Raw genomic sequence first — 72,089 nt, forward strand, 5'->3', positions numbered from 1 at the left:
TTAGAATAAGTTGAGATGATCGAGAAGTTTGCTATATCTCAAATGGATGAAGGTGGGATTACTATGGAAGTTGCAAATAAAGCTCTTTTCCCATGTTGAAATGAATGTTGGTGAAGCTCCTCAAATGCCCACTCTAATAATGGTTGAAAGATGGAAAGGGTGAGTAAGAACGAGAGCACAAGAGCAGAATCAAGAAGCAAGAAGCAAGAGCTACGGAGGTTAAAGCAAGAAGAGAGAGCAAGACTATATGTGGGAACTCCAATGATTACAATGTGTGACCTACCTTCCCTTATTCTATTGTCATAGTAAGAATAAAGAATAAAGTGATAACGATAGGTGGCCACCACGTGAAGGTGAATGAATGATGCTAAGTATGGGAGTATCGAATCAAAATGGAGGTGAGATCATGCTTATTGATTGTTTTAGAGCCATCACGAGAGAGAGAGAGAGAGAGAGAGAGAGAGAGCCTATTAATTGCTTTAGAGCCATCATGGATGCATGTTATAAGCAAGCCCAAGGGTGGGCATGATGCATGATCTTGCATGCAACATTATAAGAGAAACTTCTCTCTATATATACTTTCTTCCTTTGTTCTCTCTTCTTCTTTGGTCTTTTTTCTCTCTCCTCTCTTTTTTGTTATTGCCTGCAAGATCATACATCATGCAATAAGAGGAAAAATAAGATAAAATAGGAGAGAGACAAAAGGGGGGATCAGGTGAAGATCATGCATCATGCAAGAAGAGGAAGAATAAGAGAAAATATGAGAGAGACAAAAGGGGGATTGCCTGCAAGATCATACATCATGCAAGAAGAGGAAGAATAAGAGAAAATAGGAGAGAGGCAAAAGGGGGATAACAAAAAAGAGAGGAGAGAGAAAAAAGACCAAAGAAGAAGAGAGAACAAAGGAAGAAAGTATATAGAGAGAGAAGTTTCTCTTATAACTTTGCTTCATGACAACTTCACATGCTGGCGCAAAGCAGCCTAGCATTCATTTCATGCATAAAGAATGCTAGTTATTATTATTATTATTATTAAAATAATAATAAATATTAATAAATTTCTAAGACAATAAGAATATGTGGAAAACAAAAACAAATATAAAAATATAAATAAATGAAGAGAGAGAGAGAGAGAGAGAGAGAGAGAGAGAGAGAGATGGCGCGAAGGGCGAGTCTCACTTGAAGAACTGGGAGAGTTAAGAGTCGTATGAGAAGGATGGCGCATGATGACCCGCCTATCTCCTTGCTAAACGTCACGGACGACAATATAAGCCAACTCAAGAGGCTTAACACAGTCCTCTTTCCTCTCAATTATCCGCAGACCTATTATGCTGCAGTTTTAGCCTCCGGGGATTTCTCCAAGCTAGGTATGGAAAGATTGATCTCCGTTGCATTTCTGCAACTTTTGTGTCATTGTTGCTGTTTACAATCAGGTTTCTTGTATATGTAGACTTTACATTTGTTAATACCAGCTTGAATAGCATATGTAGACTACGCATCTCCTAATGTCAGATTGAACAGTGGCCATTGCATGTCACGATAACCGAGCGCTTAAAATCTCAGTCATGATCATACCAGTGTGCTGGCTGTAGGTTTTGAGAAGTCGTGCTTTTAAATGATGGCTCCTTCAATATTTAGGGACTATGGCTATCTGAAATCCATGAATCATCGCCATATTTAGGTCTTTGTCTCTCATTTTGCAGCATACTGTGAGCAGACATGTGCTGGATCTATCACCTGCCGTCTTGAGAGAACATTTGGTGGCAAACGCTTGTATATTTATACATTGGGGGTACTTGCTCCATTTCGAAGACAAGGAATAGGTGTGTATTTGTTTTTAACATCTGCATTAGTCGGGACAAATGGGTTTTATGTCAAATACTGAAAATGTCCTTTCTTTGGACAAAAAGTAATGCCTAACAATCTGACATTGCAGTTAGGTCAAAGGATGTTCTCTGCAAATTTTTGTATAAAGAAATCAAACTTGGCATTCACCATCAATTCTCATTTGTTTGAACACCTTTGAAAAGGATTTCCCTATTGTACTACACTCGGGCACTGGCCTCATACATGCTTATACACCAGGCAGAGGATGGAACAGGCGGGGGGAAAAAGGATCACACAAGAAGCAGATTGCATGTGTAATGCCAATGAAACATAGTGAGGCAGGTCATGGCGAGGACATGCAGGGTTGGGTAGCAGGTTGTGTTGAAATGGCACAGTTTTTTTTTTAATGGAAGCTGAAATAAGAAGTTTGTTGACAGTCAAAATTATGATGTGGTATGTGATCAGCAACACATTTTCTACTTCACCTTCTATTCATGCCAACTGCGAGGAGTAGTGAAGAGAGATCTAGCCGACAAACTAGAGTGTCCATGAGATCAGCAATCCGGAGTGTTTGTTGCGGAGCACGGTTGATGGATTGATTGACGATAGGCATGTGGCAGAGAAGAGCTATTTTAGATCGGAGAATGAGGTGGGCTCTTTGAGTTGATACTTATACAAATCTTCATTAACTGCTGTAATATGGATTTGTCAATTTCTTTTGCCTTCTCGGATTCTCTCATCTTCTTGAGTTGTGCAATAGAAGTTCTTATAGTTGGTATTAAAGCCAACTCTCTACAATAGGCAAAGGGCAAGTGATTCAAATGATGTCAAAATTTTTGCTTCTTCTCTATAGCAGGTTATAGGGGTTTTCTTTTTTTGACCATGGATGCTTTGTACATGAACCTTGTGATGCAAGTGGGGGAAGCACGAGGGCAGCAAAGACGATGCACTTGGAGTGGTATTACTTTGCCAAGAGCTCACTGTTCTTGAAAGAGAGATGACTTCTTGTTTGATGGTTTCTTGGCTTTGAGGAGGGGTTGTCGATATGGGGTGATATGGAGCAACGGTTGGAGCGGTTACCAATTCCAAATTTAGTAAATGAAGAGTTTAGTATGGCGGCTTGTGGTGCAACACCCCATGAGCTAGCAATAAGAGGGCTAGCAAAGTTCAACTATCCCTACCATGAAGTTCACATGGAAAATCAAAACATGTTGGATGGGAGCACTAACCTACTCCTTACGTTTTAAATACTTCAATCTTTCTCCATGGTGTGCCTTGGACCGCCTTGAGTGTCTTGGTCCACCTTCTATGCCTATTCTTGTCTTTCCATCTCTCTTGTCGAGAAGGAAAAAGCAACAATGGCAAAGAAAATAATCATTGTGAAGTTCAATGGCAAGCAAGACGGGAAGCTTGTCTACACTTGGGTAAAGGAGGCGAATAGTGTCTTATATTGGTGTGGCATATGGAGGGATTCAAGATTTTTCATGTTTAGTAAACTTCAAGATGGAGCGGTTCTATGGTAGGAGTCGTACATCAAATCACATGTAGTGAGTACTTGGATTCAAATGTATTCAGCCATTCTTCAACACTCTACTCTAGCAAGCTGCAAATTGTAGCAACAAGAGGAGTGGATTTTTAAGCTCAACTCCCCCTCTTAGGCCCAAAGTCAATGTAGCTAGGACATTGGGCAAAGGAAGCTCATTGACTGCCTAGTGACCTATCAAGACTGTAGAGGCGATGGTTATCTTACCAAGGGAACCAAGTGATCACCCTAGAGAGACCAAGGCATCGGACAAAGGGTGCTCATCGGCCATATAGTGGTCTACCAAGTCTTGCAAAGGCGGATAGAACCACATTGAACTTTTTTTTTTGGAAGTATTTTAAATCATGGTTTTTATCCTATTGAGTAATTTGTATCCTTAGAGGAGAATAAAATGTAGGGTTAGACCAACATATCATAAAATGGACAAGCTATCTTGACCACCTGTGGGTGTCGATGATGAAGGATGCTATGGTGAATATGTGGGGAGAAAAGCAAGGGAGATAGAAGGCTATGGAATATGGTGGATCCAGAGTTGACCGCTATTTTATAGAGAAGAGATAAATGCGCATAGATGCATGCTTATAAGAATAGAATGCCAATGCATGGGATAATGCAAAAGGCAATGCAAAATATCACGCTCATGCAAAATGCTATGCAATGGTGTCACTTGGATAGTATCCTCTTGTTCACTTACCCAAGAGCACCTTTACAGTCATAGTTTATCTTGTTGATGCAGAGGATGCTACAACAATGCAAAAAAATAATAATGTCAATGAAGCAACCTAGAATCAAAATCTTGCCACCACCAAGAGAATAAGACTGTCCCCTCTCAAAAGTAGAAGACAAAGCCAGAGGGAACCCCCTCTTGCTATCAAGTTGAAGTAGGAGAGGAAGCACCATGCTAATTTGTGGTAGAAGATACTGTTGAATCCGTCGGTTGACCAGCTTGGTTAGGATATTTGCAAAATTATTTGACAATGGCACAAACTCTAATCGGATGGTGCCTAGCTCAACATGTTCTTTGGTGAAGTGATAATGCATGTCAACGTGCCTTGTCGACGGATTTAATGATGGTGCTATTAGCTAGTATGATAGCACTTTGGTTGTCACATAACATGATGATCGGGCTTGCACATGGAAAATGAAATGCCACCAGCAAGCTCCTCAAGTATACATTCTCTGTGGTGCCATGGAAGAGTGCTTGATACTTTGCCTTAGTAGTGGAAGCAGCTATTGTCTCTTGCATTTGGCTTGATTATGAAATGGGTGTGAAAAAAACTGCTAGGGTTTGCACTGAGGACACACAGAGTGTACGACCACGACAGAAACACAAAGAGACAAACACAGACATAGAGGGCAAAACTCAAACCCTAAACGCAAAACTCAAAACTCAAACACAAACAGAAGAAGGGAGAGAGAGAACACAACTTTGAAGTGAATGAATGCTGTTAATGAGTGTAAGAGTGTACAATGTGCTCAAGGGTAGAGCAATGTCGGAGTGTGATGTCCACCGGAGACGCATCCCAAGTCTGTGACCACCAGTCGAAGTGTAGGAGTGCTGAATAGTGAATGGCAGCAGGCTGGTCACCAAAATGCAGTAGTTTGGAGGTTGGAAAGTGGTAAACGCAGCAGTGTACCACCGATCAGAGGTTGGAAAGTGTGCACAATCTGCTGAAAACAGCAGGCTGAAACAATGTCTGATGTGTTTGGCGATGACTGGATGATCAGATCGCAACAGATGATGATGTCACCAACAGCTGACGTCAGCATGGATGAAGGCGCCGACAACAGGAGCAAACACAGATGGAGTGGCAGCAGCCTCGAGGGTTGGATAGCCACGTGGGAGGATGCTGATGGCTGAAATCTGCACGTGGAGTGAGAAACGTGCACAAACGGAATAAGACTGAATGGGGGCAACTTATCTATTTATAGATGTGGAAGGGTGCCCCAAAAATTAGGGTTTCCACTGAAGTCTCTCGAACCGCTTCCCGTTTTAGGGTTTCCATTGAACTCTCTTGAACCACTTCCCGTTTTAGGGTTTTTACTTTGGGAGCAGTGCCTAAAGAGTAGATATAGCCACCTTGGGAATGTAGGGTGATCGGATCTCTTACCTAGTGAAAACTTTGCAAATCTAAACCGTGACCATAAGTGAGTCCATAAGAATAGGTATCGAACATATCTTGATACATGCAAACAAGTAGTCCAATGTGATATTTTAAATGCATTGAAATGCTAACTAATCAAGGATATTGAGTATGATGATAAGAGTAGTTTCCTACGGTAGATCTATGTGTGTGCTCATCGAAGGGTTTACCATGGGAATCCTTTGTTAGTTTGATATTGAGATCTACAAACATGGCGATAGTTTGTGTTTGATTAGTGTAAAATTGTTTAGCTATCTGAAGTATATACTTCTGCTGAGAGACAAAAATGGAAGCCCTAGATCTAGCTATCTCCATCCCCAAAAAATAGGACATTTGATAGAGGTTAGTCATCTCAAGTGTAGAACTAAGTTGGGTCTTAACATCTACAACAATAGTAGAATTTGAGCTTGTTATGGAGTAAGTAATCAACATACCATTAAGCTATAGCTTACTCCCTTTAGATCATATGTATAAGTTTAAGTCATAAGTGGTAGAATAGAAGCCATGAGTTCAAAGGAACGCGTCCATCTTATAGAACCAAGATTGTAGTGCTTGCTTCAGTCTGTAAAGGCTTTTTGTAAATGAAAGTCCATATCTTTATGGTCCACAAGAGAAAATCTGGGAGGCTCCTCCACATAAACTTCCTCCTCTAGATAGCCATTCAAAAAGGCGCTTTTGATGTCCATTTGATAGATGTGCCAACCTTAGTGTACAACTAGTGTGACTAAAAGGTGGATTGATGACAACTTTGTTATGGGTGTGAAGGTTTTCTCATAATCAATGCCATGCTTTTGTTGAAAACCTTGCATTATAAAGTGAGCCTTGTATTCATCCAATGTTTCAATAGCTTTCATTTTAGTCCTAAAGATCCACTTAGTTCCAATGCCTTCTTGTGGCCTAGATGATCCACCGAGGTTCAGTTTTGTTTCAATTGATGCTCTCAAGCTCCTTTTCCATGGCGGGGATGCTTTAGAGTCTCTTGCCAACTCTCTAGCTTAGAATGGGTTATGTAATTTGCCATAAAAATAGATGCAAACATGGATGTAGGTGCAAGTTGGTCAGATCCTCTCAAGCCCTTTGGGATGGAATTTCGTGGAAGTATCCGTGGATCTCACATGGTTTGCTGGTATTGGTAAGGTCATAGGTTTCTAGGAGGCTTGGATACGGAAGACTCTATAGGTGGGTCAAAAGTGGATAGTAGATCGAGCTTAGACATGCAAATCAGATGACACCATCTTTGATGAAGTAGGCTAAGGAATCAGCTTTAAGGCCAATATAGTGGGCTCTTCGGCTAATCACCTTGTTCAAGGATTGAACAAGCAATAGGCTATGGCCTTGGAGGAGCAATGTACAAAAAAACGAGAGATTAGCTCAATTAGCTCGGGGATTGAGCTTTCCTATCTTATTATTAGGAGTGTGCATGTAGGCACAGACACTCCAAAGACTTTGAAGTGGGAGATGAGAGGTTGAGTGTCAAATAATGCCTTGAAGGGGTTTTTTTGAGGGACATACAATCAAATATCAGTGGAGGATGTACAGTGATGTGTTAATAGCCTTAGTCTATAGATGTGCAGGGAGCTTTGCTGCGGACAGCATAGAGTATATCATATTTATCATTGTCCGGTTTCTACACTCTATGACTCCATTTTGAGAGGGGGAGTTGGTAGAGGTGAGCTAATGAGAGATGTTGTGCTCATGTAAGAACTCAAAAAACTCATGGGACAAAAGCTTACCACCGTTATCACTCTTTATGGTTTTGATATGATTACTAGTTTGACTTTGTACAAGACGCATCCATGTAGAGAAGTATGTGAAGGCATTGGATTTGCACTTTAGAAATACACTCACATATATATCTAGAATAGTCATCGTACAACATGCCATTAAGGGCATTAGTGGATGTTAGCTCATAAAGATCAAGGGGTTTCTTAGCTCTATGTGTGGTTTGTTGGCGGAATGGCATGCAATGTTACTTCCCAAGCTGACAGGCTCTATAGACATTCTTATATAGTTTAAAGCGTGGAAGGCCCTCAACCACCTAATGGCATGAGAACTTGCAAAGAGTCATACCCAAGATGTCCAAAGCATAAATACTAGAGATACTCATTTTTTGTAGGTTCCCATGTGGTGGATAAAGCCCATGAATGGTGGAACCTAGAGTTCTTGATAGTTGGCTTGGCGGCAAGGAATGGAGTCATCATATAGAGGCCACTAGGCTGTAAGATTGTGGTCGTAGTAAAGAAGATTGCTCGCCCCAATTGGCAAAGCTACCGAATAGATAAGAGGTCCACCCCAAGCTTGGGGACATATACACATTGTCTAGTGAAGCAAGATCTTGGCCCTCATTAGCATCAAATGTAACACGATGTAGACCATGGATCTTGACGAAGAGTGGTTTTCATATTGGATATTCTCGACTATAACTTATAAGGGTCCAGGAAACAAAAATGTCTTGGATGGGGGTCATGTGATGGGTGGCTCTAGTATTTGGAGTTGAGAAGGAAATTGGTTGTGATGACTGGCTGATGGTAATGTGGATTTGGGTTGTTCGTTGCTCTTGATTTTGGTTGCCACCACCTTGCCTCCCTTGCTAGGGGTTACCTGGTTGAGGGTGAGGGTTTGAGTCTTGGATTTTGGTTGGGTGCCTCTTACCTTTGATCGACACTCCTTGTCAAAACGGCTAGCCTTTGGACAATATTGGCAATACCTATTTTTTAAAGGTACATTTTGCCACCTGGATTTGAGAGTAGATTGGGTGTTTCCTTGTGATTCACTTGATCGGTTTTGTTTTTGGTTTTATATCTTCTTGCCTTGCCCTTGCCCTTGCTACTCCCTCTTAAGAGGTGGTGGTAGGAGCCCCCTCTAAGGAGAATGTGCAATGGAATTGATTGAACAACTGAGTGTAACGCAGTAGTGACACTCAAAATCATAGGACATTGCCATACTTGGCTGTGAAATCACTTGCTGAATGAAATTGAAGTATTTCGTTGGTAGCTTGTTCAAGAACAATGTGACTCGGTGATCAAGGGACTTAGAAGTCCCTGTGGTGAAGAACTCGGTGACTAAGTGTCAATATTCAGCCAGCTTGACCTAGAGGACATTGTGGTTTGTGATTCTAAACTCTTGGAGCTCATGGTCAAGATTTATAGGAGGGGTTCTATCCCGAGCCACGTAGCGGTGTGTCAAGTGTTCTCACTGCTCAAATGCAAGGTTAAAGTGCTATAATTGTGAATGAAACACTGGGAGTAATCCTTGCATCAACTCAACAATGGTAGATGCATTTCTAGCTTTCCAAGAATGGACAACCCCATATGGAACAAGATGAGGGTTTGCTTGGGGTTTGAGCTCTTGTACAATGTCCTACAAGTTTTGAGAGTCTAGGACAAGCCTCATTAGGTTTGACCAAGTAGTGTAGTTAGACCCATTAAAACGAGTCTTGTGAGTGAATGCATGCTTGATTGACAAGGAGGAAGAACTATGAGGTGTTGGGTAAGTGGGATAAGGTGGATAGTAAAGAGAGGGAGATGGGTAGGTAGGAATAGGTTGTGATGGTCCAAAAGGCGCTGTGTGAGGAGGCACTGGGACTCAATAGCCTTGCTCGAGGCACTAGAACATAACATGTCTTGGTCTATTAGGTAAAGCCATCTGGCAAAATGTGGTACTAATTGATCCATACTTAGGAAAGCTTGGGAGGGTATCCCACACTAAAGCCGGAAAGCATGTAAGGTAGAGGTTGAGCCTCCCCCATTGGTGCATCTGCATCACTTGGAAATGAAAAGGTTCTAAAGGATATGTTTATATATTTGAAGAACCCTCTAGTGTGTTGTATGCATAGAAAATGTGAATGATAATGTAGTGGAAAAAGTGGGTGTGATGGGTGGGAAATTTAATTGAGGTGATGATATGTGAGTGGATTCATTAAATTGATTATTTGAAATTAACCTTTGAAATTGAAACGTGGATGAAGATGGAAATGAGAAATGAGATGTTTCACCTACTTTGAATTGACCTTGAGAAGTAAAAATTGAAGGAAGAGCAGAAGGAAAAGTTATAGAAGGATTTACAGATTGTTTCTTATAAGCACCACTTCTTGCATTTACATAATGATGTTGGTTCTCTTCGGAACTTATACTAGTGTGGATTGATTGAACAATTCCTTCTCCCTTTTGAGTATCACCAAAGTCTTGCAAAGAAGTAGGGACTTGAAAAAGGGGTAGAAAGTAGAGGCTTGTACTCTGTGCTAGTATCTCCAATGGAATGGCTTGTCCCACAGAGTATCCATTCTTCCTACAGAATTAGTAGATTTGTGCATTGCATCTAAAGGGGATAACAAAGGTCTACCTTCTAGTAGTTGTTGAACCTGATGCATAAGGATAAGATCGTACTCAGCTCGTGTAATCTCATACGGTCTATGGACCTCATGGTAGTCCGATGTCTCTCCTCTTGTATCAGATCCTGTTAGAGATCACAGCCAGCAGGCAGGCAGGTCAGGCAGGACCAGTCAGACAGTGTGCAGTCGGACTGCACAGTCGGACTGCCACGTGGCAGTCCGACCTGTGCAGGCAGTCGGCTGCCGACAGGGTATTTCTGGCGCCCTATTTTTTGGCAGATTCTGGCTATAAATAGCCGACATCTTCAGCAGTCTCCTACACTTCTCTGCTCACAGATTACAGACCGGTGACACGCGCAGATTCCGTCTCTGTTCGCAGATTTCAGACAGGAGACAGTGCAGACTGCAGCGGACTTTGAGGTGAACAGCAGGTTGCATCGTCGAGGTGGAGACACGCAGTCCAGCGCACTGCGCCCGTGTATATATCTGCATATCTTTGTATTCAGCACACTTTATACAGCAGATCTTCATCTTCCACTGTCTCTTTCTCTCTCTTCTCTCTGCGTTCTCTCTCTCTCAGTCCTACACTTCCGCATCGCTGCACTCTGACACAACATATAATACAAAAAGCACACAACCATCCTCGGAAGTGTGAACATAAAACTGCGGATCGGCCTTGGAACGCCGATATCCCAACTGAAACTGGAGGAACGAATCAATCTTCTCATTCCATGCGCACGGAGCCTGCTTGAGGCCATACAAGGCCTTCTTCAACCTGTAGACTTTCCCATTTGAAGATCCACAACCAGGAGGTTGCTCAACATAGATCTCCTCCTTCAAATCACCATTGAGGAAGGCCGACTTCACATCCAACTGGTAAACAGGCCATCTCCTATGGCCAGCCAAGGCAAGAACAGCTCTAATGGTTGCCATACGAGCTGTGGGGGCAAAAGTATCATGACAGTCAATCCCTGGGCGCTGTGCAAAACCTTTAGCAACAAGGCGAGCCTTGTGCTTATCCAAAGAACCGTCGCTAAGGTATTTGGTCTTGAAGACCCACTTGACGCCAATCACCTTCTCGGAGGTGGGCTCTCGATCCTGCATAACACGGGTCATCAAACAATAGTTAGAGCAAACAAGCTCCGCAGAATGTGCCTGGTGCCGCCGTGACCGCCGCGGACCATCCTGTAGTCCCCACTTCTCAGGAACCCCCTCGATCCCTGAATCACGGAGGCCGAACCTCCCCTCATCTCTCTCCATCAGGAGAAGACTCTGGAATATCCACCGGTGGTAACTCCTCAGGGGTGACCGGTGGAACAGTAGACTCTGTGTCAGAAACAGAATCATAATCAAAAGGCACGAGCTCCAATGGAACTGTAGAAGGAGCCCAACTCTCCCCTGGATCTCCAAGAACGGGATGCTCCTCACCCGTTGAGATAGCCGGAACCTCCACAAACCGCACATCGCGGCTAGTGTACACATCCCGCTTGACGGGATCATACAATCGATAGCCTTGGGACTGGGAGCTGTAGCCAACAAATACCTGTCTTCGGGAAGGTGCTTCAAATTTATCACGGTGAGCCTTGGGAATGTGAACATAGGCATCACACCCAAAGACCCTGAATTAAGAAACATCTGGCTTTGTCCCAAAGTAAGCCTCAAACGGGGTCATCCCTTCCACGGCCGAAGTAGGGGATCGATTAAGGATGTGGACTGCAGTAGCCACAGCCTTGGCCCTCAGAACCTGAGGGGTCTGTCGGTGCTCCATCATGGTGCGCGCCATCTCGATTACAGTGCGGTTCTTCCGCTCAAGAATGTCATTTTCTTGAGGAGTGTTGGTATTGGCAAACTCCTGGTGAATTCCTTTATCTACACAAAACCGAGCAAACTCATTAGAAACAAATTCACCGCCCTTGTCGGATCGCAAGGTCTTCAACTTCCGGCCCGATCGGTTCTCCTCAAAGAGAAGCCAATCCTTGAAGTGTGAGAAAGCTTTTGACTTTAATGCCAAAAAGTAGGCCCATGTCATCCTGCTGTAGTCATCCACGATCAACATGAAGTACGAGCTCCCACGTAAGGACTCATTCCTCATAGGGCCACATAGATCCGTAGATACAAGCTCCATCGGTGAAGTAGACCACCGCGAAGCTGTGTGGGGAATGGCATCCCTATGCTGCTTCCCCCGTATGCAGGAGACACATGGTTGCTGGCTCACCACTATATCCGACAACCCTCGAACAAGCTGTCCACGTGACGCCCTTCGAAGATGATCATAGTTCAGGTGACCAAACCGAGCATGTCATAACTCTGACTGTGACTGAGAGGTAAGAAAAAGAGTAGAGAGGGCGGTGGAAGACTTCAACTTATAAATGCCGTTCTCCTCATATCCGGATGATAGAACCTTCCTCGATCCACGATCAAGGACTCGCACCGTAGTATTGTCAAACTCCACCAAAAGGCCAAGGGAGCAAATCTTATGAACTGACAGGAGATGGTACCCTAAGCCTGGTACATGCAAAACCTTTGAGGTATGGGTACCACCTCGTCTATCTGGAATAAGCTGCATCTTACCCCGACCTGCAATAGATACTGAAGAGCTGTCTCCAACGAGAATCTGCCCACGCGAGGGTCGCAACTGGGCAACACCATCTGACGAAGGAGTCATGTGCCGGGAGGCACCACTATCAACGATCCACTCTCGAGCTTGGGGGGCCGTCATCGCAGCATCAGAAGCATTCGGTGAAGCGTCCTCAATGACAGCTAGATGAAGAAATGCAGTTGATGAGGGTGCAGCCACCGCTCCAGAATCCTTAGTGTCCTTCTTGTTGGTGTCCTTCTTGTCTTTGTCAGGGCAATCCTTCTTCCAATGGCCAGTCTTTCCACAAATATGGCATGTGGAGTCTTTGTCCTTGTCCTTGTCCTTGTCCTTCTTGGACTTGTTATCCCCCTTCTTCTTCTTTTGGTCCTTCCCTTTCTTCTGAGAGGCTTGACCTGTCAGCGCCTCCGACTTGGAAGCATTCTGTCCCTTTAACTGTTCCTCTTGGTCCAAGACCATAGGAACCAACTCTTCCCACCGAAGAGTAGACTCTCGCCCCGAAGCAATAAGGGCAGAGTAAAATGTACCGAATCGTGACGGCAACTGGGACAATAGTGTGATCGCCATGTCTTCGGAGGAAATCGGCTTTCCCGCATTCTGAACCTGCATCTGAAGCTGCCTTAGCTTGTTAATGTGCTCCCGCAGCGAAGAAGACTTGTTTACGGACAAGGTCCGCAACTGTACCTCCAAAGAAACCCGCTTCATAAGGGTCATCCGATTGTACATTTGATCAAGCTCCAGCCATATCTCTCGAGCCACCGTCAAGCGCTCGATGTGAGCGATCACGGCTGTAGTACATGATAGAAAGAGAAAGGAACGAATCCTGGCATTCAGTTTGTCCCAATGAGACTGAGCCTTGGCCAATTCCGCACGAGCATTGGAAGAGAGTTTGGACTCATCTCTTACCGAGGGCCGGTCGATCTCCTCCTGTACCAGCTCCGCCAAATCATAGGACTCAAGGATGGCCAACATCATGACGCGCCAAATGCGGTAGCTGTCGTTGTCGAGCTTCTGATCTGCAGGAAGAGCCGGTAAGACAGGCACCTTCCGGTCCATAATCGACTGGAACTCCAAGTCAATCTCTGTAGACATCTTCACCTGTAATGCCTTCACAAACGCAAAAGCAGCCCCCTCTGACTGTGAAAACTCAGCTTGCTAAGGCTCGTCCGCGTCCTGAACCTTCTTCACCCGCCGGAGGCGATGAAAAAGCAAAACCTGCACTTGTAGGCTGAAAACTCAAACTTCCTCTGCGTCAAACAGCAGTAAACAGCAGCAAATCCACCACCTGGACTCCTTTCCTGTGCGCCCACACTTGCTTCAGCCTTGTTTCAAGGCGCAGCCCTCCTGTCTGCCCTCAAACACAAAAAACGCAAATTTGTGTCGCGATGGAAACTCCTCTTCAGGTTGTTTCTGCGCTCAGTCAGCCCTCTAACACTGCTCTGATACCATGTCAGAGTGCAGCGATGCGGAAGCATAGGACTGAGAGAGAGAGAACGTAGAGAGAGAAGAGAGAGAAAGAGAGTGGAAGATGAAGATCTGCTGTATAAAGTGTGCTGAATACAAAGATATGCAGATATATACACGGGCGCAGTGCGCTGGACTGCGTGTCTCCACCTCGACGATGCAACCTGCTGTTCACCTCGAAGTCCGCTGCAGTCTGCACTGTCTCCTGTTTGAAATCTGCAAACAGAGACGGAATCTGCGCGTGTCACCGGTCTGTAATCTGCGAGCAGAGAAGTGTAGGAGACTGCTGAAGATGTCGGCTATTTATAGCCAGAATTTGCCAAAAAATAGGGCGCCAGAAATACCCTGTCGTCTGCATTAAATGCAGCCGACTGCCTGCACAGGTCGGACTGCCATGTGGCAGTCCGACTGTGCAGTCCGACTGCACACTGTCCGACTGGTCCTGCCTGCCTGCCTGGCTGTGATCTCTAACAGTCCGATGTCTCTCCTCTTGTATCAGATCCTTACGAAGCAAGCTATGAGGCCCACTCTTGCTCGGGTCTTTGCATGGAGAGTTCTAGAGACTGAAGCGGTGTAGAAGTGTTTGAAGTCATCTTTCCTCTGTGGACTTGTTTCTAAGGCTGACTGCATTTGAGAGCCCGAGGCTGCTTGTCAGCCAATTTTGACTCTCTTTGGCTATATATAGCTAGTGACCACTTTCGGGCAGATTATTCTCTTCTTCCTCTTGCAGGTGCACACTTTGACTTGGCCATTCTTCTTCGGCATTTGTGAGGGCTGCTGGCTGCATACTCTGTCTTTGTTTTTGTCTTTGTCCTTGTCACCGTCATTGTCTTCATCACCGTCACTAGTGCTGTCATCATTTTCTAGCCTAATCCGGTGCTCTCATTGATGCTTTGGGTTGTGTGCAGGGATCCTCCATTGTATTCAATATTCATTTCAAATTTCTCTTCCCTCTTGCTGTCTTTTCTCTTCTCCTTTTCTCTCCATGTTTGTGTTCTTCTTCCATTGTGCACTCTCACATGGTATCATTGCCTAGGCGAGGGCATAGAGGTTTTCTTCCAAGAAGACCATCCTATTGTTGAAAAGGCAAATTTTCAGCCTGCTGTTTGCTGCAGAAAACACAGTTTTTTTTGCATTTTATAGGTGCTTTCGACAAAGGTGGGACATGTACAACTATTTCCTTGCAAGTATAGTTGCTTATTCTCTGTGTTTGGGTTCTTCTTCAGCCAAACGTGACAGCTTTAGTGTGTTTGCAGGTTTAGAAACATGGAAAAGTACTAGTTCCAAGGCTTTGATGGCTCAGATGAGGAGTCTATTCGTACTCTCTCTGAGAGGTGGCGTGATCGTTGGGAAGATCAAAGGTCCCAACCCCGTTTTGAATGGGGACCCTCTAGTGCTAGTCTCCCATAGGTCCCATCCTGCTGGCCCTAGGATACATATGATGGTTCCATCAATGCAGGTGTCCATTCTCCTTTCTTTGCCCTAAGAAGACCGGTTGGATAGATCAAATTATTTACTCTGGTCTTGTAAGATGGAGTATATTCTAGACACCTTTGATCTTTGGGAGTTTGTTATCCACCCTATTCTGTGTTTTGGTGGACCTAAGGCACTTGATGGCAAGCCAAAATCCTTGTGCTAATGTTGAAATGTCATTCCGTTCAATAGACTTCAACTCTTGCTCCATGGCCTTTTGCCAATGATCAAACTATAATGCTTTCTTTGCTGACATCGGCTCCCTATCTTGCATGGTATGGGTCATCGAACCATAAAATGAACAAGCTCAATGGAATGCGCTTGTCTCCTTCAAGATCTCTGTAGGCTATCTTGTGGCTATTGCTTCTTAGGAAGTCCCTCAATTTGTGCATCACGGAGTGTCTCATGAGCCCAACGAGGAGGTTGATACTCCCCTTGCCACTTCGCTTTTACCGAAGTCTTTGGAACACCCATTGGTAGGGAAGTTGGCAGAGAAGCAATCTCCTAATCTATAGAGGGAGGCTCAAGAGGCGTAAGCTCCATTGGAACTAGCTCAGGTGTCCTCACCTGGATCTACAAGAATAGGGTGCTCCTCACCCACTTTGAAACTAGAAACTCTATGAACCACACATCTTGACTCTTGTAGATATCTTGTGAGATAGCATCATATATCTTCTAAGTTCTATCCTTGTGATTGAGCTGTGGCTAACAAATATCTATTTCTTGGAAGCCGGCTTAAATTTATCCGTTTGTTTCTTTGGAATGTGAACATAGGTATAGGCATCACATCCAAACACCTTGAAACAAGAAACATCCGGCTTTAGTCCAAAATATGCCTTAAAAGGAGTCGTACTTGTAACGGTAGATGTAGGTGACCGATTTAGAATATGATTTGCAGTAGCCATTGCTTTGGCCCAAAGACATTGAGGCGTTTGCCGATGCTCCATCATAGTTCAAGCCATCTTGCTCACATTCCTATTCTTTTGCTCCAAAATGCCATTCTCTTGAGGATTGTTTGTGTTAGCATAGTCTTGATAAATTCGTTGATCTATACAAAAATGAGCAAATTCATTGGAGATAAACTCTCCACCTTTTTTGGATCTCGTTGTCTTAAGTTGCATGCCTGAATGGTTTTCCTTGAAGATGAGCCAATCCTTAAAATGTGAGAAAGCTTTAGATTTTAGTGCTAGAAAATATGCCCATGTCATCCTATTGTAACCATCAATAATCAACATAAAGTAAAGACTTCCCTTGAGCAATTCTGTCCACATCCAGCTGCATAAATTTGTAGAAGCAAGCTCCAAGGGCAAATTACATCTCTATATTGTTTACCTTGATGCAATATATTCCTTTCGCTTTTGCTTCCCCTTCTTTTGGGAAGCTTGATGTGTAAGAGTCTCAGATTTTTGTGAATTTGTATCCTTTAGTTGTTCCTCTTGGTCCAAGACCATAGGAACCAACTCCTTCCATTTAAGGGATTCCATCCTTAAAGAAATCAAGGTGGAATAGAATGCACTAAATGGAGAGGCAGCTGCGATAGCAAAGTAATTGCCATATCCTCGAAGGATATTGACTTGCTAGCATTTTGCACTTGTATCTGTACTTGTTGAAGCTTGTTCACATGCTCCTGCATGGAAGGGGACTTTCTTGGATTCAAAGTCTGTATCTGCACCTCCAGAGAGACCCTCTTCATGACAATCATCTAGTTACAGAGCTGATCTATTTCGAGCCATATCTTGTGAGCATTGGTAATATGCTCCATATGGGCCATCACAATTGGAGTACATGAAAGAAATAAGAAAGAACGAATGGAGTCATTCAACTTGTCCCAGTGGGCTTGTACCTTCAATGATTGTGCTTTCTTCAAAGAAGAAAGTTTGGAAAGATTTGGGGCCGATGGACGGTCAATGGCCTTTATCACGAGCTTTGCCAAATCATAAAGACTCCAAGATGACAAGCATCATCACCCTCCAGATGTTGTAGTTCTCTCCATCTTGCTTTTGATTGTGTGGAAGAGGTGATAACATGGGGACCTTTTGGTCCATAATTGCATCGAACTCGTCCGGGTGCATGGTGGCTTGCCTTGTCGTGGCCACCCGGCTTATGGGCCTCACAAGCCCAAACTAAAGAGCCACCACTTGAGACACTCCCTCGGGGAGACAAGCGACGAGCTTGAAGGACGACGGAGACTCCACCCGGTCACTTTTGAGGCGAGTGAGGAAGCAGGTGGTGTCATGTAGCCAAGATCTCACGCCCTAATACCAGTCGCGCAAGGGAACTCTCTTGCTGCACGAAAGAGTCCGGTGAGCCATGAAATCGCTCTTTCCTTTGAACTTGGTCTCAACTTGTGTAACCACGAGGTGGGTTCAAAATACGGCGGTGCCATGATGCACTTATTCAAGAAATGGGGTAGCGCGTGTGGTGACATGTCTGATGCCTACACTTGCCCTATTGCAAGGGAGTATGCGGTGATGCATTTGATATGCGTGTACACTTGCCGCAGAGGGGTGTACTGTGAATATCGTGCGTATTTTACTCAGAAATGTAAAAAATGGCAAAGTCTTCTCCAAGGGAAACTTAGGCTAACTCCGAGTACCACAATGGGTCAATTAAATCGTTGGGGGCTTGAGGAGTTGATGTTGGGGATGTTATGGCTGCAGGACAGTGTCAAAAGCCCAAACTAAAGGGCCACCATTAGAGACACTCCTTTGGGAGACAAGTGACGAGCTTGAATGACGACAGTGACTCCATCCGGTCACTTTTGAGGTGCGCGAGGAAGCAGGTGGTGTTGTGTAGCCAAGATCTCACGCCCTAATGCCAATCGCGCAAGGGAACTCTCTTGCCACGCGAAAGAGTCTAGCGAGCCATTAGGTTGCTCTTCCTCCTGAACTTGGTCTCAACTCGTGTAACCACGAGGTGGGTTCAAAATATGACGGTGCCATGATGCACCTCTTCAAGAAATGGGGTAGTGTGTGTGGTGACATGTTTGATGCCCACACCATGTCCTATTGCAAGGGAGTATGCGGTGATGCGTCTGGTACTCGTGTACACTTGCCGCAGAGGAGTGTATTGTGAACATTTGTGCGTATTTTACTCAAAAATGTGAAAATTGGCAAGATTTTTTCCATCTCCAAGGGAAACTTAGGCTAACTCCGAGTACCCCAAGATCATTGGGGGTTGGAGGAGTTGATGCTGGAGATGTTAAGGCTTTTGACTACCCCAAGATGGGGCACTTCAAAGACAAGTCCAAGTGACTTGGGATGCCTCTACGGGGGTATCTTGTCATGGAAACCAAAAAGTCCAAGGAGCGATGAGACACGCCAAGTGAAGGAGTTGTGCAACTAACTTGGATGGCCCAAGTGTATGCAGGACCTTCACCTTCTCAATGATACCAACAAGAAAATGGAGATACGCCAAGAGAGGAACTTGTGTGGAAAGATTGGGAGCAATTGAATGGATCCCAGCATATCAATTACTTATTGGTAAAAGGGAAAATATGTGCAACTTGTCATGATACGGAGGGAGCGTATATTGTGAATAATCAAAGGGAGGGACGCAGAATTGCAGCCCTGAAGCCCAAGGGCTAGAAGACCCATAACGGGACGGGAGGACCCGTGAGAATGTCCCGGGCAGGACGACAAGATGCAGCCGAGTGGAACCCTGCCACATTGGTGCACCATGAAATTTGATTGGGTCTCCTTGGGGGAGAGTATGATACCCAACAAGTGGAATGCAACCAACATGTGGCAACTAGGACGAACAAATTGGGATGCCTTGAGTACTGCTTCTGGACCGTGAAGAGTGATAAGACAAAGACGGTGGTTGAAGCATAGACATGATCCGTTAAGGAATTTGAGGGGGGACGGCAACCCCAAGGACCACGGGGTACCGAGGCTAACCCCCAGGAAGGGGGTTGGTCTCAAGGTCCCTAAAATTGCCACGAGTGACAAACAAGATGGATCTCGGGGAAACCAAGGCTAATCCCCAAGGAGTGGATTGATGCCCAGAGATCCCAACGTGCGTCATAGCACTCGCCCTAGGCGATTGGGTTGCAACAGGGGCGGCCCAAACGGCCTATGCACAAGTCCATTTCAGTGGTAAATGAAATTTAGAGATAAATGGACTTGAGCACACATGGTCACGTGCATCTGCGAGGCGCAAGTGTGGGCGAGAACTTGACCTCAACCCTCTAGCAGCTTCATAGGGGTGTTGCTCGCTTGCCGCCTGGACTCGAACTTTTCTTGTGTGTCTGTACAGATTTGGATGCATGAGCGGGTGGGTGGTGGTTCTCGTAATGAGTTCAAGGTCTGGTTCGTGGCTTTGTTGAAACCCGAGACGGAATGGCTTGATCTAGGGTGGAGTCAAGGGCGGTATGCATTCAACGTGTCAAGGAACACGAGGTCCCGTTTCCGACCGCGAAGGGGTGCTAGCCCCTAAGAGGTGACAATGCTCCGGGGTGACGGATTGGACATAGCCTACTCACCAATTCTTAAACCAAAAAGAGAAAACCTGGAGCCGGGTGAGGCAAATGGCATAGGGGTGGGATTGCTTGACACAGTGCCCCCCCCGAACGAAAGTGTTCCTACCCCCCTTGAGATAGTCGTGCTAGCTGGGACTTTGAACCGGGGCAATGGAGAGGGTGGAAACCCTAATCCCCAGGCATACCAAGATCGGAATGGTAGTTCTGAGTACCCGACCAGCGTCGTTACCCTAACGACCCCCTGGAACGGAGGGATTGCGGACCCATGGGGTCCCATCTTTATCCCGTTACCAAACGAGACAGGCGTATTACCCCGCAATCAAGGGTATTATTGTGGGAATAGAAGGAGAACAACGACGTATAACTTGATCGTCACTCGACAAAGCTCCCAAGTGACTAGACACGATGGGAGTTTGAGGAACAGGGAGGGACCTTGTAACAGAACAACCGGTAACGCCTCGGTTGTACACAGAACAACCAGTGTCGGTAACGGTGACACAATAGCCTCTGCCATGATGGGACCCTCGACGCCTCGTGATGAGACCCACACTGTCCTTATGGGGAGGGACAGAGACATGGCCCTAGCATTAAGGTTGACGAGCTTGCGTATGTACCTGAAAGTTGTGATATGGGGGGTTGGAAGTCTCACAGAGCGGTCTTTGTAGGGCGCCTTGAGACGTATGCTATGATCGTATCTATATCGAAAGGTTAAGAAGTGTGATTGAATCAGGTGCTTATGAAATCGGTTTGTGTGTTTCGATATCACAGTCGAGTCTCGTGAATAAGCCTCGAGCATTTTGATTCGTATTAAGGAGGAGTGTACGTTTTGCCGGTGGCAAGCTCGCTTGTCGATTTCTTTCAGAGAACGCAAGGTTGCGGTCACGTCACAGACAAGCCAAGGCCTTGATAAAAGACCCATCTTTGCAAGTTTGAATATCAACTCAGTGCACTCCAAGAAAGGTGAATTGGATATGCTGGCTTGGGAAGAACATTGGCGTGTGATTGGACTGCAAGAGACATGAATTTTCCAAGGCGGATGGCCATTGCGGCTACATGGATACGACTCATTCTAGTGCATGGGCTCGAATAATCCCAACGAGAGAGGATTGGTCACCATAATCTCACGGGATTGCCGAGCATTTGAGCTTTGCCAGTCGACTCCCAATTACCGTCACTTCAATATCTCCTCGAGGCATGCGACTTGCCCATTACACTCCTCGTGTTCACGAAATTTGGCTTGTGCTTTGAGGAAGAACTTGCAATCCTCTAGGGCCTTATAGATCCTAGATACCACAATCGAAGTTAGCACTTTGAGAAATAGTGATATTAGAGATATGCTATGATAATTGTCGGAATTGGTAAGATCACACTTCTTCGAAATGGAGACCACGATGGATGACTCCAATACCTCCGGAATCTTGCCAGACTCGAAAATTGCATTCAATACCTTTAACATCGCTAGCCCATAAGGGGACTTTGGGATTTCCCTCTCTCCACGACATCCATCGTCCTTGTACGCAATCTTGAATACCTCTAGAGGGATGCTGTCTATGCCTGCAGCTTTGTGCCGTTTAAGTTTCCCGAGCACATGTCGGAATTTGTACCACACAATAGGAATGTCCAAGTCCTTAATGTGGGACCTTAGACGCAAGCCTGTATCCATATGCTTCCAGTGGTCAGCATTGTTACTTGTTCCTAGGGGGTCATCGTACACCTTAGAGTAATGGCTTTCCCATATCTTCATGTGTTCAAGGGGTTCCATCTACAATGTTCCAGCAGAGTCTTTGAGGGGTTGAGCTTTTTGCCCACCACAATTTCTGACTCCCACAATGCCTTTCTGGAGCTTCCACCATTTATAAGCCAACCTAGCTCGTTGTAAACCTTTCCCTTTGGCAATTGCACGAGAGAAGCTCTTGTTCTCACTATCAAGACAGGCTTGTTTGGCTTGTTCCCATGTGGAGCAGGGAATCAAGAGCCAAACAAGCCTGTCTTGATAGTGAGAACAAGAGCTTCTCTCGTGCAATTGCCAAAGGGAAAGGTTTACAACGAGCTAGGTTGGCTTATAAATGGTGGAAGCTCCAGAAAGGCATTGTGGGAGTCAGAAATTGTGGTGGGCAAAAAGCTCAACCCCTCAAAGACTCTGCTGGAACATTGTAGATGGAACCCCTTGAACACATGAAGATATGGGAAAGCCATTACTCTAAGGTGTACGATGACCCCCTAGGAACAAGTAACAATGCTGACCACTGGAAGCATATGGATACAGGCTTGCGTCTAAGGTCCCACATTAAGGACTTGGACATTCCTATTGTGTGGTACAAATTCCGACATGTGCTCGGGAAACTTAAACGGCACAAAGCTGCAGGCATAGACAGCATCCCTCTAGAGGTATTCAAGATTGCGTACAAGGACGATGGATGTCGTGGAGAGAGGGAAATCCCAAAGTCCCCTTATGGGCTAGCGATGTTAAAGGTATTGAATGCAATTTTCGAGTCTGGCAAGATTCCGGAGGTATTGGAGTCATCCATCGTGGTCTCCATTTCGAAGAAGTGTGATCTTACCAATTCCGACAATTATCATAGCATATCTCTAATATCACTATTTCTCAAAGTGCTAACTTCGATTGTGGTATCTAGGATCTATAAGGCCCTAGAGGATTGCAAGTTCTTCCTCAAAGCACAAGCCAAATTTCGTGAACACGAGGAGTGTAATGGGCAAGTCGCATGCCTCGAGGAGATATTGAAGTGACGGTGTGTGGAGGGCAAACCAATGTTCGTTGCCTTCATCAACTTCAAAAAGGCATATGACACGGTACCACATCAAGCCTTGTTTTGCAAGCTGCGAGCTTGCGGAGTGGAAGGACGTTGTATAAGATTCATAGAGGGTCTGTACCAAGCTTCTAAGATAAAGGTGAGGGTGGGAGACATCCTTTTCAAAGCCATATCAGTGAAGCAAGGCTTACGCCAAGGGTGTGCCGGTTTCCCCACCCTATTCAACATATTTATCAATGATATTATAAATGAGGGTGACAGATTCGGGGTCAATGTTCTCGGGCTTCGAGAGAAAATTCAGGGGTTGCTTTTTGTAGATGATCTAACTTTGCTTGCAAAATCCATCGAGGAGCTACAAGTAGCATTAAATCGGTTGAATGAGTGGGCCACCAAGTGGGGAATGAGCTTCGGCCTTTCCAAATGCAACGCCATGATATTCTGTGGGAACATGCAATCTCTGAGGGATCGGCCACTTTACTTAGGGACCGAACGGATCGAAGTCTGTGAGAAATACAGTTACCTTGGCATTGTCTTGACTTTTGGGTAGTGAATTCTCAATCGAAATAATAATTTGGGAGAGGATTGAGAAAGGTCGTAAGATTCTTCACGCCTATTAGGTCTTCCTCTCTTTCCGTTCGATCCCTATGTGGACTAGACTCAATGTCTTCAAGGCATGCGTGCTCCCGATACTTACGTGCGGAGCCGAGATCATGGGTGGACATCGTCAGACACTCCTCTAGCCGTTGGAGACAATGGCCGTCACAGGGATGAAATGGATTTTGGGCAAGGGAGCTAAGTCAACTGCGGTTGGGGCAGCTACCTTGTATAAGGAATTTAATATCCCCCCATTCCAGCGTCTTGCGGCGGGCAACGTGTGCGTGCTTGTGCGAAGTACCTGGGACTTAAGACGTGGATTTGAGAGCTGGTGAAACCACCGTCGTTTACCAAGAGAGTACATAAATGGACTTGGTCATCCAGGACCAAGCATTGGCTGGAAAAGTATGTCCTTGAAGCACCTCTACTCGCCGTAAGATATCATGTGTGGAAGAAATGGGATCGACAACACAAGTGTGTGAGGCTCTCCTCCTATGATGATTACAAGTTCGAATGCTCAAGGAACTATCTCTTTTGCACCAATCTATAAGAGAACGCCAGGGTTGCAGAGGAGCGGTTTTTGTGCCTGGCACGATTTAGTGGTGTGAAGATCGTAGACAGCTATCATCACTCTCGTCGACAAACCTGTCCCCTATGTAGCTCCCATGAAGCAGGAACCTCTTATGCACACATCCTGCTTACGTGTCCCACGTTGACTAGTGGACGTAACATGCACATTTCGGGTATTATAAGTGAAGCTTGCGACCTTTTGTCCCGGGGGAGTACCTTAGAGGATGAAGCTATGCTACTCCTTGTTGGGGAGGTTGGCGGGGTGTGTTTTCCCAATTGGGTGAGCACTCGTCTGCACTCTAGGAATGTGGTCCCGGGGCACTGCTTCGTAGCAGCATTCCTCGGCGAGGCAATGCTGAGGTACTTGGGAGCATTATATGCGTGATCCCTATCCTTAAATGGATAGAGAAATGACGACATCCTCCCTTTGCGAACTTGTGTGCAAGCTCGTACTCGTACCAATGATGGCATTGCCTTGCCCAATCAAGTGAATGCTGTTGAGAGGCAGTGTTGGCTTGGGTGGGACGGGACACCACCTTTGAGCCGACGCCCAACCTTGGGGTATGGCATCCCTTTAAGGGAATCCGCCGGGATTGGCAGTTTTAGCTGGTGAGAGTCCAACACTACCTAGGCCCATGAATCAGGGTGCTAGGTGCCTACCCATGTTCCACCTTCTGGGCGGAATCTTCCAAGGACCTTGGTCCTGAAGGAAGTAGCAAAATCATAAGCTAGTGGTATAGGGTTTCGCCTTTGAGTCTGATTAGGCACCCGGCTCAAAAAACAAAAACAAAACATGGAACTCCTCATCAATTTTGAATGACATGGCTCATGAATAAGTAGCATGAAACAAAGGGTAGCCCCTTGTGATGTCAAAAGGGCAGCATGTTAGGGCTTACTTTGCTCTTCCTTCACACACCTTAATTGATGCTAGAGGTGATTAAAAAACAAAACTTATTGTAAAAGGCTGAAAATGCAGCCTTTCTCCTTTGATAGCAAAACCTGAAAAAAAAAAACAGTAAACTTTCTTTCTTTTTTACGCATCTCCACTCTCTTCAGACTTGTGTCAAAGCGCAACCCTCTTGCTTGCCCTTGAATGTTGAAAATAAGCCTTGGTGTCGTACTGAAACTTGCTTCTTAGATCTACCCACAATCAATCAGCCCTTCTATGCTGCTTTGATATCATGCCAGAGTGCAACGAATGGAGAAGTCTATGACCGGACTGAAAGAAAGAGGCGAACGCGGAGAGAGAGAGAGAGAGAGAGAGAGAGAGAGAGAGAGAGAGAGAGAGAGAGAGAGAGAGAGAGAGAGAGCTTGCTTCGGATCATCCCTGGCAGGATTGGGACCTACAAGGCCGTCTGACTTTAAGCAAAGCTTCTGCTAACCAAGTGTATCATATTCTGATTAAAGATCGTCAATGGCTCGTCACCAAAGCGAATGCTTTATGGGGATTACGTAAATCCCGGTCATGGTGGAGGGAAACTGTGATGGCAGGCTGGTTGAACAAGACACCCTTCAAATGTAAAGTTTTTCTTTGGAGAATGATGATTGGTGGTCTTCCGCTTGCTTCGGCTCTCTCCAAGCGATGAATCTCCAATGGCCACTGTTTCTTTTGCACCACTGCTGTGGAATCCGCCCGCCACCGATTTATTTCTTGCCCCATCGCAAAGAAAGTCTGGTTATTTTTGTCGGCTGTTTGGCAAGGAGTGGTTGGTATCACCCTGCGCCCCTTTGATTGGGTTTTCGGGCAGCCCAAATACCCCGCTCCTGCACAGCCACATATGAAGCTCGTGTATCATTTTCTTCGATATTGGGGCTGCTGGCATAACTGGACCATTCGGAATGCTTTTCTTTTTGACTCCGCCTATAATATTCAGCGGCATATTGCGAGGCTTAAGGGCCTCTTGTATTGGCAGTTGGATCTTCTCCGGCATTCTGATTTGCTCTCTAGGGAGGACTTACGTCCCTGGCATAGGGCAATTTCCTCTGCATCTTTGCCATGACGTTGTAACTTGTAGTACTTAGAACCTCTTCACATGATGACTTAGATTGTCTTCATGTATCTTGTAATCAAGTAATCTTGTACTTTTTTCGTAATTAATACAATTACCTTTTACGAGAGAGAGAGAGAGAGAGAGAGAGAGAGAGAGAGAGAGAGAGAGAGAGCAGAACACTGAAGACTGCGGAGTATGAATGCTGAATATTGAAGGAGAATATGTACAACAGGCTAGCAAAGTATTATTGGGGCCGGAGAGCTCTCTCACTTGCAGGAACCTGAAGTTTGAATGCCCCGGGCAATCCAGCTATAAATAGCTAGGAATAAAATAATCAAATATAGCAGGTCGATCAGGCTGAAAACTGACCAACTGCATAAAAAATGAATAAAATAAAATAATAAACTGGAAAATGCAGCGATCACTGCCAGAATGCCATGTGGCACCTGTCCACCCTGCCTGTTTTGCCCGATACTGCACAAGAAATGCTGGTGACTGCATAAAACCTGTCCAACCTGCTCCAAACTGCATAAATCTGCCCTAAACTGTCCTGACACAGCCTATGCCTATCCTGGGAATGACCAAATCTCTAACATACCCAACGCGTGCAAGTCTATTCGAGGGGAAATAGGATGTCTTTTGAAGTGGACATGGAATCCTAGGCTCTCATGGACTGTAAGGTCCTTGTCCTATTGGGTCTTCCCTAGGATCAAAAACTCGATGGTGACAACTATGACATTTGGAAAGTGATAATGGAGGCAATGTTGGAGTTATGATTTGGTGGAGCTTGTAGTTGAATCCATTGACTCTTTGGTAGTCCAAGAATCCTTCACTCTTTCTCAACTTGAGAAAGTGCAGTTGGAGAAAGACTAGGCACATTGGGACAAGTTGAATGCTCACATTCACTTGTACTTGCTCCCTTGTGTGCTAGCAGCCATTGCTCATATCAAGTATTTGAGTGGGGCCGGGAAAATATGGCTGCACTTGTGGTAGCTATGTAACAAGATGACTCCGATGAAGAGGGTTTCTCTGGAGGTGTAGATGTGGACCTTGGAATTGAACAAGTCGCCATCCATGAAGGATCATATTAGCAAATTCTAGCAATTGTAGATGGAGATTCTTAGTGCTAGAAAGACAATCTCCTTAGAGAATATGGCAACGATTCTTCTGTCATGCCATTAGGTTCATGAGTGGATTAAGGATAGTGACACCTCTTGCCATATGACACCCTCCAAGGAAGGGATTGACTGTTTGTGTTTGATGCAAGGTCAAGTCGACATTGTTGACAGGCCTTTTGCCTCGTATGAGGTGTAGGCGAGATGCAGATCATCCTTGATGGTATAGGTGGATTCTTTACATTAGAGGTTCTTTATATCTTAGGTCTTGGACCCCATTTGCTTTTGGTGAGCAATATATGGAGACTAGGCCTTCTTGTGGAGTGTGATGCAGAGTCCTTCTAGATTCTAGATGGCTAAATGAGGATGGTGGTGGGCCATGGGCAAGAGGAACATGGTGTTTACAAGCTAAAGAAGACTGCAACTCTCTCTTCCTATCTGTTTTATTCTCAGACTCAAACCAAGCTGTGGCATGCTTGGTTTGGTCACTTCAACCACAAGTACCTTTGGAGGGTGGCTCATGCATAGATGGTTTGTGGCTTACTAGATGTTGGGGTAAGCCATACCCCTTGTGTATCTTGGATCAAGGGGAAACAACAACTTGATGCAATTCCGAACAAGGTTGATAGGCCAAGGCCCCATTGGAGCTTGTTTTCACATGGAACAATATGATAGAAGCCCCTTGAGGGGAGAAAATATATTGTGCTTATTGTGTGAGAAATGTGCAATCACATCCACCACAGCCTCTTTGTATGGGACAAATAAGGCAAAGAAACAGACTGCAAATAAAGCTTTAGACTAGGTCATGTATGCACGGTTTATTAAAACCATGGTTGTTGAATACCATGGTCCCTTTCCACCTATCTCCACCTACCAATACCACCTACTGTAAGCCTATAAAAGGCACTCATCCCCACACTCATTCAATCAATCATTATCAATCAGTTGTACTTGCATTATGCTTGGATAATATTAGTTGTTCTTCCTTGTCAATGCTTCTACCTCATTATGATTGTCTATTTGCTCATCAGTGATTCTCCATAGCATGCATTCTCAGTATTTTAACATGGTATCAGAGCGGGTTTTAAGTTAATGAGTCATCAGGCCACTAATTGAGTCATTCCAGTTTGAATTTCTGGCTCCCTCCACTTTTCCTTGGATCTCTCAGCTACCTCCATAGCTACTCACCTTCAGTGGAGGACTTGTAGCTCCCAATCCAGGCCATTTCAGCTTGTGTTTTCTTCTGGGCAAACCTTCTCTCTCTCAGGGTGCTCCTCCCTGTTACCTCAAACCACGACATTGTTGACTCCACACTCCAGCATTGCGCCATCATTCAATCGCTGCATTTTCTGCGCCCTTTGCTGTTCGTACATTCGATTCCGCCTACACTCTTCACGATGCTGGCGAGCATCATAGGGCTTTGATAGCCTACTTCCTAAGCTTCATTTCTATCAAAAAAGTTTTGCAAATGATCAAGGATTCAGCTCACAGGAGGTGAAAAACCAGGCTGCCCCGTGAAACCCTAATGCAGACTCCATAGCTATCAAGCTTCAAGCTCTTGTTTTACTTCCTTCTCTTACTCTTGTGGCTCAAATCAAGTCATTAACTCTCTAATCTGCTCTAGTACTCAGTCTTTAGCAAGCATTCAAGTTATTTACCAGCGAGGAGAGGAGATCTTAACAAGTTTCTCAACAACAAGACTCTCAAGCATTTCAAGAAATAGTGTCCATTGACACTCATCTAGTGTTTTTAGCACTAATGTCAGTTAACACAATCAGCTTTGCCTCTAATCAAAACTGATTTTTTTTGCAACTCCAGCATCAAATCAAGGAGGGGAAGACTCGAATTTGCATCAGATCTTGGAGATTCCAACTTCAAGGGCATCATAGTCACTAAATTGCCTAGTATCTCTTGATACTAATCACCTAGTGATTCTTAGTACTTGTGCTCAACTGAAATTGGAATTGTTTGGAGTTGATTTGCTGCTGATCTTGCAATCTCAAAATGGGTAAGGATTCACCGACATCTCGATTCAATGGTGTTGGATTCCATACATGGCAAACTAGGATCAAATTGATCCTAATGAAGAAAGGCTTGTGGTCAATCACAAGTGGTCAAGAGAAGAAACCAAGGGAAGCTGCACTTTCAGTTGTATGGGATAAAAATGATGATAAGGCTCAAGCTATTATCAAGTTTGAACTTGATGACGGCTACATTCATCATGTTGATGATTGTGAAACCTCTTACGCAACATGGGATCGATTAGAAACCTTATTTGGAGCTCATTCCAAATCCTCAAAATATGGTTTACTAATTGAATTTTTTAGGCTCGACATGCAAAGTAATACCTCACTTGCAACTCATTTGAATTATATGGAAAGCTTGTTGACACAACTTGCAGGAATCAACTTGAAGATGGATGAAGACATTTGCATTGGAGTGCTTCTCAAAAGTCTTCCACTTGAGTTTGACAATGTGTCTACCACATTAATCAACATGCCAAAGCCAAAACTTGTCGACATCAAAGCCTCTCTCTTGGAAGAGGAAAAGAAGATTAAGAACAAAGGAGAAACAAGCATCCCAAGAGGAGACCAACAACTCCTCTATGTGAAAGGGAAGAAGAGCGTAGTTTGTGACTTTTGTAAGAAACCTGGGCATATTGAGAGATTTTGCTATACTAAGAAAAAGTCTCAAAGAGCATATCTTGCTATAGTCAAAGAAGATGAAGACAACATTGAAGAAGAAGGTGAAGAAGAAACCCAAGATCAAAAGGATAAGACTCACCAGTCTCTCTTTTGTAGCTCATTTTCTGATGATAGACCGTTTTAAAGTTCAACATGTGGACTTGCCTTATGTTCCCGCCATAAGCTTCTAAAACTCCTCATGTAGCCTTTGCACACTACAGCTTCTACACACTTAGTGAGGCCTTGTAATAGTCTCTAGCTTTGTATGGTTGTTTTTTTTCTTCCATGTCTACACTTAGCAAGGTTCTACTCACAACAGTCTCTGTATACTCAGTGTCTTTTCTGGTTGTGATTGAGGAGGGGTGTGAGAAATGTGCAATCACATCCACCACAGTCTCTTTGTATGAGACAAACAAGGCAAAGAAACAGATTGCAAATAAAGCTTTAGACTAGGTCATGTATGCACGGTTTATTAAAACCATAGTTGTTGAATACTATGGTCCCTTTCCACCTATCTCCATCTACCAATACCACCTACTGTAAGCCTATAAAAGGCACTCATCCCCACACTCATTCAATCAGTCATTATCAATCAGTTGTACTTGCATTATGCTTGGATAATATTAGTTGTTCTTCCTTGTCAATGCTTCTGTCTCATTATGATTGTCTATTTGCTCATCAGTGATCCTCCATAGCATGCATTCTCAGTATTTTAACATATTGTTGATGATTATAATAGGATGACTTGGGCGTATTTTTGGCAACTAAGATCACAAACGCTATTAAACTTTTGAGGAGAATTAGTCCAGGTGGAAACTAAAGACAATTGGAGCTGATGAAGGCAGGGAATTCACCTCGAATGAGATGGCTCACTTTTGTGCGGCGCTAGGGATTCATTAGGAGTTCGCTAACTCCAATAATCCCCAAGAGAATAGTTCTCTGAAGGAAAGAACATGACCATGGCAGAGATGGTGAGGACTATAATGAAGCATTAGAAGGTGCCTCAGGTTCTTTGGGTAAAGTTGGTAGCCACAATTGCCCATAGCCTTAATGGATCACCCACATTAGTGGTTCTCAACATGAACCCATTTGAGGCTTATTTTGGTGCCAAGAACTGATGTTTCTTATTTTAGGGCCTTCAAGCAACTAGCTTGACCTTTATTTAATGCACCTAAAATGTTCTCACATGGTATGATATACATACTAAAAGGCACGTGGGACATCATAGTAGAGCATGCATGGTGGCATAGATGTATGGAGTTTCGGTAATAGGGAGACGGAAACAAAGTTTCTGCTTGAGGCCAAAATGACGAAATAGGGAAATTGATTTAAGTCTATTTCTAGGAATATTCTAATATTAGACATATATGCATGTAACTTTAGAAGAGATTACCGGCTCTAATGAGTGTGGATAGTGAAGAACGAAGACAAGAGAAGGTTTACTTGCTGAAAACAGTGAAAACAGCTGCAAATCTGAGGGAAAACAGTTGTGCATAGTGTGGATAGACAAGGGAAAAGTTTAGCAGCTGAAGGATGAGGGATTTGTGGTTGAAAAGCTGTAGGCAGCAGAAGGGAGAAGCAAACAGCAGCTAAATGTGAGTGAGCAGCAGTAAAAGAGGGTGAAGAGCAGAGCAGAATAGGTGAAAACTGCACACGCAGGCTCAGAATGGAAAAATTGGCCTGACACTGGAATTTTCCCCTGCCAGTCTGGAAATGCTTTGTTCTGAAATGTGTTTCAGAACCGAAACATTTCGGGCCTTTTTATCTTTCCGTTTTGAGCAGCTGAAACAGTGTCTCAGGCTATGCATGGTGATGTCAATGCCACATGCATGTGAACTTACTCTATGCCCTGTGCATGATGGACATTGCATTGGCTTTGCTGGACAGGGGCAAGACCTTGGAAATTGTAAATTTCCTAAGGTTAAATGTAAAACTTTCATAGGTCAAGGCTAAAAGAGAGGTTTCTAACCTTAGAATGAAAGTCTGTTGAAGGTTGGGGAGGGCCATTCAAAAAATTTAGGCCAAAGTTTGGGCAGAGCCACTTCTATTTAATTACAGAATAAAACATGGCTGATTTGTGTGCTTTTTGGCAATTAAAACTTGCCATTTTATCTCTTCATCTTCCTCATTCAGGCACGCAAGCTTGGGAGAAGCCATGTTTGGCTGGGATAAGTTGAGGTTGGATCACTATCATAGTTGTCATCCATAAAATGCCTGTATTTGGAGCAACATTGTGGCATGTGCTTTTTCTGTCTTGGATTAGATTAGGGCTGGAATTCTCTTTTGCTCTTGTTTTGGAATCAGACTTGCCGATCGGTACCAATTAGGGTTTGTTGGCCGGGGTGCTGATTTTGGCAAATCAGGGCTGTTTGATGCAGAAATTGACATTGCATTTGGTTATACAAGATGTTTGGGCATGGATGCAGTGTTTCTCAGACATGCAATCACTATTCAGGCTGTGGACAGCATTGTGATGTATGAACAAACAAATTAGAGTGCAATTGGCAGTTTTGTCATGAGAAAAGTCACTACTTGTGAGAGCAACAGGTGGCAAATGCGTTAGGGCAAAGATGAACTAATTCGTGGATATGGGGGCAAATTTAGGACTGATTTGTTATCGTGTAAATTGTGGGTTTCATCTAAAAACCCTAATCATTTTAAAGTCCATTTGGTATTTTTTGTCCTGTAAAATGCCACCATTGGTGAGAGAAATTCTGGGCAGATGCATCTGTTGGCAAAGTTGGGCCACGTTTGGAGAGCATGCATCGTAGACTTAATGGCATATTTGGGATGGTTTGTTGCAACAGAGATTAGTGTTTGCAAAAGAGGTTTATTAGATAAAACTATGTCCATAATACTGATAAATTTCTCGAAAAGGGCGTTGGCTGGCAGGGAGGCTAAGAGGCCCAATATCAATGTGAACCTTGCAAGGACTTGAGGGGGGTGTCAAAAAGAGAAGAAGGCTTTGATACCATATCAAAAAATAACAAAGGACAAAAGAGATAGTAGGGTTTGCAGGGAGAAACACAGAGTGTGTACGGCAAACATTAAGAGAGAAGAGAAACTCCAAAACACAAGAACATGGTGATGATGCAGTGAATCCTGCTATGAGAAGAAAAGATGATACAGTGGAGGCGAAGCTCAAAAGATAACTGCACTGTCCTATCTGAATCAAGCGGCAGCACATGTGGGAATTTGCACAGTGAAAGGAGCCAAATGTAGTCCTTCGGGTAGTGGGCTATCGAAGTAATCACTGGAAAGTGAAGGACAGCTATTGAGGGAGTTCACTGCAGTCCGTTGATGCTGTCAGAGATAAAGAGGATGATCACCAACTGTTGAGGGAGCAAACCGGAGTCCTTAGATGCTAGGGAGTGGCCTATGCAGCAAAATGCAAAACCCAGATTGTTTCGGAGTTGCCAAACGTAGGGAGAGCAACAGAGATGCTGATGCTAGGGGATGGATCATGACGCTAGATGAAGGACAGCCACCAGGAGGGTAAATGCAGCTTGTGTAGGCTTGTCAGCCCAAAAACGCAGGTATCTGGGGCTACAGAAACTAATGCTAGATGTGGGGTGACACTAGGCAGGAAGATGTTGACGCCAGGCTAGGGAAGGTGACGCCATATGTGGAGGTCTCCAAGCAGCCAAATGCAAATCTGGTGAAGCTTGAAGGGAATGGAAGAGGTCGCCAGCTATGGAGGATTGATGCCAAGGTAGGAGTGCTCTCGCCAATAGTTTGATGATGACACTAGCAGGGTGGAGCCTTCGAACGTAGGACTTGAGTGATGGGACAGGGCACTTGAAGGAGAAGAGGGAGGATGACCATGAATTGCGATGTCCTCTAGTAGGGGTATGGGCAGCAGCGGAGTGAAGGGGGAAGGGTGTGTGAGTGACAGAGAAAGAGAGGTGAAGAATGATTAAGGTGGTGTTGGTGGTGGTGAAGAATGAATAAAGTGACTGCCTATTTATAGGCATAAGTTGTCTAGGGTGGCGTACCATTGTGTGGGCGGCCATTGAAAAAGTGGCGGTACTATGTCTTCATCTTCTGGGTCTTGGTTTATAAGTTCAAGTCTTCTGATACATGCCTTTGATTCCCCAACTGCACAACCAGATGTGGATTCTCTACTAATGTCTTGGGTCGTCTGTGTAGTGCCGTTCAAGGTGCATCTATCATCGGGACTGTCATGTCAAAGATCTTTTGACTTTGATTTGCAACCAAAAACTACGTGTATGCTAAAATACTTATAGCCTCTTACTTTGTGAACAAAAAGTAGGTTTTGCTGAACAGTGCTCTCAAATTTTTTGTATACCTCAGAGACCTTTGTTGCCCTTCTCCCGACTATTGAATTGGTTCGTGTTGTGTTTGGTCATTGATGCATCTCTCCTCTCTTTTCAACTGTTTTCCTTATCATGTATGTTAGGAGCCTTACATGATATATGAAGCGTTTGCAGGGTCAAAGCTCATGAAAAGTATCTTAGAGCTTTGCGAGCAAAGCGTTGATATCGTAGAGGTTTATTTGCATGTGCAAATCAACAATGAGGAAGCTCTTGAGTTTTATAAGAAGTTTGACTTCAAGATACAAGAAGTTATAAAGAATTACTACAGGCGCACAGAACCTAGGGACTGTTATCTGTTGTCAAAAAAGATCAGAGAAGCCGGCTCAGGTCTCAATTGAGTAAATGGACAATGCATATTAAGAGTGTGAACTTCAAGATGTTTGTGCTGCTATATAGACCTTTGGTGAGCATTTGAAACTGCCCCAAGCTTAATTATGTGAGGGAGATGCTTTAAGTGGCCTTAAAGGTTATGCTTGAAGAAAGAGGTGTGTGCTCTTATATGCCTATACAGTACAACTGTTGGGTACATCTGCAATGCCTTCTATCCAGTGTTCACAATAGCGGTCGTTGTCAGTCTGTGAGGAAAGGCACCTCATCCTTTTTAACACTAGAATACATATATGTTATCGTTGCCTGCTTGCTACAACACAGTAGTAACTAGATGCTTTTCTGAACTCATGTATATTCAAACATCAAATTTTCTTTATACTCATCCCTGTGGCTCAATTTACAAGGGAATGCAATTGCGCTTGAATGAAGTCAATTGCTACTTGTTTTTGTTGTATTTATGTCTTTGACACGAAGTATTGTTGGCAATTGAATGTGCAAGGCTTGCACCCAGCTTGGCTGCATTAAGCTCATTAAACTGTTGTATCAATTTGTGGCAAGCAAACGGTTTTATCTGGTCAATTGTTCGGTATTATATGGTGCCTCATGTCGACGACTTGGTAGTCAATATGCTTTATGCTTTTTTTGCGGTTGCTTAGTTGCATGGTGTGTGGAAAACCCTGAAAAATTAATTCATGTTGACCGATTAGGCCACCTTTTGCCATATATTTTGATCGAATGCATTAATGCCCACTAGTTTTGGTTGCGTATTAGTTTCCATGCTATCTCATGTAGGGGGACGCATGTATATGTTGCAAACGAGTATTAAGATTCACCTTTCAACTCTTTAGAAAGTGCCTAACATCAACATTGTGAAATATTACATTAGTGCATTGCTAAAACGAATATGAAGGTAACCTCCACTACATGTCACTTGCATCCACCCATCTAAAGATCAATTTTTCCAAACGTTTAATACTACGGGAACATAATGTGAGACTTCTTGTCTCATAGATAGTGATTGATGTCACATTCTTGCAAGAAGAAAAATTAACCTAAATACAACCATACACGAACACAACATTACTCGCAAGTACGGATATGATAGTGAAATCTCTTTGTATAGGCCAATCCTTTCCCCGAAAATGTATAACTTCATGAGCTCCTTTGAAAAATGTCCTCTTTAGTTGAAGTAGGAGCTTCTCATTGTGTAAGGAACTTAAGGGTCTTAACTAATACGACACAATTCAACTCAATTGATTTTCTTTGTGTTGACAATGTTGTATTTGAAATCTCTAATTGCATGTTTTGGTAACTTGTACATTGCCAATGTGTGTGAGTGAGATCTAAGCTCACACATAGATGCATGCAAACATGTGCATATGGGTAGGTGCTCGTGCATGCACATGCACATGCACACACAAACACAAACACAAGGCTGTTTTTAACTTAAGAGTAGTTAAATATACTAAACATTTAATTCTTACCTTGGAAGAATGATATAATTTTAGTTAGATAGCTGAACTCTATTTACATTTATGTATTTGGCATGCACTAGTCCAAGTTATGCATGGTGAATTTTAGGGTTCTAATATTGTAGTGTGCTCTTATTAAGGTTATATGTGTAGAGGAATCTCTTTTTGTTTTGTTCTAGTTTTCAATTTGTTTCTAAAGATTTAATTGTAGGGTTTTAATCTAGGTAAAGGGTGTTTCATCCCACCAAAGAACACCATTTCTATATACTCTAGGGGTGATTGTAATGTTAGGTCTACAAATACATTGTGGTCATGATGAAATATGTTTGATAATTGAAGCATTTCTCCCTTGATTGAAACTCATCATAGATGCCTTACCTTCTCAAACATTCTTTTTTAATCTTGAGAAGTATGCAAAGGTATATATGAAATAGTTGTTTTGTATGGCATCTCATTAGGCACATGCCAAGTATTGAAATATTTTAGGTTTAAGTGACATGTCTCAAGGTTTGAAAGTTTCAAAGTGGTCTTGAAATAGGTATTGTTTTTGCAAAATCATTCTCTTTGTATTATTGTATCATTCAATAAGAGGCCCCTTTGTGTGAGTCATCCTTTGCACATGCACACTCTCATTATAATTTGCTTGTGGAAACCTTAATATGAATGAAACCTACCATGCCATGCATGCAAGCAACTGTACACAACACATATGCACACACATGCATGTGCGATAATAAGTATTTATTTGTCCTTTGAATTCATAATTGGTGGAAAATTTTTGATCATTAGTAAACTTGAGTTACGCTTGATAGTCTAAGGTTGGGTACCCATTGATATGTGTGGGGACCTTAGAATTGAATTCATAATTGGTGGAAAATTTTTGACCATTAGTTTACTTGATTCACACTTGATAGTTTAAGATTGGGTACCCACTGATATGTGTGGGGACCTTAGAGTAGGTTTTAACTAAATGGTTCGAACAATACTCAATACAAGAAACATCAAAATGGTGATTTGTCATGCCAAACAAAAATTGCGTTTCTATTATTTCCTAAGTGGGAGAGCTTATTACAACATGCAAATGAGAATTCCTTACATTATATTGTGATTGAATGACACGTTTTTGCTATTGCGAAGTTGGAAGAGCTTATTACAACATACAAATGACAATTTCTTCTACTCTACTTTATATAATAATTAGACGTGATCTATTGATAGGATCCAATGACACTTTCTTGCTTTATGTTATAAGTATATCATAATTGATATTGATAGGTTGGTTAAAAGTATAGACGTACAAAACGTGCCAAATACTCTAGGGACTAACCATGCTGAAGGTGTCACTACATGCCATAGAACCACCAAGTGACCAAAAAGGGATTTCATGACCAAAAATATCAAGGCATTTCATGGTTTTAAAATGCCTACCTTGCATTTCTGGTATTAGGGGGTAGGGATCTATTACAATGGGTGGTTTGGGATGCTGTGAGGGTGGGTGTTATGACATGGGATGATAACTTATTTTCCTTGGGCGCGGGGAGGGGAGAGTCTGTGATGATGAAGAAGGGCGGCGATTGATGGAGGTGGATTGAGAAGGGACTGAAGAAAGGCTAGGCAGAGGCAGGGTCATGCAGGGGACTGATGACGGGAGGGGGTGCGCCTCTGCTGTCGTCTGATGATTGATGGGGATGGGGATGGGGATGGAGATCATGCTGCTGATGGATGATGGGAGGAGGAGGAGGAGGAGGGGGAGGTGGGGCCGCCTGCTGCTTCTTCCTCCTCCTGAAGAAGCAAAAGCAGGAGCAGCACGGGCACTGGAACAGGAACTTCATCCTGATCTCCTCCTTCGATTTATATGTATATTCCCACTCTCTTACCTACTGCTCTCTCTCTCTCTCTCTCTCTCTCTCTGTCTGCCTACCTATCTCTGTTATAATTCGACCCTCTCTCTCTATCGACAGAATCTCTCTCTGCCTTTCTGTGTGTATTGACGCGCCCTCGCATTCGCATTCTCCTCTTGCCCCCACCCCTCCTCCTCCAGGCCTCGTGTCGTTTTCCCTCTCCCGTCAGAGACGCGCCCTTTCCCTCAAGCGTCCTTTCGCCATTGATTTTTGAGGGACCATATCTTGCTTGGTGAACAAGTCTCTTTTCTCTCTTTCGGAACATGTTTTTTAAAGCCCAAAATATAGGCGAGCTGGTTACGCCAACATGGTTGCGTAAGTTTTTTGATCTCCTTGAGTTCGATCCTAGGGTCCCTAGGATCATGGTGTTCGCCTCGCTTGTATGGGGGGATCTCATAGCTTAAGAAAAAAACTCGTTACAAACAAGAAAAGTGATGTACTCATAAGGGCATGCCAAGATAAAGTGCTAGGTTCAAAGTTGTGATAAAAGTCAATTTGTGTACCAAAAGTAATATAGGAGCTTTAAAAGGCTAAAACAAGACTCGAAATCCATCGCATTTGTATTATAGGTCATCACAACAATCACAAATGGTGATCAATAGTATATGTTGATAGCTTGTGTATAACAATAGAGAGCTTATATGCACATGGGAAGATAGCAAATCATACATCTAAGGACTATAGATGGTTAACCATGCACCCAATTTCTTTAATTTATCGAGAACTCCAATTCACACTATTGTCTATCTAGAGACATAAAGATCTAATTCACATTGTTGTCTATATAAAGACACCGATATCAATTTTTGACATGATCCTACGTTTTCGATCCAATCTCTAGTTGTTGCATCCATTTTCTCTAACCATCATCAGTCACACACACTATTTAAAAGCTTATCTGCTTTGCCAACATTTTTTATCACAGTTCAAAAGAGTACAAATTGTTCTTGCATTTCTCCCTCTGCTACAATTGATTAAGCCTCCCATGTCTCCTTGGGAGAAGGGTTTTCTATTAATAGAATGATGTTATTTTTAGTTATGCCCAATATCCCTTTCAAAAAGGAGGTTGCATTAGCACATAGTCCAATATAAATGCTCTGAATGTAGCAAGTGAGATAATTCCATGAGCTTAATGTTATATGGGACCACAAAAAGACAAAATTGCCATGTAAATAAGAGGACACATCGAGTAGACCAATGATCTTGGGAGAATTGGTTGGTTTGGTGGTATTAGTGTCAAGATTGTGGGAGAGAAGGAAGGAGTCTCACTTGTAGCTTTCTTGCTTGCACAATGGGGGAATACACACAAGGGTGGAGGCTGAAAACAGTTTTCCTCTTCTTAGTTGTGGAAGCCAAAAGAACTCAAGTACAAAGAAATAGAAGAACTCTAGATATGGGTCTCAAACCAAACTCAACTAACTAAGGTGGCATACTAACTGAGCCACGAACTAGAGTAGATAAGGATAGCTATCATGTAGCTATTATTCAGGGGCGGTGTACCAACCGCATCTGCAACTGACAAGTCGGTGACATAAATACACAACGGTCACCCTGGCGTATCACGAGTGGAGCTCGATATCTCAATACTCCCCCTCGAGCTCAATCCCAATTCCTGCACACCAAGCAAGTCTCTGAACTTGCGCAGCTTCTCTGCGCCCAATGTCTTCGTGAATATGTCAGCTACCTGATCCTCTGTGCTGACATAAACTAGATCAATAAGACCTAGTAAAACCCTCTCTCGCACATAGTGATAATGTACCTCAATGTGCTTTGTTCTAGCATGATAGACTGGGTTATTTGCCAAGTGTATACTACTCATGTTGTCACAATAAATGACAACTGGCCCATCTGTAGACTGATGCATATCATAAAGTAGCTTATGCAACCAAGCTACCTCACATGCAGCCATTGCTGCACCCCTGTACTCAGCCTCTGTGCTCGACAAGGCAACTGTAGGCTGTTTCTTGCTGCTCCAAGTGACTACAGCACTCCCAAAAGAGAACACATATCCACTGGTAGATCGTCTATCAGAAATACTACCAGCCCAATCAGCATCAGTGTATCCATGCAACTGTATCTGAATCCCAGTCTCATAAAATAGTCCATACTGCAATGTGGACTTCACATATCTGAGTATACGTCTAGCCGCATCCAAATGTGGTTTCCTTGGAGCCTGCATAAACTGACTTACCAATCCAACAGCATAGCTCAAATCTGGTCTGGTAATAGTCATATAAATCAAACTTCCTACTATGCGTCTGTACATAGTAGGGTCTTCTAGAAGCTCACCTGCATCTGTGCTCAGCTTCACATTCTGCTCCAAAGGAACTGAAATAGGCTTACAGCTTGTCATCCCATATTTGGATAGCATGTCCAATCCATACTGCCTCTGCAAGAGCTGTATCCCACTTGGTGATCTAATCACCTCAATGCCCAAGAAATAACACAGCTCTTCCAAATCCTTCATCTCAAACTTCTGCTTCAATAGCATTTTCACATGAAGGATATCTTCATCACTGTCACCTGTCATAATCAAATCAACATAAATGACAAGTAGCATAATACATTTCTCTGTTTTTCTCACATAAAGTGAGAAATCTGCATTGAAAATCTGAAAGCCAATAGTGACAAGATACTGTCATATCTTGTCAGACCATGCTCTAGGTGCTTGCTTCAAGCCATACAAGGCTTTCTTCAACCTGCAAACAAATTTAGGATGAACAGCATGCACATAACCTGGTGGCTGCTCCATATAGACATCTTCTTGCAAATCACCATGCAAGAAGGTATTCTTTACATCCATCTGATGTAAAGACCATCCCTTTGATGCAGACATAGCAATGACTCCTCTTACGGTTGCCATCCTTGCAACCGGACTGAATGTTTCTTCATAGTCAATGCCATATGTTTGTGCATACCCCTTGACTATTAATCTTGCCTTGTATCTGTTCACAGAACCATCTGCATTGTGCTTTACCTTATAAACCCACTTACAGCCAATTGCATTTTTACCTTTAGGCAAAGGTACCAATTTTCATGTAGCATTTGCTTCCAAGGCATCCATTTCTTCATCCATGGCTTTCTCCCATTTTTCTTTTCCCATGGCTTGCTCAAAAGAAGTGGGTTTTGGTTCCTGTATCACTTTGACCATATATGCATAGTGAATGGCTGTAAATCCATTATATTTCAGCCTATCCACAGGATACCTAGCTCTCGTAGACATACACAAAGTAGGTTCACTCCCAGGTGCTCTCAAAACATCCTTGTTCTTCCTTACTTCAGGTGTAACAATAGAAGGAATACCCAACTCATCATCAATGCTCTGCTCTGAGCCACTGGATTCACCATCCACATAAGAGTGGCCTGCATTCACATCAAACATGGGCTGATCAACTTTTTCTTTTCCTTTTCGTGATACCTACATATCACTATCTGCATTGCTTTGAGAAGATTCTCCTGATCTCAATCGGCCTGTCCATGGCGAAGAATGTGAACCACTGCTAGAGGACGCTCCAGGTCCACTAATATTTTGTGACTGCTGCTGTGAATTCTGTGCATCATTACCATTTTGTGCATCTACATCATCAATCACATTTACTGGTTTATACTAGCTACTCATCTCATAAAAAACATCTCTGCTCACTGTAAACTTACGAGTAGAAGGGTTATAGCATCTATACCCTTTTTGCTACAGAGAGTAACCAATAAAGATGCACTTCTCATGTCACAACTCTATAGAAACAGAATTTGTATCATTTTTCATTAATTTGTCTATATAATGATTTATTAAATTTATTTCATTTGCACTAATTAGATATAAAGAAAAGTGCATTGGAGCTGGTCACTGATGAGTGGTCACAGGTTATGGTGGACCCACGCGGTGGGTTAGAGAAAAGATAGTTCACACTTCCACCTATATGACCCGATTGGGCACATGTGACTAAAACTCACGCATATCAGGGTTAGACTCGCACACAGAAAGGATTGATGCCGTAAAGTGTGGGCTAGATCCACCAGGACAGACAGTTACAATCAACAAGATGGCATGATCATGAAATGCTTGTATAATGTGCATGTATGGGCTGAAAGCTTGAAATGCACATTTCTTTGCATAGGAAAGTCACATGAAGATTCGGATACCATTTTTGCGATGTACACGGAAAAAGCTTTCATATGATACCCATATTGGGGGGGTCCCTAAATTCTAGGAGATCCCTAAATTTTAGGAGGTCCCTAAATTTTAGGAGCCTCGAATTAGCCTAAAAATGCTAGTCCTAAAAAATAGGGATGTCATTCTAAAAATAGTAAGTTCTGTACTCTGACTGTGCTTACTAAATTTGGTTGTTTCTATTCTTGACAGTATTCAACCCAAAAAGGAAGGCCATAAAGAAGAGACAAGTGTCAAGACACTTGTCACATAAGTTTCCAAGTGTCCCACCACTTGTCACATCTCATGACATGTGGCTGGACACTTGTCTTGTGCTACTCCACTTTTCCCTTTTGTACTAGCTCTCCCCTCTCCTATAAATAAGAGCTCGTTTTTCTTCATTGAGCATCATTTTTCTTTGCTGTAAACTCATGTACAACACCCACAGATAGCCAGAAACTGGCTCCATCCATCCCCATCATCATCCCCCACTTCTCCATTATCAAATTCCTCCATATTCCCTCTTCTATCACTGTTGTTTTACAAGACAACAAGCTTGTAAATTCATTACAGCACCTCCTTCTTGAGCTCTTTCTTCCATTTTAGCTACAAGAAGCAAGCTCTATCCATATACTGCTGATCAACGATGGAGAAAGACTGAATTCCCCTTTTTCTTCTCTCATACTGTAAAGAAATCAGTTCTTATCATTGCATAATAGATAATGCATGTGTGTTTGTACATCTTTGCATGATCTTGTGAGAGTGAGAATTACTTCTTCTCACTCTTAGGTTGATTGTAACTGAGCTCTTCCCTAAGGGACTTGGGTTGAGCAGAAATACATTCCTTCGGGGGAGGGGGGGGGGGGTTGCCCATCTTCAACCCTCAATCTTGTCTCCATTACTTTTACATTTTCATGGCTGTAATTTTGTGAGTAATTTTCATTTTCAACTTTAAGTGTTCATTCTCTTTTATATTAAATCTCGAAAAAAAGCAAATATCATAATTGTTAAGCATACTATGTTGTTCGGGGCGTGTGTCCACTAGAATCATCCAGGACACGTCTTAGCAGTCCATCGGAAAGGATGTCTAGAAAACTCCGCTCGGCACTCCCATGGAATGTTACGGGGTTTGCAATCTAGGTCTTTCCGTGTCTGCCACGTAGCGGAAGTATCCTGGCCGTTCCCACTTAGGATCGACCGGAATTTGGGTTTTCCTGTTTGGTTATTAACTAACAGCAACTAGCGTCAGACCCAAGCGAACTACTTTACGCAGAAACGCCAGGTCTGAAGCGGATTCACGCTGCACTTGGTTCAAGGAGAATGGGAAATGAGAGGGATGCAAAACTCAACCTCTCTACCAATAGGTATAGTCCTATTCCGTAAATCGGGTAAGACGTAACTCTAGGTCATTGCTCTCATTATTCGTTTTGATAATGATGATCATCCCGTTGTTCATTCGAGACTTTTGAGAAAATGTCATGAAGGAAAAATACAACATTAATATTTGCACCTTGGATTAATTCCAGCCTTTGTAAATTTAGCTTTAGCCTATATGTACATGTGTGAACAGCCCTTAAGTTTGGAAGAGGGTTAGAATAAAAGGGACTAGAGGCCAAAGGCAAGACATCTTTTGATCATTCAATAATCTTGGCTTTACCATTTTCTTGGAGTTAGCTTCTTTCTAGCCTATGAAGCACTCAGCCATGGCCGTCATGTATTCTTGAATCTCCAACCATTAATACATGATGAGGATGTCTTGGTGCAATAGTTTTGTTAATTCTTTGTTGTAGCTTAGTTAATTTTCAATTTCAGTTAGATTTCATTCCATGGTTGATTGCTTTCATTACATTGGTATCAGAGCTGTAGCTTAGATCCTTGCAGAAGTCATTTTCAAGTACTAGATTCAGTTTCCTAGGCTAGAGAGAGCAAACCATAGTTAGGAATTTGAGTGACAGGACTTGACAGGACATGAAGATTTCAAACCGGAGTTATATGTGAAGGTCTGCTACAAACAAGGATGAAGATGGTGATTCTTGGCATTACCAATGGAAGAAATGAAAGGCTCCAGCCAAAATAGCAGGACGTGATCAAGATTGAGCCAAAATTTGGGGTAAGTGTACAAACAATGGTTACAGGACATTTTAACTGTGGTTACTTTTGAGAAGGAAGGGTTTCTTCTTCCCTTTCCTCATTTCTTCAAGCTTTCCACAAGAATCCATGGCCAAGACCACATCAGATCTTCTCCTTCTCACTTCTATCATGAGAATGGGTTGTATGACCTCTTTCCCTGCCTTAAGAGCTTCAAGAGGAGTAGCTTATGTAGCTACTTAGCACCATTGCTGATTTCCAGGACGTGAGTATGCACTCACGCTGTTTGCGCCATCTGAACATACTCCTATACTGCGTGAGAAATTCAGGATGATGATCCTCTTGATGCATTGCTATTGATCTTCCAACCTTGGACAAGAGATATCTCACCAATTTCTTCAAGATCCTTATCAGTTTGGAGTGTTCCCTCTTCTTCAAAACCCTGGTTATGGAGTTTTATGACAGTTCTGGACAGCACTCAAATTTCTCAGATTTCTTCATCAAGATCAAAGGGTTTTTGTTCTATTATACTCCCTGAAGCCTCTACATACATCCTAGTACTAACATTGACTGATCTTGAAGCTTGAAGCTTTGTTGGAGCTTGGATATGGAGATTGCAAACTCTATGTGTAACAGTTTGGGACAGCATTAAAGATTCCTGAAATTTTTAAAGCAATTCATGGGGCTTTTGTGGGCAAAGCATCTCTGAAGCTTCCTCAACCATTCCCCCTCAAGAATACATCAACATTGGACCGACATTGAAGTGATTGAAGCCAATGGAAGTCTAGGTGTTCAATGGACAGCCTGAAGCTTTTATGCCATTAAATTTTGGCATTCCCTCTCAAATTTCGGGATCTCTTGGACACATTGAAGCCCTCTCTAATACCTATTGCAACCTACTTCAAGTAGAGAAGGTAATTGGTCTTCATCAACCCACATTTGGAGCAATTATGGAGTCATGGAGCTTTCATGGGATTAATGGAGCTGAAGCTTATCAAGGAAGGGATTATCCTTGAATATTGAAGATCTCTTGGACTGATTTTAGTTGGATTATCAAGCTCAGCCCACCTATGTCAAGCATTATGGATTGAAGGTCATTCCATCAACAATGCTCTTCTCCAATCAATCAAATGAGGTACTCTAATCACTCTTAATTTCTCTTTACATCCAATTGTTGCTGATCTCATTTCCAATTGCTGAAGAGAAATAAGAGGATTAAATGAAGCTTTCATTCATAGCCTAATTCATTACATGAAGCCTATAGGTTATCTCAGTCATTGTCTTTACTAAACCTCTTCAATTTACTGAAATGGCCATCTCTAAATGTCTCAAACTCTTCCATAATGAATGAGCATTACCCATCTACTTCCATTCATTGAAATCAGTAATTTCTTGAGCTTCATTACTCAATCTTTTATTGCCTAACCCTGACATGAAATTGATTGCCTATTTTGCCTCTTGATCATAAGAAAATCATTACCCAATTGGTAAGTGAGAAAAACTTTGTAAGCAGTGAGTCACTGCTGAGGTAAATACCTCTCCACTTCTCATTTACATTTCAGCCTTTTCAATTTCAATCTTGCATATCATGAAAAAGGGCAAATGAAAGGCAATTGTATTTCCTTCCTATTCCATGCATATCATACTGATTTTTAGAGCTAGAATTCACTTGCCATGTACTTGCCCACGAGGAAAAAGTGGATGCCGGGCGAGTCGGTAGGACAATAGTGAGGTGACCCTCCCCTACCGACGAGGACCCTGAAGGGGAGCGCAACCCGGCCCGAGAGGGAACTTTGCAAACCCCTCGGGTCTCGGATCCCACGTATTTTCAAGTTTAGGTGCAGGTACAAATCTCAAAGGCATTTGAAATCAGCCTACAGCATGAGTTATGGACAGTGAGTTCTTGTGATATTGGCAAATGTATGGTATGGCAAATGTATGAAGACATATGGCTACAGTAAAATGTATACATCCTATGGTAAAGACACTATGGTTTAGTCTGAAAGATTGGAACAGAGTATGTATACATACCCTCATTAAAGATTGCAGTCTACTTTGAGTCAGATAGCCATTTTACTGGTTACTGAGGTCATTTTTAGTATGGGCAGACGTATGAGACTCTCCTACAAGGTTATGAAGTTGGTACATGCTGGGTATTGATGGTACAAGCCATTAATTGACTAGAACAGGGTATTCACTGCCTGCAGGAATTTTCAGACAGCAACAGAAAATCCCTTACAGAAATTTCTGTACTCATCCATTTTCTGCATTTGATAGATCATTGGATAGAGGGCTCTTCAAGCTTTGAACAGAGCTAGAGACCTCGTAATTTGGAGCTCTAGAAGTAAAGATAATCAAGTTTTTCTACTACAGAAATTCAGGACAGAAATCAACCCATGGCTAGAAATAAGAAGAGAGACCCTGTTTTGGATACTATCAATGAAGAATTGAAGGAATATCAGCAGGATAGGGATGAACATCAACAGGAAAGGGGTGAACATCATGACACTTCTCAAGATGCCATTTATCGAATGCATTATGAGAACGATGAGGTCGATGCAAGCTCCACTCACTCCCCTACCAATCAACCCATAGAGACGTCTCATATCTCAATGAATTCAAACAGTTTTCAGCAATTGTCAAATGACATAAAGGATATGAAATCAGGTTTCGAGGGTATGAGGTTGGGTATTGACAAGCTTGTAGCACTTCTTGGTGAGAAAATGTTGCCTACAGCTGGTCTTAATATCCCACACCCGCATAGGGCTGAAGAACCACCTAAACCACTTACTCCTAAGGTGGTAGGTCAATTTGAAGTTGGAGAATCATCTAAAGCTAAGGATTTTGCTCATCCCACTTCACTTCAGCCACAATTCCATCAACAAAAGGGTCACTTTCAGCCACATGGGCAGGATCTTCAAGAAAGAGTGCAAACAAACTCAAAGCATGATGAAGATATCCATGGGTCTTTCTACAAGCAATTTTACCCTCAAGCAAATGTTGGTGGTTATGAGCAAGTCCATATTAATTCAACCCCAAACTCTTATGGGCAGCCACATGGACATGTGAATTCAGCCCCAAATGCTTTTGGACAGCCACAACATAATTTCTCTCCTCAAGTGCAGGCCAATAGGCCAAGTCCCATGTCAAATCATGGTTGGAATCAGCAAAATAATGGGCAGCAACCACCTTTCAATTCACCGATGCATGGACAACCTCCCAATGTGAGCAACACATACTTTCATCCTCAAGGACATTGTTTCCAGCCACAAAGTCATGGTATGCATTATGGACAGCAAACTCCTTATGCACAAGGGCATGGGAATAATGAATATCCTAGGCAAGGACCTTTTGGCAATTCTTTTGGGCCACAAAACCATAGTGGGAAGCAGCACCCTAATGGACAACCTCCTCAATACGAGAGAGAGTACAAGGAGAAAATAATTATCTCAAACTTCAAGGGAGAGAATCCTTCACCCACGGAGTTGGAGGAGTGGTTTGACAAGTTAGAGATGTATTTTTCTCTTTACCCAAGGCCCGAGAATGCCAAAGTAAAATTTGCAGCCCTTCATCTAGAAGGCTATGCTCACACTTGGTGGAGATATATGGCGAGGATGGGACATGACTTCTTGTCTTGGGATGCATTGAAAAATGCTATGATTGAAGTCTTTGTTTCCCCTATTGAAAAAGAGCGGTTAGAGAAAAAGTGGTATGCTCTTGAGCAACGTGGTCTCTCGGTTAGAGAGTACTCAAATCAGTTTTTGAACCTCTCGATGTATGTTCATGGGGTCTCCGATAGTGCCAAGTTGAATAAATACATATTTGGTTTGGAACCTATTCTTTCTTCTGAAGTTGGAGCCATGAATCCTACATCCCTACAAGCTGCCATTCAATTGGCTGAACGTTATGGGCAGAAATACAAGGGTTTTCAGCCAAAAACAGGGCATTCTTTTCAGCCTACGCAGTTCTCAAGGACATCAGGCCATTATGGGCATGCTAAAACTGATTTTCAGCATATTGGGAAGCCATCAAATACTTACAGCAATACCTACAGCAAGATACTCACTTTTCCTACTGTGTTTGGGTCAAAACAAAGCAGTAATTTCAGACCTAATGCTGAAAATAGATTTGATGGAAAGAGGACTGATATAAATGCCAAAACTTCAGTCCCTACTCAAGGCAAACATGTATCGAATGATAAGCTCAAAGATATGTATGCTAAAGGTCTATGCTACAAATGTGGAGAGAAATGGTCACCCGATCATAAGTCCAAATGCAAGGCCAAAAATATGAAGATTAGCATGATCATCGAGGATGATTCCGATGGTGAATCTATTGAAGGAAGCTTGGCTCAGCTTGATGTCACAACAACTCAAGAAGAGGCGCATGAAAATGAAGAGAATGGCCATGAAGAGTTCTATGATCCGATGGATGGGTTTCCTTTCGACCCGAGTGGTCATTATTTGGATGATTCATGGATTGATTTACATCCATCGCTATGTGCCATATCAAGTGATGCATGGAGTGGTTCAAGAGGGGATAATACCCTACGCCTTAAAGGTCAAATCAAGGGAAGGACCGCTCATATACTCATAGATACGGGAAGTACACATAGCTTCATTAATGCTAAGTCACTCAATGGGCTGAAATTGAATACGCATGAAATGCCTACGTCACTCAAAATCCAAGTGGCAAATGGAAAATTTGAGATGAGTAATCAATGCTGTCCAAATGTACCTATCACCTTTTCTCCATTGTGCACTATATCAGTGAGTCTAATTGCATTAGAAATGGGTCCCATTGATATAATACTTGGCTGCAACTGGCTGAAATCTTTGGGCAGATTTACCATGGATCTCAACAACATGGAAATGGAGTTTAAATGGTGTGGACAACAAGTAACACTACATGGAGCTGAAAAGAAAAGAATGGAGATGATCAGTCCCAAGAAGGTTAAGAAAGAGATAAATGCAAAGGCATGTATGTTCACCATTCTTCTTTCCAAGATTGAAGGGGATCAGCCCTCTTCTCCTACCAACAATATGGACCCATGTCTTTGTAATTTGCTGAAAGAATATGATGATATTTTCCAGCCACCTACCTCTCTTCCTCCCAAAAGAGAAGTGGATCATCCCATTGACTTGCTGCCCAATACAAAGCCCATCAACAAACCACCATATCGCCTCTCCAAAGTGGAAAGAGAAGAGGTAGAACGCCAAGTCAAAGAGCTTTTGGAAATGGGTCTCATTAAGGCAAGCCAATCACCTTTTGCTTCTCTAGTCCTTCTTGTGAAGAAGAAAGATGGCTCCTTTCGAATGTGCATTGATTACCGCGATCTCAACAAGGTCACTATCAAGAATAGGTATCCCATACCTAGAATAGATGATCTCTTAAATGAATTGAAGGATGCCAAGGTGTTTTCAAAAATTGACTTGAGATCGGGATATCATCAAATACGCATGAAGGAAGGGGATGAATTCAAAACAGCCTTCAGGACGGAGAGGGGTCTTTATCAGTTTATGGTTATGCCTTTTGGGCTGTCAAATGCTCCAGCCACATTCCAGTCTCTCATGAATAAGATACTTCAGCCATTGCTCTTTAAAACAGTTTTGGTATTCTTTGATGACATTTTGATCTATAGCAAGAATAAAGAAGACCATTTGCAGCATGTAAAAGAGGTCTTTGACATATTGAGGATACACAAACTGTTTGCCAAGGCCACTAAATGCTCTTTTATGACAAAGGAAGTGGAGTACTTGGGTCATATAGTGGGAGAAGATGGAATCAAAGTGGATCCTAAGAAGGTTCAGTGCGTCAAAGAATGGCCTACACCAACCAATGCCACTTCATTAAGAGGGTTCCTTGGTTTGTCATCCTTTTACCGACGGTTTATGAAAAACTATGCTCATATTGCAGCTCCTCTTACCGATCGGCTGAAAAAGGAGGCCTTCTTTTGGGATGAGATCGCGGACAAGAGCTTTAATGAGCTGAAAGAATTGCTTGTTTCAGCACCCATACTAGTTTGCCCTGATTTCTCCAAGACTTTTACCATTTATGCAGATGCCAGTGGTAGAGGTTTGGGAGCAGTTTTGGTACAGGAGCATGGTGTCATTGCATTTGAGAGCAGAAAATTTGATGACAAAGAGAGAGAGATGCATGTTTATGAGCAGGAGATGCTTGCTATTTTACATGCAATCAAGAAATGGCACCACTACCTCTATGGGACACACTTCAAAGTCAAAAGCGATCATAGGGTCTTGAGATATTTTCTCTCGCAGCCCAATCTTTCTCCCAAGCAAAAGAGATGGTTGGCTACTTTGCAATCATATGATTTTGAAATATCATACATGGCTGGCAAGGATAATGTGGTGGCTGATGCGTTATCAAGAATGTGGGCATGCAGTCTATCTACTGTGTCCACCATCTATAAGGAGTGGATTGAAGACATTCAAGAGGAATATGTGCTTGATGAGCATGCTGCCCATATTTTATAGAAATTACAGCAAGGGTGTGATGCTGAATTTCCAAATTTTAAAGTGCATAATGGCCTCTTATGGTTTAAAGGTAAAGTGTACTTGATTCCCAGCAGTAAATTCAAGCTGAAGGTGCTTCAAGAGATGCATTCATCGCCAATGGCTGGTCACTTGGACCTTTTCAAGACGTTTGATAGAGTTCATCAAAGTGTTTATTGGAAAGGTCTATGGAAAGATGTTAAAGAGTATGTATCTCAATGCTTGGAGTGTCAGCAAAATAAGGATTCTACTCTATTACCAGTTGGCTTACTTCAGCCTTTACCTATACCTACGGGCAAATGGACAGATATTTCCATGGACTTCATAACGGGATTGCCTACTACCAGTCATGGATGGAATAGTATCTATGTGGTAGTTGATAGATTGACCAAATCAGCCCACTTTATCCCAACTAAAGTCCAATATTCAGCAAGACAAGTCACCGAGCAATTTATGGAAGGTGTGTTCAAACTACATGGTATGCCTATGAGAATAGTATCAGACCGTGATTCGAAGTTTATGGGCAACTTTTGGAAAAGTCTATTCTCCTCTATGGGTACTTTCCTCACTCCTAGCACGGCCTATCACCCTCAGACTGATGGGCAAACGGAGAGAGTAAATCATTGGGTGGAAGTGTACCTTAGGCACTATTGTCATGACACACAAGCTTCATGGGATCGTTGGATCCACCTTGCTGAATTTTGCTATAATAACACGCATCACATGAGCATTGGGATGTCTCCGTTTGAAGCACTTTATGGGTATAAAGTTCAACTTCCATCAGTTTTATTTCATGAAGACATCAACCCACAAGCAAAGGAAGAGTTGGAAAGAATGGAGTTGCTCATGAGGCAATGCAAGGACAGCATAAGGAAAGCACAAGACGTAATGAAGGTCTATGCTGATGAGAAAAGAAGACATTTAGACTTCAAGGTTGGAGATTGGGTATTTCTCAAAGTGCCCAAGACGCATTATGCTTCACTAAAGGGTGGGAATAACAAACTTGCTCATAGGTTTTATGGACCATATTTGATTCTAGACAAAATTGGAGAGCTTGCTTATAAACTTCAGCTACCATCCTCCACTAGAATACATGATGTATTCCATATTTCACAGCTGAAGAAGTATGTTGGGCCCGATGTACAAGTATTGGAAGAGTTACCACCATTAGATGAGGCAGGACTGATCATATATGAACCTGAAAGCATTATTGGAAAGAGAGAGAAAGTTCTCAGAAATCGTACACTCATTGAGTATCTTATTAAGTGGAAGAATTTGCCCATTGAAGAGTCTTCTTGGCAACCATCCACTAATGTCAGTAACTTTCCTTGGCTATTACAGGATGATATATGATGCAGTATGTAGTGACTGTGCAGAGACAGCTTGCTGTATGAAATTTCTGCAGACAATAAAACTGTCCTGACTTCATCAAAATTTGATTCTGATGTTATGGGGTGATGCTTGGGAGTGTATACTTCGTTTCCACACCTCGTACGCCATATTTGGACCAATATATCAAAAGTTATGGCAGTTTTAGTGAATCAGCCCTGTTTGGACAGCAGCCAGTTTTCTCACAGTTTGGTATGCAAAAGGTCTTCTTTTCATGGACAGTGCTTTCTTATCATTTGGAAGATGAATGGGCATGATTACTATTATTCTTGACTTGGATATAGGCCCTTACTTCTTGGTTTTGAGGACAAAACCATCTTCAGGAAGGGATGGTTTGTCATGAAGGAAAAATACAACATTAATATTTGCACCTTGGATTAATTCCAGCCTTTGTAAATTTAGCTTTAGCCTATATGTACATGTGTGAACAGCCCTTAAGTTTGGAAGAGGGTTAGAATAAAAGGGACTAGAGGCCAAAGGCAAGACATCTTTTGATCATTCAATAATCTTGGCTTTACCATTTTCTTGGAGTTAGCTTCTTTCTAGCCTATGAAGCACTCAGCCATGGCCGTCATGTATTCTTGAATCTCCAACCATTAATACATGATGAGGATGTCTTGGTGCAATAGATTTGTTAATTCTTTGTTGTAGCTTAGTTAATTTCCAATTTCAGTTAGATTTCATTCCATGGTTGATTGCTTTCATTACAGAAAAATTCCCGGCTAACCGGGACCACCCATCCGTAGGACGGACCCATGGTCCATCCTCCGCACTTTCCTCGGTTTGTTTTAGTTATGTAATTATCTAACACATTAATTTGACATATAACAATCAGCTTCTTTAATTAACCCTGTTAAGCACTGGTTCCTTCACGTAATCTTATCACGTGACATAGAAAAACAATATCAAACAACTTCTTTATTATCATTTCATCATTTTATCTTTGAAATACAAGGAGTTCCGCCCGTAGGCTTGTCCATAATCCGCCCGAAGGCTTATCCAGTAATCCGCTAGGGATCACTATTCCAAGCTTTTTCCTGTAGACTAGTATGCGGGCCTCGAGATCCAATCCCGAGTCACGTTAGCCTCTTGTGCAGGACCCGGAAGACGAGGGATTTACAGCCAGAGCCCCCTCTGGCACCCAAGCGTCCTCCTGCTCCAAGTAGAGCTCAACGGAAAGACCTCTCGCGGCGGGTTCGGTCCACGTTCCCGGCGCGGTCAACAACCCCCTTGGTTAGGGTCAGGCAGGCAGTCGGGGGTAACTGAAGCTGCCACTCCCTTCAGGCCTTCAACCTGAAGCATTAGATATCATTTCATCCTTTAGTTCTTTGAGTAAACAATGCAAACAGTGCTTTCTAAATTGTTACAAGCACAATCAATTCCAGTGGTCGTTTATTTGGCCAACTGTCAAGGAGTGAATCCTTCTTCCCGAATGCATCCAGCGTTCGATCGGGATTAATTGCGACTTGACAAGATTCCCAAGGGTTTATTTGTTCACCCTTTTGTCCTTGGGTTAGGGCCATACCCTGTTAACCCAACTTAACCAATGCCTTAGGTTTTATTAACAGTAAATCCTGGCCACCATGTCGCTTTAATTTATTGATTGATCATTTGCTTTCAAGCAAATACCTAACTTCCCTTTACTTGGCAATCTTTCCCCAAGACAGGTGATGTAACATGATAACTACTCATTCTCTTGCAAGTTAAACTTGCGCAAGAACTTACCAACCTTATTTCAAGAAATGGCAAAACTCTCTTGTGAACAAACAACAAGTCTATGCAACGTTGCAACTTATTGCACAAGTGTCGCATCTATTCCATGGGATCATTTCACCCATTGAACGGCGTTTTCTGGTATTGGAATTATCTCCAGACGAGAAGCAGGGTTTAGGGTGTCTTTTTACCCAACCCATTCCTAATTACACTAGACCGACAACGTTTGGTCCTAGGGGTTCCAACTCAATTCGAGTTTCATCATTTGAACGAGTGATCCTTAGGGTAGAAACCCTAGATCGTTTCTTGCAAGGCCGTCCAATTGACTCAACATTTCGTGAATGTGGGTATGATCTTTGGGTTTGAGGGTTTTGACTTGGCAACAAGTGTAAAACTAGGTCGAATCCTTAACGCGCTAAACCCTAGTTAGCACTTGGGATATTTATCATATCGACTGAATCATGCCTATATGAATCCCTTGTGGGTTAGGTGATTTAGACAATTCAATATACTTGTCTTGCGACAAGGATGAACCTTTCCTAGAGATAATAAACTAGATCTAAAGGGAAAAATAGTTGCAACTACCACAATACATGTAAACATGCGATTCATTGCTTCTACGCATCACATAGTTCACAATAACTCTATCTTTCCTTGGTAAAGTAAAAATACATGATAATCTGAATACTAACTTTCCTAGGACCTACTAGGACTTACATCAAATAATCATGCCTACCACCTTGTTATCTACACTTTAGAATCTCATGCTTTGTTTAAACCATGCAACCTTTCCTAAATATGGCTCCTGATGAATGAAATTTTTGCATGACGACTATACAACACGCAACTTTCTCCTAGCTACAATGAAGTTAATGAAGTTCATACAAAACTAAAGCTAGTGTTAACTTTTTCCATTTTACATGCTACTTGCAAGTCCATAAGATCAACATCTTATGGGTGTTAACTTTTCCTCATGAATCAGTACAAGGAAGATGTTTGCCTAAAAAAAAATGCAACATACGCTTAATCTTTCCATGTATAGTCAACGGTGCACTTTAACAATTCCAACCTTATAATGATAGGCAACAGGTGTTCTAGGCTCGTCACTTTGAAAAGCACAACAAGGCAACATACTATTAAGGTCGTAAGATGGATAGACAATTTGCGTTTATAGCCTTGAAAATACCAATTTTCCCAATTTCATTTAACTAGGCTAGATGAATTTGAACATGAACGGGTGCTTCCTAATCCATTAAGTTATCATGCGACGGTTCCTAACAGCAGCGGCGACAGATCTGGGCGTCCTCACGGCGGCTTCCCAGCATGATAGCATCGTCAATATGGCAGCCTATGCTCTCCCCAGCACGGCGATGGTAGCAGCCATTCGTCCTCTCCCCCTCTCTCCCTTCACACCTTAGAGGTGTATTTATAGGATCAAGGGGGGGGGGGAGAGGAGAGCTCCACCACGTGGCCACTGCATGGCTTCCCCCCTCCTCATGCAGCCCACAACTCCACCACGCCCATCCCCCCACACTCCCTCTCCTCCAGCCGTGCATCGGCTGGGGGAAAGGGATAAATATATAAAAAAATTTGCTTTAATAATATCCATTTTGCCCCTCCCAAGAGGGTGTTTACGTGTGAATTTCGGATTTGAAACCTCGGGCTTGCTTTGCCAATGCGGAGGTCTCAATTTCCCGCGTGCAGGATACGGATTACACTGCCGGCAATTCCAATATGAAAGATAACCTTTGCATGAGGTTTACGCAGTGTGCGGGAAGTCAATATTCACGAGTGGGAATATGAGCACTGTAAACGCCCCAAACAACGTAGTATGCTTAACAATTATGATATTTGCTTGTTTTCGAGATTTAATATAAAAGAGAATGAACACTTAAAGTTGAAAATGAAAATTACTCACAAAATTACAGCCATGAAAATGTAAAAGTAATGGAGACAAGATTGAGGGTTGAAGATGGGCAACCCCCCCCGAAGGAATGTATTTCTGCTCAACCCAAGTCCCTTAGGGAAGAGCTCAGTTACAATCAACCTGAGAGTGAGAAGAAGTAATTCTCACTCTCACAAGATCATGCAAAGATGTACAAACACACATGCATTATCTATTATGCAATGATAAGAACTGATTTCTTTACAGTATGAGAGAAGAAAAAGGGGAATTCAGCCTTTCTCCATCGTTGATCAGCAGTACATGGATAGAGCTTGCTTCTTGTAGCTAAAATGGAAGAAAGAGCTCAAGAAGGAGGTGCTGTAATGAATTTACAGGCTTGCTATCTTGTAAAACAACAGTGATAGAAGAGGGAATATGGAGGAATTTGATAATGGAGAAGTGGGGGATGATGATGGGGATGGATGGGGGCAGTTTCTGGCTATCTGTGGGTGCTGTACATGAGTTTACAGCAAAGAAAAATGATGCTCAATTAAGAAAAACAAGCTCTTATTTATAGGAGAGGGGAGAGCTAGTACAAAAGGGGAAAGTGGAGTAGCACAAGACAAGTGCCCAGCCACATGTCATGAGATGTGACAAGTGGTGGGACACTTGGAAACTTGTGTGACAAGTGTCTTGACACTTTTCTCTATGGCCTTCCTTTTTGGGTTGAATACTGTCAAGAATAGAAACAACCAAATTTAGTAAGCACAGTCAGAGTACAGAACTTACTATTTTTAGAATGACATCCCTATTTTTTAGGACTAGCATTTTTAGGCTAATTCGAGGCTCCTAAAATTTAGGGACCTCCTAAAATTTAGGGATCTCCTAGAATTTAGGGACCCCCCAATATGGGTATCATATGAAAGCTTTTTCCGTGTACATCGCAAAAATGGTATCCGAATCTTCATGTGACTTTCCTATGCAAAGAAATGTGCATTTCAAGCTTTCAGCCCACACATGCACATTATACAAGCATTTCATGATCATGCCATCTTGTTGATTGTAACTGTCTGTTCTGGTGGATCTAGCCCACACTTCAAGGCATCAATCCTTTCTGTGTGCGAGTCTAACCCTGATATGCGTGAGTTCTAGTCACAGGCGCCCAATCGGGTCATATAGGTGGAAGTGTGAACTATCTTTTCTCTAACCCACCGTGTGGGTCCACCATAACCTGTGACCACTCATCAGTGGCCAGCTCCAATGCACTTTTCTTTATATCTAATTAGTGCAAAGGAAATAAATTTAATAAATCATTATATAGATAAATTAATGAAAAAGGATACAAATTCTGTTTCTATAGAGTTGTGACAGCCCTCTGGCTTTTATTCAGCTGTCCTCAGCTGAAAATCTTCTTGATATTGTTGTAGAATATTTGGGTAATCCTTCATGAATTTTTCATCTACCCACTGTGCATCTGTGGTGGGTAGATTCTTGAATTTTAGCAAGAATTTTCGTGTCACAAGGCCACTTCTCGTGGTTCGATCCTTGAGAAACAAAATCTTTTCAGGTTCCAAGAGTTGCTCTGTTTCTTCAACTTCTGGGGGATCTTCAGTAATGGGTTCCTTTGGTTCTGGTCCTATGTAAGGTTTTAGCAAACTTACATGAAAAGCATTGTGTATTTTCCAATGAGTAGGAAGCTCAAGTCGATAAGAAACTTCATTTATTTTCTCAATCACTTTGAAGGGTCCAAAGTATCTACTGGAGAGCTTTGGAAAAGATGAATTTTGACGAGAACCTTGTTTGAGCCTGCTTTTATCAAACTTTAGCAAGACATATTGACCTTTTTCAAAAGCCAAAGGTCTTCTTCATTTATCTGCTTGCTTCTTTTGTCGCTCTTGGGCAACTTTGATAGTGGCTCGAACTTGATCCACTGCGGTTTTTAAATCTGAAGCAAACTCATCAGTAGCAAAAATCTTATATTTAGTGGGAATAATTGGAGGGGGAATCACTTTACCCTGTACTATTTCATTTGGAGCTTTCCCTGTGGATGAGTGCACTGTATTGTTGTAAGCAAACTCCAATAGGTTGGAATATGATCATGCTGCCCCAAAATCATGGCGGTCCTTTGTTCACCTGATACAAAGCCAATTTCTTCCTGTTCATTTCAAAAGAGATGTAAAAATGGAATGGGATTGGCTTTGGCAAAGGAAAAATGAGTCACTTGGTGACTATACCAAGAGATTTTGGGAGCTACTTTTGAAGGTCCAACATTTCAAGAAGATCACCAGTTCGGAAAAGCTTAGGAAGTTTCAAGGAGGTTTGCATTTTAAACTTCGTACTGCTCTTAATCATTATCATTGTTCTAGTCTCAGGGAACTCATTGACCATGCTGAGACATGGGAAATGGAGCACAATGGCAACAAATCATTCCAAAAGAATGATAAGAAGAGAGTAGCTGATGATGAGGAGTATTCAGCCCCAAATGAAGGACAAAAACAGTGGCAAAAGTAGCCACCATCAAATCAAAAGAAGATGAAGCCCTATGCACCTCCTAATGCTCCTCAATTTCGCTCCAATCTATACCCACAAGCAAAGCAATTTTCCGAAGAAGAAAAGCAACGCTTCATGAAAGAAGGGAAGTGCTTTAAATGTGGACAAACAGGCCACATAGTGAAGCAATGTCCAAACAAGGGACAAAGCAAGGTTTCTGACAACAAGCCTAAGTCGCCAGTGAAAATCAATGCTATCAGTGATGTAGTTGCAAACACAACTCACACTCCAGAGACGCGCAAATTATTAAAAGCTTGGGGACAGTTGCAAGGTAAGCAAGCACTATTCTTGATAGATCTTGGGGCGAATGAAAATATTATTTCCTTGCAATTAGCTAAAGAGCTTGGATTAAAGAATGAAGAGATGGACACTCCGGCAGAAGTTCGCCAAGCTTTAAATGCTGATGAAGGTGACACAGTGAAGACTGTGATACCCTACATTGGCAAGCTCAAGTTTCAAATTCAAGGCTACAGTGACGAAGATACTTTCTGTATCGGAGACCTTGATGGTTGCGATGTGATTCTTGGCATGCCCTGGAATCATAGAGTAGATTCAACCATCTTCTCTCAGAAAAAGAAGGTAGAACTCACCAACAAAGGCAAGAAGTACGAGATCCAAGCTGGAGTTTCTGGAGACACCATACCTATGGTAAGCCATATGCAAGTCTCTAGAGCAATTAAGAATTGTGTTCAATGTTGTCTGCTTTATGTCACTGATGTAAAAGATAATATGAATGCTGAAAACCAAGAGCAACTTCAGCTCTTGGAAAAGTATAAATATTGTTTTTTGGAAGATCTTCCTTATCAGCTTCCCCCAGAAAGGCCAGAAGACCATCATATTGATATTATTCCGGGTAGTTCTCCTCCTAATATAGCGCCATACCGTGTGAGCCGTCCTCAACAAGAAGAAATCAGAAAGCAAGTCGAAGACCTACTCAACTGTGGGCTAATTAGGCCAAGTAGCTCACCATTTTGTTCACCGGTTCTTCTCGTTCAAAAGAAAGATGGCACATTCAGGATGTGCATTGATTATCGAGTCCTCAACAAAATCACTGTGAAGAATCGGTTTCCTATTCCCAGAATTGACGACATTTTGGATCGTCTAGGAGGCTCAAAGGTTTTCAGCCGCATTGATCTAAAGAGTGGTTATCATCAAATTAGGGTAATACCACAAGATGTACACAAAACTGCTTTCCGCACTTCATACGGTCTTTATGAATTCTTGGTGGTTCCTTTCGGATTAAGCAATGCACCAGCCACCTTTAATCGAATGATGGAGCGCATCTTTAGAGAGCATCGACAATATGTCGGTACTTTCTTTGATGATATTCTTGTCTTTAGCAAGAATGAAGAGGATCATCATCAACACTTGGAAATTGTTCTACAATTACTACAACAAAATCAACTCTTGGTAAATGGTAAAAAGAGTGAATTTTTCATGCATAAAATAAATTACCTTGGGCATGTCATCTCTTTTGAAGGGATTCAGATGGATCCTGAAAAGATCAGGATAATCCAAGAATGGCCTCATCTTCGTGATGTACATGAGGTGCGATCGTTTCTTGGCTTATGTTCTTATTACCGCCGCTTCATCAAGCATTTTGCACATATGGCTTCTCCACTTCATGACCTTACAAAGAAGAAGATCTCTTTCCAATGGAAGGAAAAAGAGAAGGCAGCCTTCACAAGGCTGAAAACAGCTCTTACTTCTGGACCTGTTCTTATCATTCCAGATCTGGTAAAACCATTTGTGGTGGAAGCAGATGCTTGCGGTGATTGTATTGGTGCAGTGCTAAATCAAGAAGGCCATGCCGTAGCCTATGAAAGCCGCCGTCTAAATGATGTGGAGAAAAGGTATGACATTTATGAAAAGGAGCTCTTAGCAGTGGTTCATGCTTTAAAGATATGGAAACATTATCTTTTAGGCAATGAATTCCTTATTAAAACCGATCATCAAAGCTTGAAGTATTTTAAGACTCAAAAGCATCTGCAGGAGAAACATGCAAGATGGGAAAATTTCTTGTCTATGTTTCATTTTCAAATTATGTACACTCCAGGGAAACAAAATGTAGTTGCTGATGCACTTTCTAGAGTGCCTCGCATTGCAACTATTACAGTGGCTCATCATGAAGATTTTCAAACGATGAAGAATACTTATGATGAAGATACTGATTTTGCAGCAATTTGGTCAAATTTACAGCAAGGAGGTTCTCATCCAGATTATTCTATCAAAGAGGGTTACCTTCTCATGAACAATCGCCTTTGTGTCACTCTTCCTGTTCGACAAAAGGTGCTTAAAGAAAGTCATGAACCCCCTTATGCAGGGCATAGAGGGAGGGCAGCCACTCTAAGTGCAATTGAGCGCTACTTTTATTGGCCAACATTACGAAAAGATACACATAACTTCATTGAGGCTTGTCTGGTATGCCAAAAATCCAAATATGATAGGCAGAAGATTCCAAGATTGTTGCAACCTCTTCCAGTGCCCAAAGATCTATGGGAATCTATCACAATGGATTTCATCTCAGGTATTCCAAGAACACCTCAAGGTCATGATATGATTTGGGTCATAATTGATAGATTCAGCAAACAATCACATTTTATTCCATGTCATAAAACATTGAAATCCGCACAAGCTATAAGACTTTTCATTCAACATATCTTCAGATTACATGGTATGCCTTCTGAGATCATTTCAGATAGAGACTCCAAATTCACAAGTAACTTTTGGCGTGCTTTATTTGAGAATTTGGGAACCACTTTAAAGTTCTCCTCAGCTTTTCATCCTCAAACTGACGGCCAAACAGAGGTGATGAATCTCACTCTTTTGGATATGTTGAAAGCTTATGTTAGTGAACATAAGTCACAATGGGAGAAATATCTTCCATTATTGGAGTTTGCTTACAACAATACAGTGCACTCATCCACAGGGAAAGCTCCAAATGAAATAGGACAGGGTAAAGTGATTCCTCCTCCAATTATTCGCACTAAAGATAAGATTTTTGCTGCTGATGAGTTTGCTTTAGATTTAAAAACAACAATGGATCAAGTTCGAGCCACTATCAAAGTTGCGCAAGAGCGACAAAAGAAGCAAGCAGATAAACGAAGAACTTTGGCTTTTGAAAAAGGTCAATATGTCTTGCTAAAGTTTGATAAAAGCAAGCTCAAACAAGGTTCTGGTCAAAATTCATCTTTTCCAAAGCTCTCCAGTAGATACTTTGGACCCTTCAAAGTGATTGAGAAAATAAATGAAGTTTCTTATCGACTTGAGCTTCCTACTCATTGGAAAATACACAAGGCTTTTCATGTAAGTTTGCTAAAACCTTACATAGGACCAGAACCAAAGGAACCCATTACTGAAGATCCCCCAGAAGTTGAAGAAACAGAGCAACTCTTGGAACCTGAAAAGATTTTGTTTCTCAAGGATCGAACCACGAGAAGTGGCCTTGTGACACGAAAATTCTTGCTAAAATTCAAGAATCTACCCACCACAGATGCACAGTGGGTAGATGAAAAATTCATGAAGGATTACCCAAATATTCTACAACAATATCAAGAAGATTTTCAGCTGAGGACAGCTGAATAAAAGCCAGAGGGCTATCACAACTCTATAGAAACAGAATTTGTATCATTTTTCATTAATTTATCTATATAATGATTTATTAAATTTATTTCCTTTGCACTAATTAGATATAAAGAAAAGTGCATTGGAGCTGGCCACTGATGAGTGGTCACAGGTTACGGTGGACCCACACGGTGGGTTAGAGAAAAGATAGTTCACACTTCCACCTATATGACCCGATTGGGCGCCTGTGACTAGAACTCACGCATATCAGGGTTAGACTCGCACACAGAAAGGATTGATGCCTTGAAGTGTGGGCTAGATCCACCAGAACAGACAGTTACAATCAACAAGATGGCATGATCATGAAATGCTTGTATAATGTGCATGTGTGGGCTGAAAGCTTGAAATGCACATTTCTTTGCATAGGAAAGTCACATGAAGATTCGGATACCATTTTTGCGATGTATACGGAAAAAGCTTTCATATGATACCCATATTGGGGGGGGTCCCTAAATTCTAGGAGATCCCTAAATTTTAGGAGGTCCCTAAATTTTAGGAGCCTCGAATTAGCCTAAAAATGCTAGTCCTAAAAAATAGGGATGTCATTCTAAAAATAGTAATTTCTGTACTCTGACTGTGCTTACTAAATTTGGTTGTTTCTATTCTTGACAGTATTCAACCCAAAAAGGAAGGCCATAGAGAAAAGTGTCAAGACACTTGTCACACAAGTTTCCAAGTGTCCCACCACTTGTCACATCTCATGACATGTGGCTGGACACTTGTCTTGTGCTACTCCACTTTCCCCTTTTGTACTAGCTCTCCCCTCTCCTATAAATAAGAGCTTGTTTTTCTTAATTGAGCATCATTTTTCTTTGCTGTAAACTCATGTACAGGACCCGCAGATAGCCAGAAACTGCCCCCATCCATCCCCATCATTATCCCCCACTTCTCCATTATCAAATTCCTCCATATTCCCTCTTCTATCACTGTTGTTTTACAAGACAGCAAGCCTGAAAATTCATTACATCACCTCCTTCTGGAGCTCTTTCTTCCATTTTAGCTACAAGAAGCAAGCTCTATCCCTGTACTGCTGATCAACGATGGAGAAAGGCTGAATTCCCCTTTTTCTTCTCTCATACTGTAAAGAAATCAGTTCTTATCATTGCATAATAGATAATGCATGTGTGTTTGTACATCTTTGCATGATCTTGTGAGAGTGAGAATTACTTCTTCTCACTCTCAGGTTGATTGTAACTAAGCTCTTCCCTAAGGGACTTGGGTTGAGCAGAAATACATTCCTTCGGGGGGGGGGGGGGGGGGGGGAGGCCATCTTCAACCCTCAATCTTGTCTCCATTAGTTTTACATTTTTATGGCTGTAATTTTTTGAGTAATTTTCATTTTCAGCTTTAAGTGTTCATTCTCTTTTATATTAAATCTCGAAAACAAGCAAATATCATAATTGTTAAGCATACTACGTTGTTCGGGGCGTTTATTGCCATCTTGTTGATTGTAATTGTCCGTTCTGGTGGATCTAGCCCACACTTCAAGGCATCAATCCTTTCTGTGTGCGAGTCTAACCCTGATATGCGTGAGTTCTAGTCACAGGTGCCCAATCGGGTCATATAGGTGGAAGTGTGAACTATCTTTTCTCTAACCCACCGCGTGGGTCCACCATAACCTGTGACCACTCATCAGTGGCCAGCTCCAATGCACTTTTCTTTATATCTAATTAGTGCAAAGGAAATAAATTTAATAAATCATTATATAGACAAATTAATGAAAAAGGATACAAATTCTGTTTCTATAGAGTTGTGACATCTCAGCTTTTGGATCCAACTTGGATCTCAGCTCATCTGGCACATGTACATAGGCAATGCAACAAAAAATTTTCAAATGAGAAATATCTGGTTTCCTACCAGTATACCTCTCCTCTGGAGTCATTCCATGTATTGCTGCAGTGGGAGTCCTGTTCATTATGTAGACTGCTGTAGCAACTGCTTCAGCCCAATAAAAATCTGGCAAGTCTTTTTCATTGAGCATGGCACGAGATACCTCTCCAATATGCTTGTTTTTCCTTTCTGCAATTCCATTTTGTTGTGGGGTATAACTGCATGAATATTGCTGCTTTATGCCATGCTCCTGCAAGAACTTTGCAAACTCATTTGAGAGGTACTCTCCCCCTCCATCTGACCTTAGGCATTTTATTTGCAGACCTATTTCTTTTTCAGCCATAGCTTTAAAGGTTTTGAAATGCCCAAAAACTTCACTTTTCTTTTTCATAAAATACACCCAAACTTTTCTGCTATAGTCATCAATAAAAGTGACAAAATAATGACAGCCTCCAAGAGATGCAGCTTTAGTAGTCCACACATCAGAGTGGATTAATTCCAATGGCTTCTCACTCTCTTGAACATGTCTAGGAAATGGTTTCCTTGCCTGTTTTTCAAACTGACAGGCTTCACATACCTTATGCATTTCTGCAACCTTGAATTTTGGCAATCCTGCAACAATATTTTGGGCCTGCATTGATTTAAGTCACTGTACATTAACATGACCAATGCGTTTATGCCAGATATCAATATCTGCAACTACACCGGTCCCATGTGCAAACATTGCTGCACTCAATTCAGACATGTCTACATCCAACGTAAACATTCTGCCCTTCTTCTTTCCTTTTGCTATCAAGCGACCTTTATTTTTCATATCCTCAACAAAGCATCCATGAGGATTAAATCTGACGTGCAAGTCCTGCTCAACCATTTGACCGACAGAAACCAGATTCTTGGTGATATTCGGGACATGAAATACATCGGACATGTATTTCTTTTTCCCATCCTGCATAGACAAGGGAATTTTTCCAATCTGCACAATAGGATGTGCAGTATCATCACTAGTCTCCATAAATCCTGGTTTTTTCATTTTCCTTGCATCCTCCATCCATTTTGCATGACCTGTCATGTGGTTTGATGCACCTGAGTCAACATACCATACATCATTGCTTTCTTCTGCACTTATCACAGAATTGTTCATGTGCTGCACCATGAACAAATGCTCATTTTTGTCATCACCCTGTCTGCTAGAAGATGCATAATTTCCTTGTTGCAATTTTCCATTCATGATGTCATTCTGCTTTTTATAGCAGTCTTTCGCCATGTGACCCATTTTACCACAGTAGTAGCATTCAACATTGTTGTTTGCATTTTGGCCTCTTTGCCATCCACCACGACCTCTTTGGCTTCCCCTGCCTCTAGAGTTACCACGTCCTCCTCCATAGGACTGGTTTTCTTGAGTTTGCTGCATATTCTCATTTCTACCACGGCCTCCAAATCGGCCTCCTCTACTTTTGCCTCTACCTCTTCCAGCATTTGAGTAGAAGACAGCTTCTTTTGAAGTTCCTCCTGAAGAAGATGCACCACCATTTCTCTGTTCCTCAGAAATTAGAAGAGCAATCAACTCCTCAAAATCAGGAAATTTTTCACGAACTGAAATGGATGTCCGAAACTGTGCATAATCCTTTCCTAGACCATTCAAGGTCACAGAAACTAAATCATCATCTTCCACTGGTGACCCAATGGAAGCAAGTGCATCTGCAATCTTCTTCACCTTCATGTGGTAGTCGTTGATGCTCATATTTTCTCTTTGCACATTGTGCAACTCTTGCTTGAGCTGCATTTTCCTGGCTTGCGTATTTGTGCTATACATTTTTGACAAAGTATCCCATGCCTCCTTTGGTGTAATTGCATCCTGAATATGCACAATCATAGAGTCTGAAATGCTGATAGACAGCCAATACATAACTTTCCTGGCTCTCTCATGCCATGCTTTAAATGCCTGCATTTGCTGTTGATTGGGAACATCAGGAAGAACTGGTTCTTCTTCATTTCATGCAACAAATTCCCAATATCCTTTTCCCATAAGAAAATTCGTCATTCTAAACTTCCATGCTTGGAAGTTGTTCTTGTCAAGCTTTTCAATGACAATCTGTGAAAGAGAATCAGATGCCATTATAGAAGACTGCAAAAAATTCTGTCACTGCAAAAACCACAACTTCACCCTCACAAGGGAAAATATGCAAAACTGGCGAAAGTGATATTTGACCACACAGTCACTTCCTAGTGACGATTTTGCATCAACAGGCAACAGGGATAATTCTGTAACTCCCAATGTCTTTGCGCACAAGCATACAATGCAATTTTTACAGTAACTATTCACCGACCTGTAGAACAGTGGCTGCACAGTATAAAACTGGGCCTTTTCCTGAGTGCGTGCAGAAAACTTCCGCCTCCAAAACAGGCCCTGAAATGGCCTCAAATAAAAAAAACAAGGTCGTTGAGGGTTGAAGCCCTCGCCCGCAGCATATATTGCTCTCTTGCTTCACCGCGAAGGGCGTCCCAACCTGAGACAATGCACTCCTGCACTTTTCGGCTGTGCTACCTGCAGAGATCTGCTCCCAAAACAGAAAATGAAAGCAACACTGCTCCTCTTACCAGAACACCGCGAGCTTGGCTTGCTTTCTTGAGCTCCTTACCACGAACAAGGCTTTGATACCATGTCAAGATTGTGGGAGAGAAGGAAGGAGTCTCACTTGTAGCTTTCTTGCTTGCACAATGGGGGAATACACACAAGGGTGGAGGCTGAAAACAGTTTTCCTCTTCTTAGTTGTGGAAGCCAAAAGAACTCAAGTACAAAGAAATAGAAGAACCCTAGATATGGGTCTCAAACCAAACTCAACTAACTAAGGTGGCATACTAACTGAGCCACGAACTAGAGTAGATAAGGATAGCTATCATGTAGCTATTATTCAGGGGCGGTGTACCAACCGCATCTGCAACTGACAAGTCGGTGACATAAATACACAACGGTCACCCTGGCGTATCACGAGTGGAGCTCGATATCTCAACAATTAGGCTCTCAAAGTTCACCCCAACACATAAAGGGGTTTCCACAATCAACAAATTTATTCTCATTGGTACTGATCAAGAAGCTTAGTAGTTGAGCCACTTAGATTGCTTACTTCAAGGCATTGTTTAGAAAGGTCCTTGTTACATTTGTTTGATAAATTGATAAGCTAGAATGAGCTACCAAGCTCAACAACAATCTTATGGATGTAAGATGATTGGTTTTCTTATAGTCCATGTTTTGGATATGTATGTAGTCAATGTGATGATTTCTAGTTCCTCTTATCCTAGTGGTGGGGTATTGAGCCAATAATATCCAATCTCCATCGCCCAACAATGTTGAAGCTCACCAAATACTTTCCCATGACCAACAATATTTTTTAAAAAGCTTAGCATTTAGTATAAAACTTGCACCAATGATAGGCAACACCAATGATAGACATCATGAATGGCTAGCCTATGAATGCACCATAATTAATATTTTCATCCCTTAAAAAAACATCGATAAACAAGATGCCTTGTTCTCACTCTAGTGCCAATAGGTTGTTGCAGCTCCTTTTAATTTAACAAGACTTGAAGTCCTTCGCATTTCATGACCCTATATTATGGTCTTATGATCATATAGAAACTTAGAATACAAGTCTGGAGTATAAGCAAACACAACCATTCTTATCACATATAATTACTTACCCGTTTACATTAGCACCAGCATTAGATGAAATGTGCTTAGTGTACAAGCACATTAAGTCATGCTTTGTGTAGTGCTACGAAGTGGAGTACGTGTTAAGCACTAATCAAGATTCATGCAATACTAGGGTTGTGATACATACAATGATGTGATTTGCTACCAATTGCAAGTGCTATTTTTGAAGCTCTCCATACTAGGTTACACCTAAATTATGAAGCTACATTAAGTGCGGCTCATGTACTACAACAACCATCAATTAGGGAAATCAAAATCTTTGCTACTAGAGATAAAAGAGGTGTTATTTTTTTGATATATTCAATGTCTTTTTGTCTATTCATCTACTCTATTTCAAATAGGCAAATGAAAACATAAGCTTTGATCTGGTTCCTCATTACCAATCTGATTTCCTACTCCCATTGCATGAGTTTTGGACTAAGTAGATATGAAAATGGAATATCAACTCCTCATCTCTCCATCCCAATCTCAAACACACAAGCCTCCTATTCTATTGCATGGTTGTGAATGCGAGTGTCATTGAGTAATTGATTCCATCCCTATTGTGGCAATGAAATCAAAATTAAGCTATGCACACAACAATTGGGAGTAGACAAACTCTTATCATTTTTAAGATTTTTAGTGCTCTTCAACGCAGTCGCCTCTCACATGGTCAATTCACAATCCGATCTTATAGCTACTCACTCGTTCCTCTCTACAAACAAGCAAGAAAGCAAATAACTAAGGGTTTGTAGTAGGCTTACCTTCTCATTGTCATGCATTGTAGTCTAAATGCCTTCAAAGCTTTGATGAAGGTGTCATGATTCAAGTGATGCTCCTTTAATCCATTCCACCTACTCCACCACAATTGGTTTGCTCCTTGAGTGTCACAGCCAAGAGAGATTACACAAAGAAGAAGGAGATATGGAGACCTTACCCTCATACTTTACCTCTCACCCTCAAAGCTATGAAAGAAGAAGTTTGTAGTTTGATGATCCAATTCGAGTTGAGTTTGATGACCTAGTCCAAAATTTGGTGTTTTGGGTATGGTCATTTGGCCTATTCATTCGCCCACAAAGGGCCTTGAATTTTTCAATTTGACCATTTTTTAGTTGATCCAATGGATTACGACATGCATGACTAGGCCATATTAGGCCTTGACTATATCAACCCATCTCATTGATTGGCCAAATCAAGTGAGCCCACACCAATTCAACCATATTGGCCTTTTAGTTGACCCACAATTGCTAAATCACATTATTGCTTTAATAGTTGTGAGAGTGCATTGTTAACAATGATTAAAACATTTGAATTAAAAAGCGATCACAAGATGGCTTGTTCTTGCTTTGTTGCAAATAAAGCATACACATGATCATTTTGTTCATGCTTGCATATGCCATAGTCCGCAATCTCTCATGGCTAACTTGGAACAAATAGGTGGTTGATGCTTACATCATTTCTAACTTAGTCGATTGAAGCAACCAAATTGAACATTTTTTAGCAAGGTAATAAAAATTGTATAGTTTTACGATGTTTAAAAGCATCTAGTTCTACCTTGTTTAAAAGCATTGAGATGGGCTTCCAAATTTTTGCACACCCACTCACAAATGGGGAATGTCTTTCACCTACAACTTTGGAGGGGATTCTCCTCAAAGACCTCAACATAGCATGTATGTCTAATTGGGCAAATATATAAAGCGGAAGCAACATCCCAAATAGAAGAGTTTATACTAGATTACCATAACATGTGGCATACATAGCATTTTAAAACACTATTTAAGAGAATTTGGTGATTTAAACCCATGATAATTTGGAGAATAAAAATTGAATTACAAGATTTGATGATTTGCTATTGATGATGACGGCTGGCAGAGAAGCAACGACTATAGCAAGAAGGATGAGAACAACATCCAATCAATATTAACGTATTTTTAATGGGAAAAAAGACTCATCATGAGAGAAATGAATGATTACTCTAGAAAGAGAGTGTGTGTGAACAAGAGAACCACAAGGGTGCCAAAAATAATTGAAAAATATGAAAAATTCGTTTGTTGATTTTAAGTGCTAAGAGAAAATGTTGGTCTTGCTCCTTCTATAGTGCTCCTCTACTTTAGCTTGTTGATATCTTACTTGCAAATGAGCAGAATGAGGTATACATTCCTTCTTATAAATAAAAATTCCTCAACTTAGCAAGTCCTTAACCCTAGGGTACCTTTACATTGAGCCTCACTAACCCTAACCCTAACCTAACCCTTATCTCAACTACTCTCATCATAAAAGACCATCAAGCCTATTGTTGGACTTTGCTGTAGTGAGTTATAGTATTATCCTCTTGCTAGCATCTACATCGTATTTTTTCTCTTATATGAATGGATACTTTGTTTTTTGATTCCTATGATAGATCTAATGCTCTATCTTTTGAATCCTTTGACATATCAAGTGCGTGCACCCCAACCCAAATTAAAAAGAAAAATGATGTGGATATTCAAAGAACAATACTAGTTGTCTTTTGATTCATTTGATCCCAATACTTTGGAGGATATTGTAGATTCCTTGAATGATGCAGAGGTGCAATCATCAAAGCATATAGATCACTCATACTATCAACATCACAAATCATCTCAAGGTGTTTCATGTATGCAAGAAGGATGTGGTATTAAAACAAATATGCATTTCCAAAAGAATAGAAGAAATTATGGTATAGAGCACGCTAGGTTACTTGTAAGTGATGTACAAGTCAAGTATGCATTGCAATGTGATTGTTGCTAGAAGAATTGTCTTGCTACATATGGTTATAAAAAATTGAAGGTACTCTGGTAACATTATTTTTCCTTGGCGTATAATGAGTAGGATGCTTTTCTTTTATCAATGTTGATACCATGGGTATGTGGAAAGTTTAAGTATTGTTTTTTTAACATAGTGGTTTGCATGACAATATTTAAAATAGGCTTGAGCCTAGGCAATACTAATCTTGAAAGAGTCAAATGCAAAATGTCAAAGTATGACGGATACAGACTTGAGACAAATGTTAGGCATTGGTCCTCTAGGCAAGGTTACAGTTTCGTGGATGGAAATGTACTTTAAGGCACATTGTGAAGTTATGCCAACAGCTGGGAGGTTGAATCTTGTAGATAACTTTACTAGGAGTGAAGTATATTCCATCTTATAGCAAGCCATGCTTCAAATTGTAGACAAGTTAGCAATCCACATTTCACTAGATTGTGAAAGTTGTTCTTCAATAGTGTATCAATCCCAAGGAAAGTTAGAATGGGAGTATATAGTAGCTATGAAAATTTAAAAGCTCAAAGAAAGAATACAAGAGATGACGAGGAGCTTGTGATGGCAAATGAAGCACTACAAATTCATGGAAAAGAGTAATCAATAGAGAGAATAAAGACCATGTATCATAGATGTAAGTATTTTGCTATACTGGAAACATATATTAGACTTGTCATTGATGGTATGGACCAAAAGAAGTCATGCTTACCTTAAATTTTCTCCTCTCCTAAAGGAAGTCAATAAAGAAACTCTTGTACAAAAGCATTTAGAGGGATTCCTTGTGTATCATGGAAGAATTCACCATAGAGTGTTCTTTATTTATCCAAATGTTAATAATGATCCTCACCTTATGATCATAATTTTGAATATTGTACTCTCTAGATGGGAGGGTGCTTTATCACTTGTTCTTTATTTGGAGTTGGATAACATTGTAAGAGAGAACAAAAATCCGACAGTTTCGGGCTATCTCAATATGCTTGTACAAATAGGGATATTTCAAAAAGTAAAAGTGAATTTTTTGATGTTGCGTCATACACATAATCCTATTGATTAAATTTTAAGCACATTTGCTAAGCGACTATCTTGGCACAATGCTTTTAGCTTGCCTGAAATGATGTGCATCATACAAGATGCTTATACACCATTAGTTGTCATGCACTTAAGAGAAACATATGACTTCAAACTTTTTGCATATGGCTCAAAGTAAGAGAAGGTAAAATCTTTGCACAAGTTAAATGACCTTAGCTTCCAATTTGCGTTTCTAACAAAGAGAAAAAAGAAAGGTGGTAGAGTACATCTATATGGAAAGAAATTCTCTTTCAGTAAAGGAGTGGTTGCCTTCAAGGGGACTTAAGTTCTTGAGATATATCCCATAATACTATAATGCTTGCAGCAAAATAACGACCCTTGGATTCCAAAGGGACGAGAGATCGACCATGCCAAATGTATACAAGAATAAAGGCAGTTAATTGAAAAAGCAAGAAAGTATGTAGTAGGCACACAAGATGTTACTTGGTGGGATGATTTTTCCCAGGATCAAGAGAAAATACCTATAAAAATACAAAATGACGATTGGCATTTAACAAAACCTTTTGCATGGCCTAAAAGTTTGAGTATTGCAAATCATCTTGCAAGGAGCAATGCACAAATGTCAGAGGAGATCCAAAAGATCTTACATCCTAAGGAGCAAGAAATGTATATTGGTAGTAGAAGATCAAGAACAACAGATACAAAGCTATATGAAATATGGCAATATTAAGATAGGTTGACTTATGGCAACACTTGTTGAGGATGATGAGATGGGTCATTCATTTTGGATAGCAAAAGTTTTGGAAGTTAAGAAGAATGATACTTTAGGTAAGATATGCTTCATAAAACTACATTGGTTTCAAACAAAGCATAAGGATGCACTTGTAGGTAAGTACACACTAGCCATGAACTCTACAAGAAATCCAACAACAAAAAGAAAGCGAGAAAATTCAAGCCGATGCACAAGCATATTGAAACTTGATGAGATGGATATATTAGTATATGATTTTTTCCTTGCAACAACGACTGGACATCTTGGGAAGTTAGTCATTGCAATTCTTAAAGAGAAAGTTCATGGTTTGTAGAAAGATGATGATGATGCTGATCATGATGAGCCTAGAAAAACAAGATGTACAAGAAGAAGCAGAGCTTAAAACTTGGAAAAGAAAGGTCTACATTTAGATGAAAGAAATGCTCTTGTTAATAGTAGAGAAGAGGATGCATCATCTAGT

The 72,089-nt window shown here is 42.0% G+C and overlaps 1 protein-coding gene across 5 annotated transcripts; it reads left to right on the plus strand.

Annotated features, from left to right (window-relative positions):
- The first annotated feature begins 1,136 nt into the window (after window positions 1-1,136).
- On the plus strand, window positions 1,137-34,628 carry LOC148027203 (uncharacterized). Of its 5 annotated transcripts, XR_015692942.1 has the most exons (5): window positions 1,137-1,366; window positions 1,703-1,822; window positions 2,085-2,201; window positions 2,292-2,475; window positions 34,033-34,159. XR_015692942.1 is itself a non-coding variant. In XM_087691740.1 (4 exons), exons 1-4 carry the CDS (start codon window positions 1,207-1,209, stop codon window positions 2,423-2,425), a joined length of 531 nt encoding a protein of 176 aa, XP_087547866.1. In that variant the 5' UTR covers window positions 1,137-1,206; the 3' UTR covers window positions 2,426-2,631. The 5 variants fall into 5 exon arrangements, 3 of the variants coding, with proteins under 3 accessions (XP_087547866.1, XP_087547867.1, XP_087547868.1); XM_087691740.1 differs by lacking the exon at window positions 34,033-34,159 and having other exon boundaries at window positions 2,292-2,631; XR_015692943.1 differs by lacking the exon at window positions 34,033-34,159 and having other exon boundaries at window positions 1,348-1,366; window positions 1,936-2,201; window positions 2,292-2,631.
- The last annotated feature ends 37,461 nt before the right edge of the window (window positions 34,629-72,089 follow it).

This window comes from Lygodium microphyllum, chromosome 13 (genome assembly GCF_053477565.2).
Source record: "Lygodium microphyllum isolate KBCC chromosome 13, Lygodium_microphyllum_v1.1.10, whole genome shotgun sequence".
Taxonomy (NCBI): domain Eukaryota; kingdom Viridiplantae; phylum Streptophyta; class Polypodiopsida; order Schizaeales; family Lygodiaceae; genus Lygodium; species Lygodium microphyllum.

Excerpts from the sequence above, each read along its gene's own strand:
- LOC148027203 (XM_087691740.1), top strand. The coding sequence starts at position 1,207 with ATGAGAAGGATGGCGCATGATGACCCGCCTATCTCCTTGCTAAACGTC. Across the intron at positions 1,367-1,702 it reads CGGGGATTTCTCCAAGCTAG|CATACTGTGAGCAGACATGT; the intron begins GTATGGAAAGAT and ends CTCATTTTGCAG. Across the intron at positions 2,202-2,291 it reads CATGCAGGGTTGGGTAGCAG|CAACACATTTTCTACTTCAC; the intron begins GTTGTGTTGAAA and ends GTATGTGATCAG.